Source organism: Globicephala melas, chromosome 11 (genome assembly GCF_963455315.2).
Source record: "Globicephala melas chromosome 11, mGloMel1.2, whole genome shotgun sequence".
Classification (NCBI taxonomy): Eukaryota; Metazoa; Chordata; class Mammalia; order Artiodactyla; family Delphinidae; genus Globicephala; species Globicephala melas.
The window spans coordinates 12471680-12543768 of record NC_083324.2 but is presented as its reverse complement, the minus strand read 5'-3'; positions in this window follow the sequence as shown (position 1 = coordinate 12543768).

Here is a 72089-nt window from a genome sequence, read left to right as displayed (position 1 = left end):
ACTTGAAACCATAAAATTCATAGAAGAAAATATAGGGAGTATGTTCTCTGATATGTCTTAGCAATATTTTTTGGATCTGTCTCCTAAGTAAGGGAACCAAAAGCAAAAGTAAACAAATGGGATTACATCAAACTAAAAGGCTTTTGCACAGCAAAGGAAATTACTGACAAAATGAAAAGGCAGCCTACTGAGTGGGAGAAGATTCTTGCAAACTAAGTATCTGATAAGGGGTTATTATCCAAAATATACAAAGAACTCATACAACTCAATATCAAAAACACAAACAACAGAGGACCAGTATAGACATCTTTACATAGAAGGCTTAGAGAAGGTCAACAGATACATGAAAAGATGCTCAACATCACTAATCATCAGGGAAATGCAAATCAAAACCACAATGAGATATCACTTCACACCTTTCAAAGAAAACAAATAACTAGTGTTGGTGAAGATGTGGAGAAAAGGGAACATTGGTGTATTGTTGGTGGGAATGTAAATTGGTACAGCCACTATGGAAAACAGTATGGAGGTTCCTCAAAAAATTAAAAATACAACTACCATATGGTCCAGCAATGTCACTCCTGGGTAAACATCTGAAAAAAACAAAAACACTAATTTGAAAAGATATTTGCAACCCTGTGTTCATTCCATCATTATTTACAGTAGACAAGATATGTAAGGAACGTAAATGTTCACCAATAAATGGCTAAAGCTTTTTGTTACATATACACAATGGAGTGCTACTCATCTGTAAAAAGAATGAAGTCATGCTATTTGGGACTACATGGATGGACCTAAAGGGTATTATCTTAAATGAAGTAAGTCAGAAGCTTAAAGACAAAAATCATGATTTTGTTTATATGTGAAATCTAAAATCAACAAATAAACAAACTCATAGACACAGAATAGACTGATAGTTACCACAGGGGAAGGGAGTTAGGGGGTGAGCAAAATGGGTGAAGGGGGTCAACTGTATGGTGAAGGATGGATAACTACACTTTTGGTGATGATCATTTTGTAATGAACATGGGTGTCAAATCATAATGATGTACACCTGAAACTTTTTTTTTACCATCTTTATTGGAGTATAATTGCTTTACAATGGTGTGTTAGTTTCTGCTTTATAACAAAGTGAATCAGTTATACATATACATATGTTCCCATATCTCTTCCCTCTTAGGTCTCCTTGCCTCCCACCCTCCCTATCCCACCCCTCTAGTTGGTCACAAAGCACCGAGCTGATCTCCCTGTGCTATGTGGCTGCTTCCCACTAGCTATCTATTTTACGTTTGGTAGTGTATATATATATCCATGCTACCTGAAACTTTTATAATGTTATATACCAATTTTATCTGAATAGAGAGAGACGGAAGGAAGGAGGGAGGGAGGGAAGGAGGGAGGGAGGGAGGGAGGAAGGAAGGAAGGGAGGAAGGAAGGAAGGGAGGAAGGAAGGAAGGAAGGGAGGGAAATATGGTTGGTTTCTAGAAGCCAGCTGAAAGCTTCAAGTTGATAAACATGTATGCCAAAGGGCTTCAGTGAAAGACCTTATTCCAGCTGCTTTGTTTTACCACTGGGTACTAATCTGCAGTGGGATTAAATGATTTGCCTAACTGTCTCCCAGCTAGTTTGTCAGAACGTCAGTCATCTTCTCTCTGGACCAGTGCTGTATGTGTCTCCACGTGGAGTTGCCATAACATAGGGATATGGGGCAGTGTGCCTGGAGGGCCTCAAGCCACCTAAGCAATGAAGCTCTTTCAGGATGGTGAATTTTCTTGTTGTTACATGATATGTCATTCTTACAACAAGAAACACCTTGAAAACATGTATCATAGAGCAGAGTGACAACCCTAATAAGATACTGCACGGCTTTGACACAACTTCCCTATGCGTGAGGATGATGGGGTACCACCATTTGAGAAATTCTTCGCTGTACCACACTCAATCAAGTATATACTATTTAAAAGATACTATTTACTTCTTTGCTGAAAGCTTAGCCAGGATGGTTTCGGGTCCCTAGGTCATCCCGACTAAATGGTAAATTGGCTGTGACTGTTTTCCAAAACAGCAGGTCAAGATCCATTAGAGGGCTGTGCAATCAGTTTAGTAGGTTATGACTTGTGTGGGTATTTTTAAAAGAAATTAGAATATATATACATATATATGTATAAATATATATATATGAATATATATTCTATATATATAGGAATTGTACGTATAACAATATTCATTGTTTTGTAAAATATTTCAGTTGTGTACATATTTGTGCATGAATAAATCACAATGTATTACTGTGGATCTCAAAAAATTTTTGCAAAATTGCTCTTCTGTCTTACTGTGTTCTTAAAGGAGGCAAAGCTAGAGATGGGTTCACCTTATTGACAAAAAATATATTCTCCTTACAATAAACGAGATGCTCATACAGTGATTTGACAGGGCTAGGTAGAAAGTTCTAAACAAAAGTTTCCTCTCCCACTGAATATTACAGTGAATCAGATCCCTAGCCCAACCCAAACCAGAATCCACGGGACAGTGAAAAAAGTTAACATTTCAGGGTGGAGGAACTACATGGTGGGTTTCCTTTTTTTGCTATTTGATATATAAATTGAAATCAAGAGAGAAAAACATGCACTCTATAAAATTACCTAGGCTTGTGTAAGGGGTTCAGGGGAAGCAACAGTGTATACTGCAACTTGAGCAGGGTTTAGAATAACTCTTTTAAAGCTGAGGAGAAATTACCTAGATTATCTAGGTCATTCTGCCATCCTGTTCATGAAGTGGAGTGATTTATTTAAGATCATGCAACGCGTGAAACATGAGGAAATAAAACCAGCTCCTGACGGACTCCAAATCTGCTGTTTTTTCTACTGTACCCTCCTGCCCTAGTTGGTAGCTGGATGATACCAACAGCCTTTGCTGTAGAGTATATACTTAGGAGGAAGCAGGGAAAAGGAGGAGACACACAGCGCAGGGAAATAAAATCCCAAAGAAAATGCGAACAGACAACTTTAGTTCAGGCAAGAAACATGGTCTTTAGTTACCATATCCTGAAAAAGAAATCATGAGATTATCATACGCTGGATAGAAGAGATCTTACAGAGAATAGTCTGGTTCTTCTTTGACCTGGGAAACTGAGGTGAAGGGAGAAAAGACTTAGTGAGAGTCACACGGCAGCCTGGATGAAGAACAGGGATATAAGTCCCAGGGGCCCAATTCGCAGTCCATGATGTATCCATGATATCATGTCCTCTCTTATCCATAAAGATGGATTAAAGCAAAAAAACAAACATGAACAAAATGCCCCAAACCTCCAGGGGTTTAAAGGAAAACTGCAAGTGTTGATAGAAGTTCCTCTTGAAAACCAATCAACAACCGTTATGAAAGATAACTGGCTTTATAAATGCCTGTTCCACAGCAGGGCAAATGCTCTCAGGAGGACAAATCACTGCCCATTCCTCTAACTTAGTTTACTTAATAATCTTTACCTCATAACGTGTTTCTGGGCAAAGTAGATTGCATGGATATTTGGTGCAAAATCAGTTCATGAACTCTGGGGAACTTTTGTCCTTTAGTGACATCTTTCTTTTGAGTTCTCAAACTCTCATTTCCTACTGTTAGGAAAAATAAAGAGTCTTCAGGGGTTAGCTGGGCTTAGTAGAATTCTTTAGGAAATTTCATCCTCACAAGACGCAAGTGATCAATAGCTGTCATTACTAGTTGTTTTAATAGGCAAATGTCATTACTAGTTGTTTTCATAGGCAAAGAGGATAAAAATTCAAGAGTTGGTAAACTAGACTTCTCAGCTTTGCTGAGTGGATGACTTCATATACTGTGCTGACTTTTATGCCTTGATGACTCCACACTGAGGTGGGAGATCATCATAATCTAGCCTGCTTAATAGGCTTTGTAGAGCCTGTCAAACAGAACTCCTGGCAAGCAGAAACTTGATGATGTTGTTAATGGAGACATTATTGACTAAAATGCACGTCTCCTAAACAGTAAGTCAAAACTGTGCACATCTATCCATCTTCAAAAAAACTTTGAGAACTCACTTTACAGCAGGATAAAAACTTCAGCTTTTGTAGAGTTACAGAGACTTGTATTCAAATGTCAGCTCTGAAACTTTTCTAGGATTACAGGGTTGAAGTTCCCAATAGGAAAATAACTTAGTTTTCCTAATTGTAAAATGTGGATATTAGTGTCCTCCTTCATTTTATTAGAATATTTTGAAGAGGTAATATATGCTCATAATACAAAATATATGAGGTAAAAGAGAGGATTCATAAAACAAATTCTTCTTCTTTCCTGTATCTCATAGCCACTCAACCCTTCTTTCTGGTACAACCATTAACCAATTCACGAGTTCCCTTCTGGAGATACTATATGCATTTACAAAACAAACATTTATACGATACGTATTTTTAAAATTTATTTAAGGAACACTCCTAAACTCATTCTATGATGTCACCATCACCCTGATACCCAAACCAGACAAAGATGTCACAAAGAAAGAAAATTACAGGCCAATATCACTGATGAACATAGATGCAAAAATCCTCAACAAAATACCAGCAAACCAAATCCAACAGTACATTAAAAGGATCATACACCATGATCAAGTGGGATTTATCCCAGGGATGCAAGCATTCTTCAATATATGCAAATCAATCAATGTGATACACCACATTAACTAACTGAAGACCAAAAACCATATGATCATCTCAATAGATGCAGAAAATGCTTGTGACAAAATCTAACACCCATTTATGATAAAACGATACATATTTTAAAATCAGATCTGTGTACTTAGATTTAGCATCGGCATTAGGCAAAGAGGTAAAGATTGTAAAGCATCTAGCCCATGGTCAGAGTATTAGAGGATTCTTCAAAACATTTTACAGAACCATTTATGAAATAGAAGGGTGCTCAAATTCAAGGAAGACTAACTGGGAGGAAGAACATCTGACATATCACTCAGCTGACACACTGTATGGTACTGATGATGCTCACCATCTGTTCTTTTTCCTTCCACAGCCAGGGAATCATAAATTATCTTCTGCAGCAGTCAAGTTCTACCCCTTTCTGTAGCAAGCCTCCATGGTGGAAGTAATAATCAGGCCAAATAAAGTTGGGGACAGAAAATTGGCTGGAAGGTCTTTGTATGAAAAGAAATGGTTGCAGAGGAAGTTTAGGTGGATCTTGGAAGGCAAATTGGATATTTTGCTTAAGTTTAACTTTAAATGAAGAGAAATTATTGAATTCAACTTAATAAATCAAAAATCTCAAGAGATGACAGACAAAAAATAGCCTTAAAACTACTGCACATTTAAGTTAGAAGTTCTCTCTGTATAGATAGCATTATTGTTCCTAATTCTCACATTTTCTTATGTTCATGCCCTTTGACATGTGATTTTTCAATTTTTTCCCACTAGAAGTAGAGCATATTTCATTACCTCTTTGATTCTGGTTTTAGCCATACAACACGCTTTGACCAAAATAATGTACTTGAGAAGGATAGTTACACAGTTTTGAGCTCAGGTCTTAATAGGTATTGGATGTTTCTATTTGCCGCTCTGTGCTTTCTGCCATCTCTATGAGAGGACCCTGCTCTAGAAGGATGAAAGTCACATGGAGCATCAGAACAGGACCCTAGCGAGGAGACAAGCCAAACCCACATCTGACGAAGCCCAGCCAATCTGAAAATTCACAATTGAGAATGTATGATGGCGTTGTGAGTCAGTCAAATTTCATGTGATTTATTACACAGCATTATAGTGACTACAGCTGACTCAGATCATCACACCTTTCTGAAGGGGAAGGAACTTTTCTATGTTTCAGGTTAGCATGGTGATAGGTACATAATAGGCACCTATATTTTGATGCACTGAATTGAACCCGATTCACAGCTTATTTTCAAATGAGAAACCCCCTGGGTTTAGAAAGGTCAAACTTTTTGCTTAACATTATACAGCAGAATAGCTGTATAGAATTGAATTTTCCTTTCTCCCAAATTAGGGGAATATGACCTTAAAGCACAATTTCTCAAGCTTGTCACTATTCACATTTCGGGCCATCTTTAATCTCTTATCTACTAGACGCTAGTAGCATCCCCACACTAGTTGTAAAAACTGTCTCCAAACACTGCCAAATGTCACATGAGGAGCAAAATTGTCCCCAATGAGCACCCACAATACTTTTGATAAACTGTAACTGCTGAAACCTTGTAGTCTTTATGGTGAGCTAAAATAATGCTTACAAGAATGCAGACTGGCTAAAACACAAGGTTGATATCTCACTTATACAAATTGTCACAAGTATTCAGGACACTGGAAGTCACAGCTTTTAATCAACTAAAATCCAACATATAACTCAGATGAAACATCCTCATTTGATTTCTAACAAATACAGCTTTCTGAAGGGTGACAAGCCTCTGTCCCTGTGAAGTTCAATCCTACCTTTCGGGAATACTCTGAAGAGTTTTCTTCCTTGTACTATGGGCTGGACTTGAAAACTTCCAAGCTCCCTGCTAATTCTATGATGCTCTACTTTTTATTAAGCACTATGGTTATTAAATAATTATTCTCCTTTGCCTTGTTGTCCTATCGTAGCACAGAAAAAATGGCTTGTCTCTATCGCATCCTGAGACCTGGCTGCTGGGCCTCAGCAAGTGTGATAAGGAGCCCTGGAGCCCAGCCATGCCATGTCTGTCATTGCAGGGAAGCAGTCACCACAGCGCTCCCATCCTTTGTCACTCATCCTGTACATCACTCACAGGGGGAAGAGTAGAAAATCAGCAGTCAGACTTCCAAAGAGGAAACTGACAACTTGGATCCCAGCAGTTGGTTTTATTAATCCCCTACAGAATGTGAGCAGTTGAAGTTCCTCGTGGAAAGTCAGTCAACAGTAGGATCAGATTCCAAGTTGTTTATTTATAAGTGAGAGACCTCTTCAAACAACTTTTAGAGGAAGCCTGCCACTAAGGACTGAACTGAACTTTCCATTTCAAGTCTTCATTCTCTAAAGGGCTTAGCTGTTTTTCCTACTGCTTCTACTTCCAGAAATAAACAAAATGCTTACAAAGTGACATCAACGGCACCACTTATCAGATAGCAGGCTGTTTTAGGAAGTAACAATGAGGTCTTTCCACTAGGTCCAAAGCAAACTGTAGAAATCCTGTACACTTTTCTTCTGAATCAGCATGATGAACTGGACATTTCATTTCTTTGTAACTCATGCCCCCACTGTAATTTTACTTCAAATTGATATTTTGGGGGCTAGGGCTAATAACCTCTTCAACTCTACTCAAAAGTGGTAAAATTCAAATGTTGATGTCCTCTATTATGCATTAATGCTTTCAGAAGCAAACCATAACTTCAAAGAATTACTTCCCAAAGGCAAAACTGTTGCTGACACTGTTTAAAGAAATCCTACTTAGGTTTGGCTCAGCAGGGTTAGAGACACAGAAGTAAGGAGATGTTTACCCAGCTCCAGAGGGAAAGAAGGAGAGAATGTGTCTGGTGATGATGCCTCAATGCACCTTTGTCAATGGGATTCAGAGCAGACATTCACGCTGAGTGCTGAAATCTCATTTGTGCACCAACTCCTCGACCTGCCTTCCCTGACAGAAAAGGAAATTAACTCAGACACCATGATGTCTTACCACATTTTTGTTGCTATTATTTCCCTTCTTAATAATTAAATAAGTGTTTTGATGTCCTCTTCTCTGAAGGTAGTAGTTTTCCTTTGCTGCTGTAATATACTACCACAAACTTAGTGGCTTAAAACAATACAAATTTATAATCTTAGAGTTCCACAGGTCAGAAGTTGGTATGGATCTCACCATGCTAAAGATCAGGCTATTGGCAGAGCTATATTTCTTTCTGGACGTTTGAGGGAAGAATCTGTGTTCCTGCTCATTCAGGTTGCTGCAGAATTAAGCTCCTTGCGATGTAGAACTGAGGTCCCCGTTTCCTTGCTGACTAAGGGCCATTCCCAGGCTCTAGAGGCCACCTGCATGTCTTGGTTTGTGACCTTTAGCTTAAGTCACAAATTGCCAGTGGAAGATGCCTTAGACAGCAAATAGTTTGACCCACTTCTTGTCTCTGGTAGGACACAGCCCTTCTCTATTCCTACCCTCAGTCATTTATGTTTTCCACCAACACAATGACAGGACAATGGGCATTGATTGATCAAGTTCAGAGGCATTCATGAGGCTGTATTTTCTAGGGTATTAGAACTTTTGCAGAAATACATAAATAGGCCTGCTTGGGGGAAATTCCCTTTAGGTATTTACTGGAGTAACAAGTTAGTTGAGAAGGTCCACTCCTGGTATTTTGTTTTCCTGTGGCAAGATAAGAAGGCTGTGCCTCTGCTTTTGAGCTATCAGAACCTGCCCACCACCCAAAAAAACAAAAACAAAGAAACAAAAAATATCCCTCAGGGGCTGAGAGATTCTGGGCGTTGAGATATAACCCCTCATGCTCCAGGACTTCTTTTCTTGGGCGTGATTTGTCTCATAGGAAGATGTGCTCTTACTAGCAGGGCTGTTCTTGGCACTAGAGTGGTAAGGCCAGAGGATTAAGCATCAACGTGAACTTGGGGGAAAGTCACCAGCTGACTTCTTAGACTTGCGTTGCTTGTAGACCCAGCTAGGCATGAGCATGCGTGAAAGCAGCACCTGTCAGGTCAACAGGGCAGGAGGCAACCGAGGAGCTACAACTACAATTCCACGCGGTTTGGGGGGCCAACGGCATAACTAGTAACAAAAGCATTGCTTTGCCTGGTGTCATTCCCATTCTCTGGAATGCAAAGTACGTTAAGCAGCCAGGTGTTGAAATATTCAAGGAGTCAGTAAACTGGACCTTAACTACTTCAGTTTCTCCCATTCAATAACCCTTCATTTCATAGATGTAAAAATGGTTTCAGAGATGCAAGTTCACTTAGTGATGGTTACCTTGCTGGTTCAAGGCAGAACTAGGAATAGGGCTCAGCAGACATTGTACAATATTCTCTCCATACACTGGTGACTGAAGAAATAATTGAATACTCTTCAATTACTTGGCACAGCTGGGAAATAGGTAATTCTGGTTACCTCCGGGATAAACAATTTAGGAAGTGAAATGACCCAGTCCATGGATATTACCGCTCAACCTTGGAACCAAAATATCTTTTGGGGATGCCTAACCTCCCAGGTTGGGAAATCGCGCTCCTGTGCTTTCAGAAACATAGCACTTTGACAAACACCAATCCTCCATCTAGGGAGAAGACCATCCATCACACTGTTACTATACTTGAAAGACTTCTCACAAAGGTGAAGAGGTCAGGTGGCTGCTGACAACTTTAGCTAACCAGGATAAATCTAGGAGACAAAATAGAAATCTGTTCTCCAAACTTCAAAAAACAGAAAGGAAAGTTCTTCAGCAACAGACTAGGAACAGCTATTTCTAAAATATCATTCTGATTCAAAACTAAGAGCTAGAAAGGATCAGAAAAATTGGCCCATGTTTATTAAGGCGATTACTGAGAGAAAATGTGAACTTCTGGATACCCCTGGTGTCCTCGGTTAGCCACCTAAACTGAGAATTGAACGAGGCTGTTGAGGAAATCTTAACACCTACTGGGTGCTCAGAAAGCAGGTTAAAAACCTCTGTTAGCCATTGCAGTCCTTTTGTAACAAAGGCTTTGTTTTTGATTTGCTAGAGGCCCCACAGTTAGTGATTTCCCTTTATAAGGCAGAGAGATCACTGAATTTAGGGCTCCAATAGACATGGACCTCTCAACCGGTCCCACCCTACCCCAGGGGCTTTGCACAGGAACACTCCTCCTCTCAAATGTTTTCATTGCTATCTTCACCGTTCATTTCAGCTCTCAGCTCACATGTAACTCCAGAGAGGCCAGTCACAACGTTATGAAAGGACCCCCCTCCATCCCTCCGCCACCCCACGACCTCTTTTACTTTCACCATGATATAGTCATGGGATTGAATCCATTGCTTACTATGTACAAGTCACTTAACCTCTCTGGGCCTCCCTTAGTTTCCTCATCTAAAACAGTAAAACATTCCCTACTGCAAAGGATTTTTTTTTTTTTTTTTTAAGGATTAGATGATAATACATGTTAAGCATTTATACCTGGGACTGGCAAAAACTGACAACTCAATAATTCTTAACTATTCATATTACCATAATATGAAATTATTTATTCACTGCTTGCTTTTCCCCTGTTTTCTACCCTCCCAACTGCAATAGAAGCTCCCCACGAGAAGAGAGCTGGTCATTCTACTTCACAAATGTATCCCTAGTAGCTAGAACAGTGTCTGGCACATAATACTCAAAGAATCTGCCGAATAAATCAATCACTAACCTAGCATAGGTCCCAAATTATTTCAGCCTCAGTTTTCTCACCTGTGAAAGGGAGATAATGGCTACCAACCCATATGGTTTTGAAGAATCAAATGAGAATTTATGCCCCTATTTCTCCAGCTATAATACATGTGCCCTGGGGAAGAATTTGGAATCCTAAGGCTACATAAAGCGAACCAAAATACACAGCACAGCTACTCAGAGGTTTGATTTTGCAAGAATATTCAGGGGAAAAAGAATTTTGAATTTTTATACTCAGAATAATTTCTGAAAGTTATTAATTTGATTTTGCTCTTTCTGCATGAAGCCCTGCCCATTTAAGAAGTCTGACATTTTTATTCCTTTACCTCAGGAGTAGATGTGTTGGCGAGTGACAACAGCAGCTCACTTTTGTCCCCCATCCCGCAAAAAAAAGGAAATGTTGAGGGTGATTATGTTAACTGAGCCAGCGGGAAAGAGAGGATAGAGACAAGGAGAGGAGGAAAGATTCCCCCACGAAATGGAAGAGATTCTTTGCAGTGGGGTGAAGAAGATAAAAGGACAGATATTCATACAGAAAAACTTTGGTGCCCACAGGGTCTCAAAGTGGAAAATATAAGATTCTGGGACCTTTAGATAGCTCTAAGGGACAAGGAACCCCAATAATGATTAAAACTAAATTTCCCACTAGCCAGGGAAACTAGGCACTCAGAGGAGTTGAATATTGGTTTAGTGAAATAAATGTGTCATTTCTTACAAAGTTAGAGAATAAAAATCACTCCAGTACGTTGCTTTACAAAGCCTCACAAACCTTACTCAATCCTTACACAACAGGCAAAATACTGCTTTTCTGTGCCAGTCTATTTTTTGTTTTGTTTTTCTTTCGAGTGTATGCGTATGTATAAGGAAGAACAAGCTCAAAGACTCAAAATATTAATTTGCAGTGACTGACTGGAAAATGTACTTTGGAATTCAAGAAAGTCAATGGTCATAGTGTCAACCCATATTAGACAAACCACTTCCATGAGAACAGATTAAACTCGAATCAGTGGCAGTGACAGAACTAAAAGTATCCAGCAGAGCGGCCACTTGGGACTTTTTTGATGCCCACAAACTAGTTTGATGTGTGTTCTTACCACAAAATCCAGTTCCTTTATGTAAATTAGTTATATAAAATTATAGTATTCGTGGTAAAATAAGGCCTCTACCATTCACCATTTTTCTTCACCCAAAAATTCCTTTGATGAGTATTTCCCAGAGGTGATCAAAGAGGTTGACCACAACAGAGACCTTTCAATCTACCAATAATACAAGTACCCCTTGAAAATGTGTTTAGAATGGCCACTGGAGGCTGAAAATTGTGCTTGATCACCTGTGGGCACTACTTGGGAGCACTGCTCTTCGGTGATGAGTTTTTGAAACTCAAACTTACTGAAGTTTATAATACAATAAAAAATACAGTCGTCATCTATACTTATATAATTACACGATTCTGGACTCTTGAAAGACGTGGCACCAAGACACAGAAGGAAATTGTCTGAACACTGAACCTGTTGTGTTGTGTGATGTTTAATTTGCTCTAATTTGACTCAATTGTCACAAATGGGTAGATTCAATAAAACAACATTTTGCCAATAACCTACAAGTATAAAACTACATTATTCCTAGTGTAACACTTAAAATATTATTTCAGTAAGGAGAGTAAATACACAGTAAAAACTAGAATACAAAATTTGGGTGAATGTGAGACTTGAATTTCTTCTACACATTCAGTAGTCCACTGCTGGCTTCTTGCACTCAGGTGATGTTTGTTCACTCACTCACTTTTAAAAACACACTTAATATGCAAATGAACTTTAAAAGTAAAAAATAAATGGTCTCCAAGTTCAAGGTACTTTTACTGCACAGTTATTCAAAAGGATTTCTGAGAGTGTTCTTGGGTTCTTTCTGCCCTACAGCATGGACTCTTATTTTGACTATGTACCAGAGTTGGTATTTGGTGTTATACACAATAACAGCAACACTGGTTGGTAAAAGATTGAAATACTTGCATAGTGGCTGGTAAATTGCTGTCACTCCTAGCTTCTCCTATCCCTACCCCTGAGAGCCCCAGGATATCCCCTGATCCAGCAACTCTCTCTGCTGGGTCCCCCAGAGCCCCACAGACCTTTGTTCCCATTGGACAGTTCCCATGCTATCGAGGTTAAGTATCGTGAATATTCCCCATGTGTTACACTCTTTCTTTTCCTCTCCCCCTATGCCAGCCTTGAATGCCTTTTGCTCTCCCTTCATCTCTACTTTAGCGGCAACCTTAGTCCTCATCTCAGTCAGGATGCCCTCCATGTCAACAGCATACAGTGACTAGTTAAGGAACAGAGTGTGCCACCTGACTCAGCCTTGAGAATTTTGCTGGAGTCACTGAGACAAAGGCACCTGCTTTCCACTGGGATGTAACTGGTAGAATAAAAGCAGAGGCTGGTGGGCACCGTCTTTGCCACCCCTGTGGAAGAGTCTAATGGGCGACTGAAGACAACACAGAAAAAGCCAAGCCTGAGGGTGGTGAGAGACTGTGTGAGCCCCTGGATCCAGGTACGTGATGCATCCCCAGATTTCAGGTAAGGAGCCCAGAAGTTGATTATTTTCCTTGAGCTGGTATATCACCCGGAACAGAGTTCTCAAACAGAACTTTTAAATCATTTTTCCATCTTCAAAAGGTGAAGAAAGCCTACTTTCTTCCCCCATAGGCTCTTCAGTCCTCATAGCTGGTTTCTTCCTCTTCATGTAAGTCTCTACCATTCATCACTATTTAAGTCATACGTTAACAAGTTCACAGAAAACACCACTTAGGGAGGATTACCTGGCTGAGATTTCCAAGGGTAGCATGAAGCCTAGATATTTTATAACATCACCTGAGACGGAAAAGTTGGAAAGGAAAGTGGTAGGGAACACCAGGAGAGGAATTTAATAAACTCTGCTACAAAATTACCTGATTTCTACCTGGGCAATTAAATTGTGATTAAACTAACTGCTGGGTACTAAGACACAAAAGGCAAAATGGTCTCACACCGGGGGAACAGTCTTTGTTCTCTACTTTCTTATGTCGCAAAGAATGGTGGAAGAACAGGAAGTAAAATTAATATTTTGAAAATAGAAGTGGGGACTTTTAACTAGTACTGTGTTTCTCTCCAAGGGGAGAGGGGTGAGGAGGAAGCACACTGTGTTGAGTGTCAGGATTTTAATTTTACTCAACTAGATGCCACTCTTCCAGCAAGTAACCTGATTTTATGCATTATAGGAAGAGCTCTCAAAATGCAGTACTTGGACGAGCAGCAGCATCACCTGGGAGCTTGTGAGAACGCTAAATTCTTGAGCTCCATCCCACACCCACTAAATCAGAAATCTGCGGGTGGGCCAGCAATCCGTGGTTTAATAAGCCCTCCAGGTGATGCTGATGCACTTGAGTGCTTGAGAATCTCTGCCCGAAGAGTTCCCCAACCATGCTTTACAGGAGCAACACCTGGGGAGCTTTTCAAACTCTCCAGGCAGCCCGCCATGCCAATTATAGCAGACGCTTTGGGGGTGGGAGTCAGTTATCAGTTATTTTTCAAACTCCCTATGTGATTGCCAAGTTCAACCAAGTTTGAGACCCACTGTGTGAAGGTGTCACTGGCTCAATAACTGACACCTTGGGGAGATCCCAAAACTCTGGTTTTTTATTCTGCTGGCAATCTCTTCAAAGTGGGTGCCCAGAGTAAGAGATGGAGGCAGGGCTGGAGAGGGGTCTCTGAGAACTCCAGCTCCGCAGTGCATCCACCATCTCAGTGCCCTCCTAGCTCTTAGCCAGAAGAGCTTCTCTCCTCCATTATTCCCTATCACGCCCCTCTCTCTATTTCTTTCATGGCATTTACCCCATCAATATTCACACCCGTATATGTTTATCATCCAGCTCCCCAAACAGAACTATAACCATAGAGGGCATGGGCGATTTGTTCACCGTTGCTTCAGTAGTGATTAGTTGAGTGCCTGAGATACAATAAGCACTGAAACATTTGGTAGCTGACTGAATACATCTTGACATAACTCGTATCAGGTAAAGACAGCTGAACCCTTTCCTCAGCCATTGTGTTTCAAAGACTTGGCTGCCCCCAATTACACAAGTGAAGTGTCCAAGGCAATGAACCCCTGGACATAAAAAAGAAACATACCAAACCTTCCTTTTAAGCAGTAGCATCACCAAGAGTCAAAATTCCTAATTTTCACTTTGACTAAGCACGAGTTAATCTGGAAATTTCTTGCAGTCTAACTCCTTCATATTAATAAGCATCTCTGTTTTTAAATATCCAAGTCCCTTCCACTTTTAAAATCTCACTTTAGACAAAATCTTTGTGAGGAACTTCAAGGGACCTTGGGCTACTTTCTCCAATTGCCATTCACAAAGTTCAGGGAAGGTTATTTCTGGTGTGGCTAAAGTGATCTATCTTTTGCTTAACTGAATAGAACTACCATTGGGTTGTATATCAGAAGCAGGTGGGAAGTAGCTCATTTATTACCTGCCATCATTTTCCTTAAAAATTCATTTTTCATTAAATCACTTAAACCCAAATTCACTCAGGTATTGCATCCCTGAGGATTAGATCATAAAGTTCAGTCAGTAACTCTATCAGTCCGTCTTGAAACTGATAACAAAAACATCGACAGTGATGAATATATTAAAATGTTAATATATACCTTGCCTACTTGTACTTTTACTATCACTTTGCCCTGCTTTACAGGAACGTGAGAATAGTTTACATAAAATATTTACTATAATAACAGTTCAATACATTTTACACCCAGCAAAAAAAAAAAAAAGAAAAAGAAAAAAAACCAAAATTAATCCAAAAAAAAAGCTTAATCCCTCACAGCCAATCTTTTAAGCACAGGCACTAACCAGGAACCTTCACAGGAAGTCAGTCCACTCTCCTGACTACTTAGTCAGGCTGGAGGCCATGAGAGGCCTGCAGAACTTGATTACTCTGAGGCTGTAATGAGCACAGCGTGTCCTTATGTGAAAAACAACAGAAAGATAGAGGAGAAAACATTCACTACCTTGTGTTCTAAGACTGCAGGGACACCAACATTTCATTTCAGATGAGAATGCAAAACACCATACCTAGGTACTGCACGTGAACACCTTTAGAGTTTAATAACAAAAAAACCGTGAGAACAAGAGATGTGAAAGTACCTTGAAAAATGAAATGACTGAAAAGGAAGGGAAGCATAAGTCATACACAGCCAAGACCTTACTTTTTTAAAAGAATATTGTTGAAAAATGTCCTACCTGTCTCGATTCTGCTCTCCACCTCAACTCCGGGGCACGGAGAAGGAAGACTGGGTTTAATCCTTCCGCAGGACCCGCTTCCTGAGTTTTCTCACTAGTGTGGGCTTCCTAAAAGAGACCGTGAGGAAACAGCGAAGACTGAGGAGTTGTCTGCCTGCAGGTGCTGACAATACACAGACACACACAGCTGTGTCTAAGTGGGCCACGCCCAGCACCGGGAACAGCACGGACAAAGCGGGGAGGCCTTCCCCACACAGCCGAGCTGAGCCTGCTCATTCAGTCCCGCTTTCACCAGCCCAGCAAACCCTTCTCATTGCTTTTCATTCGCTTCATCTCTCATGACCATCCAGCAGTGTTACGGGAGATGGTGAGCGTTCTTCTCTCATGGGCTCTAATTCCTTGCTACTCATAGTGTGGTCCATGGACCAGCAGCACCTGCATCACCTGAGAACTTGTTGGAAATGCAGAATCTTGGGCCCCACCCCACCGGCTGAACCGGAATCTGCTTTGTACCCAGATCTCCACGTGATCTTTTTGTTTCTACTTTTTTTATTGTGATACATATACCATAAAATTTACTACCTTAGCCATTTTTAAGTGTACAATTCAAGTGTATCAAATACTTTTATAATGCTGTGCAACCACCACCACCATACATCTCCATAGCTCTTTTCGTCTTCCAAAACTGACACACTATATCCATTAAATAATAATTCCTCTTTTCTCCCTCCCCTAGCAACTGGCACTCACCATTCTACTTTCTGTCTCTATGCTTTTGACAACTCTATCTCACTCATATAAGTGGAATTGTATAGCATTTGTCTTTTTGTGACTGGCCTATTTATTAGCATAATGTCCTCAATGTTCATCCATGTTGTATCGTATGTTAGAATTTCCTTCCGTTTTAATGCTGAATAATATTACAATGTGTGCATATACCATATTTTGCTTGTCCATTCGTTCCACATTTTACCTATTGTGAGTCATGCTGCTATAAACATGAATGTACAAATACCTCTTTAAGATCTTGCTTTTAGTTCTTTTGGGTATATACCCAGAATTACACTTGCTGGATCATATAGTAATTCTATTTATAATTTTTTGAGGAACTGCCATACCATTTTCCATAGCAGCTGTACCCATTGTATGTTCCTACCTACAGCACACAAGGGTTCCAATTTCACTGCATTCTTACCAACACTTATTTTTATTTTTTTGATAGTAGTCATACTAATGGGTATAAGGGTATCTCAATGTAGTTTTGATTTGCATTTTCCTAAAGATCAGTAATTTTGACCATTTTTTCATGTACTTATTGGCCATTTGTATACCTTCTTTGAAGAAATATCTTTTCAGATCCTTTGCCCAGCTTTTTTTTTTTTTCTAATTTATTTATTTTATTTATTTTTGGCTGCGTTGGGTCTTCATTGCTGCACGTGGGCTTTCTCTAGTTGTGGTGAGCGGGGGCTACTCTTCGTTGCGGTACACGGGGTTCTCATTGCGGTGGCTTCTCTTGTTGCGGAGCACGGGCTCTAGGCGCACAGGCTTCAGTAGTTGTGCCGCAGGGGCTTAACTGCTCCGCGGCATGTGGGATCTTCCCAGACCAGGGCTCGAACCCAGGTCCCCTGCATTGGCAGGCGGATTCTAAACCACTGAGCCACCAGGGAAGTCCTGCCCAGTTTTGAATAAAGTATTTTTGTTGTTGAATTTTAGGAGTTCTCTATATATTCTGGATATTAATCCCTTATCAGATAATTGATTTGCAAATATTTTACCTCATTCTTTGAGTTCCCTTTTTACTCTATTGATATCAGCTTCTGTTACACAAATTTTTAAATTTTTCATGAAGTCCAATTTGTCTATTTTTTCTTTGGTTGCCTGTGCTCTTAGTGTCATATCCAAGAAAACTTTTCCAAATCCAAAGTCATGAAGATTTTGCCCTATGTTTTCTTCGGTTTTATAGTTTTAGGTCTTACATTCAAGTCTTTGATCCATTTAAAATTAATTTTTTATATGGTATTAGGTAAGTATCCAACTTCATTCTTTTGCATGTGGATATCCACTTTTCCCAGAATCATTTGTTGAAAAATTTGCCTGATCTTGGCAGCTCTGTCAGAGATCATTTGGCCGTATATGCAAGGGTTTATTTCTGGGCTCTCTATTCTGTTCTATTCCATTCCATTCCATTCCAGTGATCTCTGTGGTTGCCATTATGGCAGTACCACACTCTTTTGATTACTGCAGCTTTGCAGTAGGTTGTGAGATAAGGAAGTATGAGCCCTGCAGTTTTGTACTTTTTCAAGATTGTTTTGGCTCTTTAGGGTCCCTTGAGATTCCGTGTGAATTTTAGGATGAGTTTATATTTCTGCAAAAAATGTCAATGGGATTTTGATATGGATTGCATTGAATCTGTAGATCTCTGAGTAGTTTTGACAATGTAACAATATAAGGTTTTCCAATCCATTAACATTGGATGTGTTTCCAATTTTTTGTATCTTTTAAAAGTTCTTTCAACAATGCTTTATGGTTTTCATCGTACAAGACTTTCACCTCAGTGGTTAAGTTAATTCCTAAGTATTTTATTATTTTTGATGCTATTATAAATGGAGTTGTTTTTGTCATTTGTTTTTCAGATTGTTCATTGTTAGTGTATCGATATGCAACTGATTTTTATGTGCTAACTTTGTATCCTGCTACTTTGCTGAATTCATTTATTAGCTTTAATAGTTTTTTGTGGAATCTTTAGAGTTTTCTACATATAAATCATATAATCTGTGAATAGAGGTAATTTTACTTCTTCCTTTGCAATTTGGTGCCTTTTATTTCTTTTCCTTGACTAATTAAACTCGCTAGCATTCCAGTACTAGTTGAGTTGAAGTGGTGAAAGTGGACATCTTTTTCTTTCAGTCTTTCACCATTCAGTCAGATGTTTGCTGTGGATTTTTCACAGATGGTTTTTATTATCTTGAGGTAGCCTCCTTCTATTCCTGTTTTGTTGGGTGTTTTTATCATGAAAGAATGTTGAATTTTGTAAAATGCTTTTTCTGTATCAATTGAGATAATCATGTGGGGTTTTTTCCTTCATTCTGTTTATATGGTGCATTATATTGATTGATTTTCTTATCTTGATACATTATATGCCCAGAAACACAAACTAATAATTTTAAAAAATGCATTAGTCTCCTAAATTATGTAGAAAACAAAATTTACAATTACAAAACCAAAATTACAATAATATTAGATTTTAGGCTAACAATTGCTTTTTAAAAAATATATTAGTATTTTAAATCATGCAGAAAACAAAAAGTTGAGCTACAAACCATGTTCCAATTATACTAGCTTTCATAATTGTTCATGTATTTACCATAATTGGGATTTTTATTTCTTCATATAGCTTTGTTTTACTTTCTAGTGGCCTTTCATTTCACCCTGCAGAACTACCTTCATCATTTCTTGCAGGATAGGTTTAGTGGTAACAAATTCCTTCAGCTTTTATTTAGCTAGGAATGTCTTAACACATTATTGACTGGGGGATTTTTGCAGAAACTAACTCCTGTGACCGTAATACATCTCCCGTCAAAGATGTGTTAATTGTGCCCTCACTTTTGAAGTACTGTTTTGCTAGATAGATTCTTGGTTGACCTTTTTTTTCTTTTAACACTTTGAATATATCAGCTCACTACCAATGGCCTCCAAAGTTTCTGATGAGAAATCTGATGATAATCTTATTGACGACCATTTGTATGTGATGAGTTGTTTCTCTCTTGCTTTCAAGATTCTCTCTTTGACTTTTGAAAATTGCATACAATATGTCTCAGTGTGGGTCTCTTTGAATTCATCTTACTTGGAGCACATTAAGCTTCTTGGATATTTATATTTACATCTTTCCTCAAATTTTGGAAGTTTTCAGCCATTATTTCTTCAAATATCCTATCTACCTTTTCTCTCTCTTCTCCTTGTGGGACTCCTCAGTGAGTATGTTGGTCCACTTGGTGTCCCATAGGTCCCTTTGACTCTGTCCACTTCTTTTCAATCTTTTTTTCTCTGTTCCTCAGAAACAATAATTTCCATTGCCCTATCTTCAAGTTTGCTGATTCTTTCTCTGCCTATTCAAATCTGTCTTTGAATCCCTGTAGTGAAATTTTTATTTCAGTTATTGTACTTTTCAACCCCACAGTTTCTTTTTTTTTTTTCTTTTCACAGTTTCTTGTTGGTTTCTTTTTTAGGTTTTCTATATCTTTATTGAAATTTCCATTTTGCTCTTATTTTGTTTTCTTGACTTTCCCCACATCTTCCTTTTGTTCCTTAAACATCTTTAAGGCAGTTGTCTTAAAATCTTTGTGTAGTATATCTGCCATTAGGCCTTTTTCAGGGACAGCTTTTGATTTATTTGTTGCCTTTGAATGGACCATTCTTTCCTGCTTCTTTATATGCTTTCTGATTTTTTGGATGAATACTGGGTGTTTGAATATAATAATATATAATATATTATAATGTGGTAACTCTGGAGATCAGATTCTACCCCTCCCTCAGGGTTTGCTGGGCTTTTTGTTCTTATTTATTGTCTTTTTTGCATTGTTGTAGGGTGTCTCTGTGCTGAGGAACAGCCTGTGGTGTAAACTTAAGGTCTTCATAGGTCTTTTCTGAACCTTTCCCTGGACATGCACAGCACATGTCACTTCCTAATATCTCCATTTGTGCAGTTGTTTTAAAATGTCCCAGTCTTTAATGTTTGTCTCCCAAGAGGGGAAAAGAGAGTAAAATGAAAGAAACGGTGAAGGGGGCCCTTCCTTTAAATCACCTGGAGGTCACTTCAGCCAGAGAGGGAGGGTCTTACAAAAACAGGGGGGAGGTACAACAACTAAGACGGCCCATGGTTCCTGGAATGAGTGGGAGATGGGTAGCTGGTACCATGCTAAGAGCTGAAATTGACCAAAATTAAACACAATTTATCACCCAAGCCTTCCCCTGAAAGTTGAAGCCTTCGATAGACTCTAGAGTTCCAAAATAGTTATACCAGAAAGATTCTGCCAGTGCAACTGTTGTCTGGGTGGGGAGATAAATTCCCACCGCTTCCTACTCTGCCATCTGTCCAGAATCCTCTGTCCCTGGGTGATCTTTATGCATATTTTAATGTGAGATGGCTGCTCTGAGTCACTTTTGGCTCACCACTTGTTCCAGACCCTTTTCTGAGCACAATGTCTCCATCTCCAGGCCTTGGCTGGAACCTGGCTTTTCCCTTGAGGATTCTACTTTGCAAATCCTCTCAAGTAAAGCCTGTCCATTGTCACCTGTCCTTGAATTTGAGGGGCAAAAGATTGCTTTGTATGTTTTAGGAAAAGCCACTCTCCTCAGTGCCATTTCTCTGCCAGGCACTGTTAAGTGCTCATACATCCATTATCTCATTTAAGCCTCACTATGAGCCAGTGCAGGAGATGCTGTTGTTATTTCCAGTTTGTAGAGGAGGAAATCAACTGTTAAAAAGGTGTGGTCTCCTAAGTAACAAAACCACTCAGCTAGTAAGTGACAGCTGAATTTGAACACCATTTCATCCAAGTCCAGAGTCATTACCACTACTGCCTCTCTCCCCATGTCCATCCTAGATTTGAGTTTGTCATCTCTCCTGCAAAAACCCATTGCCTTTTTCTTATGTGTTTCTATTGCTGCCATATGAGAGTACCACAAATTTAGCAGCTTACAGTGACACACATTTATTACCTCACAGTTCTGTGGGTCAGAAGTGCCAAGGTGCTTGGACTTACTTCTCTGCTTTGGTCTCACGAGAACAAAATCCAGGTCTCAGACAGACCAGAGGCTCTGGAGGAGAATCTGCTTACGGGTTCACTTAGGATACTGGCAGAATTCAATTTCAAGTGGTTGTAGGATGGAGGTCCCTGTTTTCTCACCAGCTGTTGGTCAGGGGTTGTTCGAGAGGCCTGCACATTCCCTGGTTTGTGGCCCTTCATGTTCAAAGTCAGCAGTAGTGGGTTGAGTCCTTCTCACACTTTGAACTGCTCTAACTTCCCTTCCTGCCTCATCTCTCCTACTTTCAGCTGCAGAAACTTCTTTGCTTTTAAGAACTATTGTGATTAGATTGGACCCATGTGGACAGTCCACAGAAGTTTCCTTATTATAAGGCCCTTAACATTAATTCAATCTGCAAAGTCCCCTTTGCTATGTTGTGTAACATACTACCAGTTTTGGGGTTTTAGACCATGGACATCTTTAGGGACCTTTCTGTCTACCATGCCTTGAACCTCACACTGCTCAATTATATCATTCCTTTCTTTCCTTGTCATATCATTAATATTTTCTGTTCTTCTTATAGTCACAGTAAATGTATAGTCATTTAAGTAAATGTGTGGTGTCCTTCTCTTCAACATTCTCTTCCTGTTTTACCCCTGACCTCACCCTGAGATACATTTGTGACCACTCTGGTGACTTTCTTTCTTACCATCAAGTATTTTCACCTCCAATCCACTTTTCACGGGCGTGCTTTGTTGTGCACTTGTCAGCAGGGAACCTGTAGGAAGAAATAAAAAGTTATCCCCCAGATGCATATGGGGGCTGAATTTCAATCACAGCATTACTGGCTTTTATTTGATAGTTTATATATGCAAAATGGATTAAAATCAAATTTAAGAAGCATGAACGATACCTGGTAATAGAGGATATGATTATACAGCATCCGTCAAAACATTTCAGTAAACTGATTTAAAAAAAAACATCAAGGGTAAACAATTTCATCGACTCAAATGTCAGGGTTTGGTAGACAGAAATATGATTTTAGAATGAAACCTTTTAACAGTTCTGTGGAATGACAGGACTTGATTTGGGCATTGAAATTTGAATTTCCTTGCTGCTTTTAAAAACATATTAAGCAGGAGATCGGTACTAAATTTGGTTACATCAATATCATTTTAGAGGAGGGAGTATGATTTACATGCTATATAAAACCCATTTTCTCCACTACGGATAGAGACATGGGGCATCTTCTTGATGAAGTCACATATGATCTCAGTTAAGCAGGAGCCATGGAGATGCTGTTGTACATAATGAAGACTTAAGAAGATGCTGAGGTTTTCTCTGTGGGGTTTTGTTTTACTGCATCAATTTATCCACTGTAGCTGTGAAAGGCAACCCAGGAAGCATGATTCCATTGCTTCTGGACTGCCACAGAAGTGCCAGCCATGAACCTCCATATCTTATAATAGGCGAAATAGCATCTTTCAAAATGAGGTTTTTATAAGTTGCTTATAAAAATAAGGTATTCAGGCATTGAGAAAAGATTATTTTTAATTGGGCTTGATTTTACTTCCCTGAATTCAAGCACAGAGCCCAAATTGTTTGTAAACTTTAAGAGCATAAAATAAGGTACTTGTTTAAAAAAAATCTTGTTTAAAACAAAAACCTTGTTAAAAAAAGAAATCCACATAACGTGGAGATTTTTCTGATTTGGTAGGTTTGGAGGAATGGTCAGGAATATGAATGTTTAATAAACAGTCCATCGAATTCTGTTGATCATCATAAATGGACCATGCTTTGGGTAATACTATTCAAGCACTACTTCTCCCAGCTGCTAGTTCAAATTACGGGGGAGGGAGAAAGAAAACAAACAAACAAAAAAGGCTGAGACAGAGGAAAACAGGAAGGGAGGGAAAGAACTGCAACTTTAATCTTCAAAAAAAAATAAAAGGTGTGTTCTGCTTTCTGTCTCCCCAAGTCTTCTCATATTGCAGCACTAATAATAACACCTCCAACTAAAAGTCAAATTTCATTAAGAATTCATAGCTTCTGGAAAGCTGTGAGGCTCTAAGAGCCCTTCAATGACTCAAGAGGAAATGCTTCTAAAAGGCTAAAGTAAGAGCCAAAGTTTGAGCCATGTCCCCAAAATCTCCCTGAGATGGGCTTCTATCCAAATGGATACAATAGCAATTTACTCTCTCCTCACTGTTCTTCTTTCAAAAACACCAAAAGAAAAATATATATATATCACATTCTCAGTGAATGGTCATCCTAATCATTTCAAAATGCAAATGCTTATAGAAGTTCGGAGCAGTGGCGATAATCACAAATCCCCACTAACAGTGTAGTGGTTGAAAAATCACTGGCGTGAGCCACCCCTTCAAAAGTTTTAATTTGCAATCAAGTCAAGAGCTGTTCTAGTGAAGCAAGAAGCAAGAAACTTCTGTCTGAGGGACAGAAGTTCAACCCAAAGTGGGAAGCAACGCAATAAGGGTGCCATGACAACTATCCAAGAGCCTAACACGTAAGGCTCATCTACCAAGTTTTTCAAGTTACCAGATGAGTCCACGCTGCCAAATCTCCTATAGGTAGTCTTTCTCAAACAAGCGATTTAGATCCTTTTAATGAAATATAATACTGAACACAGGAAGTAAACCTCCAGTTGTAACACCGTACTTACTCTCAACTATATTTTTAACATTTATTGAGCACCTATTGTGTGTACGTGCTACCCCATAAGGTTGGGAATGAGACGTAATATAATTAATAAGACATCATTTGATGCCCTCAAAGGGACTCACAATCCAGCAGGGATGTAACCGTGAGTAAATAATTCCCAGACAGGAACAGAAGGAACATGGAATATTCCATTCTCAAGGTTCAAAAGAGAAATGAGAGCAAGGAAATAAAAGGAACATTTCTTTAGTGCTTTCTCCTTGCCGGGCACTATGCTAAGTTCTGTGTATTTGTTATTTATTGTTGGTCAACTATGTGGCTACTTTTCCATTATATCCTAGAAGCAGACTGCTGGAATGTAAAGCAAAGTTTTCACCATATGGCCATGATTTCCCCCATCAAGCAAACAAACAACAAAAATAACCTTCAGTTTCTTGAAGCCTTCCTCATTTCTAAGTTCATGGCTCTTTTTACTATAAAATACCTCCTTGTCAGGAAATAGGAAATGCCTTAGGGGTAAATACCCAATAGCAAATTCAGAATTCAAGAGAAAGAACACAGACTGTTTGCAGGTCTGTTACTTCATACTCATAACACCCAGAGGGCTCTCTGGGTGCCCCGTTCCCACCTAAAAATGTGTTCTCGAATGTAGGACCTAAAATGAAGTCAGGGTGAAACCTACACTTGCTTTGACATAAAACCACATCGAGAGCTAGCCCCACCCTCAGATCTAGTGTCTTGAGTTTTCCAACACTACTCCTCTCTCCAAGTCAAATGCCTGCACTGCAGGGGCACAGCAGGGTTTGCATCTGTACCATATTGCTGCGCTCCCTCTGAATATGAGCTTTGGGGAAAGAGACCCTCTCCTTTTTCCGAAGTACAAAACTGGTACACTGAGCACAGAGCTACGCAGTCTTTTCGGGGGTGCTCCTGATACCTCCTGGAGATAAGATGCTACTATTTTTGAACGCCTGATTGAGGTCCTGAGCTGCAGGATCCCGGGTCTTGAATGCAAACACTGACCACCTGCTTGAGTCAAAGGCAGAGTGGAAAATTTGGAAACAGAACCAAGCAATTTAACATTTTGCTTCAACTTCCAAATTACTGAGCGAGAAAACTGAGTAATACCTATCTACCTCTCAGGATGAGACAATTAATGAAGATTTTTGCCTTTTTCTAAAATTCTAAAAACCAATGCAAGTTGATGTTTTATATTCTGCCCACACTGCAGAAATTAATGGGTTTCCCTGTTCAGAATAAGCAATGAGGACTTTGTCCTAACTGGGAGGAGTCCAAAATGTGGTAAAAAAATTTTGCTGATCCCCTCTCAATTCATTTTAATTTTTGTCTGTTGCATGGTCCTGAAAGTTAATTTTCTGAAAGGGTAGCTTTATATATCACTATGAGTTTCTCAACTAATCTTTCTATGTGGGATTATAAAGTCAAAAATTGGTTGATTACAAGCAGGGAAATAATATTTTCTCTTTTGGCAATTGCTTCTTCTGATTAGATATATTGTTCTGTAAGTTATACTTGACCCTCTGATTACTCAAAATGAATAAAGACCTTAAATACCCTTTGGAACAATATATTCTCTTGATTTTTTCATAAAGTTAATAATAATAACAATGATAATAAATAACAGCAATATTAATAAGAATTAACTAGTTTAATTAAATGACACACTTTATCAATTAATCCAAATGGTGGTACATAACCCTTTTCTTCTGTTGTTTTTCTTTTTCATTTTTAAGATACCTTTTAAAGAAAGCCAGAATAATTGAGTAATTATATGTCCTACATGGCAAGACTTTGCTGGTGAGGGTATATTCTGGTAACTTTAGACAGCTGACAATTTTAATTGTAAAGTTATATCTGTTAGGATTACCTCTGAAAGCGTATTTCCTGTTGTATTCAGTTTATGTGAGATGAGCCCTTTGGATTAATTATTTCCTCCATACACAAACATCTATTTTCATGGTGGCTTGAAATGCAAACCTAATTTTACACAGTCACTTTTCTTTATAAGGAAGTGGATGACTCTAATGAACATGTACCCAGAGAGCATATGGTGATATAAAAAAGAAAAAGCTAAAAATAAAATTCAGGGTGAAGAGTTTCCCCAAGTGTGGTACAAGTAACAGGCATAATAAAACAAAATCATTGCAGGTGGCACATGGACAGACATTTTTGTTTACATGGTTATCTATTTATTTGATTACCCCTTAGAGAAAACATATAACTAGTACAATAAACCCCCAAATTTTCTGGCCCGAAATGCTTAGAATAAGTAACAGGTATAAAAAAGTGAGTTGATTTAGGATAAACATTAAGAAAGTACTATTTGGGTGGTATTGAGATAAGGCGAACATTACAAAGTGTACTGAGAATGACTGGTAAACATGGGCACAGCAGTACAGAGTGCTACAGAACCTGGCCCGGGACCCTGGCTCAGCCATTTAATAGCTGTCAGATTCTGCATTTGTAAACACCTTCCCACAAGAGCCTGCTGGAAGAATTTTTAAAATCCACCTAAATCTTGTAGCATGCTGCTGGTCACCTAGTAAACCCTCAATAAATGTCAGTTGTAATTACTCATCACAATAAAAGTCTCATCCCAAGGACTCACCTAGCAAAAAAGCAAAGCAAACCACTTGCACTGGGTGGTTATAGGCACAGAAGAGTATTATTAGTAAAATCATACATAGCTGTTTAATTTTTTTGAAGAAAAAATTGATGAAAACATCAAACAAATTGGTCCTTAATAATAACTCTTACATTTTTTAAGCTAAAAATATGTGTACTCTAGCTATTTATTATACAGCATTAACCTTAAGTTTCTTTTGCATAGCGATAGTGTTTTTTTCAGTCTTGACATCTTCTAAAGTGTTAAACATGGTATTTTCACCTAACTGGCTCTCGATATAGAAGTATGGAGACAGCTATCATATATATCGCTTCACTAATTTTGAAGATTTCCTTATCTACTATGACTTTGGAAGGAAGTAAATATTCAGAAAACACAGCTTTTAACTGATGTGTTTTTGCATTCTTGGTAAGGAAAATCCTCATATTTCATAAAACGTTACCAGAAGTTTTCTAAATATTCTCAATATTGTTATATTCTCTGTGCTGCATATATCTACCTTGTTTCTGAAATCATACATACAAAGTCCTAAAACATCAGTGACAATGTGTGATTACTTCAGCCCATTCATCTTTTCCAGCTCTACTTGCTCAGAGAGTATAGGTTCTTGTATGAAGGATAAAAAAAAAAAAAAAATCCTAGATCTTTTCCTGTATCTGTACTGGGCACTTCATACCTGATCAATAAATACTTGCTTACTAGGTGGTTTTCTAGCAGTCAGGGGTAAATTAGTCAGAGAGCAATCCCATATTCCCCCTGAGAGTCAGTGGTTAATCACTGTTATTTTTTTAATGTTTTAAAACCTTTTTTAGATATACAGAAGGCATAGCAATGATACCCTTTCCTCCCCTGAATCACACTAAAACCCAGAGGAATTCTGATTAATGGCTAGCATCATGGGACCTTAATAAATGTCATCCAAACTGCTTTTTAGGTGATACTTGAAGATGAATGCCTATTATACTTACCTGCCTTTTAGGATTTATAAGGGTGGATGATTACATTTTTAGGCCTTCTAGCAGTGTTTCTGAAATATGGTCTAAAATGAGTAAATGAGGTACTTTAAAAAGAATTGTTTCTGCTCACTGAAGTCTGGTATGTAATAGCAGAAATGTGGAGACAATCAAATACTCATCAGTAGAGAGCTGGTGCACCATGGTATATGCCATGTAGCTCTGAATATAAATGAGCCAAATTTGAGTGTATTCATACCTCAGGGCATCCATGGTATAATGTGCAATCAATAAGAAGCAAGTATGAAGTGTTTGAACACAACCCCATTATATGCATGTATCTTGTCTGCCCATAGAAAAGCCACATAGAAAAGACACATACCAAACTGTGCATAGGGGGTCCCTGATGACTGGAGTGAGGAGAACAAGAGGAGAGCTTTTAGCTTTTACTTTATGTATTCCTGTCATAAAATTTTACTATAATAAGAACTTTTAATAAGCATTTTCATTTTTATAACCTTTTAAAAACAAAAAATTGTGTTTTAATAAAGGTAGTCTTAGACTAGCATTATCTATTGCTTATATTTATTGCTATTCTACCAGAAGTCATTGTCTACACAGCCTCCTCCTTTACATATTTGTTTTTGTCTCCTCACTTGATAGCTCTAGAAAGACATGTTGCTCCATGGCCATACTCACTGGGCCCTTTTCTTCCAGTGTGGAAGAAAAACAGAGGATGACTTAGAACAAGCGTGGGCTTCCGTTTAAAGTCTAAAAGCAAGAGTTTGAATCTTAGTTCCATTATTTGCAAGTTCAAACTTTTGGTTGCAAGGAACAGAAACCCACTGAAGCTACCTGAAGTCGAGGGAAGGTTATTGTAAGACATTAGATCACACATGGAAATGAATTGCAGTTGGAGCGCCTGGGAGATGCAGGTGGAAGCTATGAAACTATCAGAGATTCAGCCACCCCCACTCAACTACATGCTTCCCCGTTCTCTACATCTCTGCAAAATAGTTTCCTTTCCCATGGTTTTGATGCCCAATAACTTATTTGCAAGCTACTTTTCTTGCTATGAAATCTACTCAGGCCTAGACTTCATGGGATCTTTCAGCTTCTTATAATTCTTGTGATCTCTTATTCCTGAGAGATCACACGAATCGAATGAGACAACATTTTGTTTAAAAGGCTCTCATATTTCTTGACACAATATACAGAAGATACCCAACTTCTTTAAACATCAGTATCTTCAACTGCAAAAGGTAAGTCCTAATCGTGTAACTGTAATAAGTTTTCTGTAAAATTCTTAGTGTGGTGCCTGCCATACAGTAATGCGTAATAAATGTTAGGTTATGTTCTTGTTACTGTTATTGTTATTATTAAATCCATCATGGTTATTAAGGATTTTAAGAAAATAAATGACCTGCCTCATCCGAGTGGGCAGACTTCATGCATGCCTCCATTTCCACATAGATTCTCAGAGAAGAGGACATCTTAGCACCTGATAGAGAAGTTCACAAGTGAAAATCTTGACAGATCTGTAAAACAATTTATCGTACATCAACAGTTCTTCAAGGCCATGCATGGAGACAGTAATGCATTTAAAGCAAAGGCAATCGAGATGCTTTCATTAAGCACCAACCAGAAACTTGCTTATAATGGAAGGGGGGAAAACCTGTGATGCTCACAGCCCTCTCTGTGTTTTGGTCCAGTGGAAAGGAATCTGACGAAGCACATAACAGGTAGTTCCCTGCCAAAGATGCCCAGGGAATTCAATAATGAACAGTTTCCAAACTGTGAAGTGACCCATTTCAGATCCACAAATGAGGAGGGCCTGGCATGAACTCTGGAGATGCTGTAACAGACACACAGACATGTTTTAATTTCATGTTTCTTATGAAATTAGCAAACAATGTGCTTAGTGATACTCTAAACATAACACGCCGCCATCTGATTAAGGCAACGTGTCAGCTCAGCTATCAACACTGAACATTTATTATGCTCAACGACATTCTTGTCTTAGCTCTCAAAATCACAGGTGTTTCAGCGAAGAAAAGTCAAGACAAAAGTGAGAAGTGAATGCTTTCACATATTTTTCTTCAAAGTTTGCAGCAACACAGTGTTTGACAGAGGGCTCTGACTGCTCAATTTGATGGCCATACAAACTTATAAAAGCTGAAGTACAAGGTTTCCCAGGGGACGACATAATGAAATAAATGCACTCATGAATATGCATGGCTGGAGGAGGCCATCTGTTCTCCACCAACCTCTTTTCTTTTGACAACTCACAAATACCCAGCCCCACCCCCATGCCTTCCACGTTCCAGAAAAAAGAGCCTTCATCCAAAGATTTTAAAAATCAGTGATGTTTCATCTCAGGCAAGAAACATAGTTACAAGAGAAATGCTTTTGTGGTCAGACTAAAAATAATAAATTAATAAATCAAAGAGTGCTTGTGCACACACCATGAACCTTGAAGTTCTCTGCTGCTCTCCCTTCCCTCAGGAATGAAGCTCTTGACTCTTCACCTAAACTGAAAGCCACATGGACCTGCCTCTTGGGCTACAAATATGAGAACAGGAGAAACTTCAATAACAGCAGAGTAGATAACACTCTATCATTCAGGAATTCCAAGTTAGTTCCAGTTGCTGTATATCCAAGTTCAGTATTAAGTATTTCCCCTGATCTCTTTGGAATTCTTTACTCATCACTAATTTTGAAGGCACAGGATGAGGCCAATCTCACTGTTCAAAGATGAAAAGAAAATTTTTTGAGAAATGAGAAAATATAGTTGAGAAAGAACAAGAGATAAGTTTCTTGGAAAAATTGATTACAAAATGATTAAAATTTTTTGGTCAACTGAATCATATTTGAAATGCATAAAGAACACTTTTGCATATTTATAGGATTCTTTTGGTAAATCTTTAATAAAGTGAATGCATATGAAAAGCATAATCATTCCTAATTCCTTTGCTTTGCAATTTCAGCTTTGAGAACATCTTGCCTTCTAAAAGCAAGGAATACTTCTAGTGAGTTTCTGTATTTCAGAAGAAAATAATCTAAGGTTAAACTCTTCTAACAACAAAATAGGACTTGGAGGGCTTCCCTGGTGGCACAGTGGTTGAGAGTCCGCCTGCCGATGCAGGGGACACGGTTCGTGCTCGGGTCCGGGAAGATCCCACATGCCGCGGAGCGGCCGGGCCCGTGAGCCATGGCCGCTGAGCCTGCGCGTCCGGAGCCTGTGCTCCGCAACGGGAGAGGCCGCAACAGTGAGAAGCCCGCGTACCGCAAAAAAAAAAAAAAAAAAATTGGACTTAGAAACAACAACATAGTCACAGCAGCAGCCCCTGTGTTGTATTAAATTTTCTCAAACTAGCCTGCTTACAGATACAGTCTGTAATAAACTGTTTTATCAGGAAACTGAAAACTATAGGAAAACAATATCTTAAATTCCCAAATGTAGTAAGAGAGATTGGAAAGAGCATATACGTTCCGGAATGAGAAGACCAAGCCTTAAACACCGTCTCTGTTTAGTTAACGGCAGTGTGACCTTGGACAATCCACCAACAGTTTCTAATACTCTATACTTTTATCTGTTGAACTGGAATAGCAATACCAACCTCATGGTGCTATTAGGATGATGTGATAAGGTAATAATAAATATGAAAGCACTCTATAAACTAAAAAGGACTTTCTAAAATAAGCCCGAAACACATGTCAAAATGAATTAATTTATAAATTACATTCCTAATAAAAATAAAATGCATTTACTGCCCAACCACTTCTCACCATCAGGTCTTCCCTAAATAGTCACTTATACAGAGTAAAACAATTTCACTAACCTTTGCTCTCGGTAGCCTGCTACAGTAGCAAGATACTGAAAATAACTTGAACTATTAGAATTGTGCCCTACCTATATGAATCTTAAAAATGTTCCAGAACACCAGCACCACATCCTAAAAGGATGCTATCAAAGAGGAAGACAGTTCTGAGACCAGCTTGCAGAACTTATTTCACATCTCTGTGGTCAGCTGCCTCTCTCTGAGGAAGAGTTTTGACTGGCATTGTCCAAAGGCCTCTTTGGGCTCTAAAATTCTGAGATTCTGAGAGAGCAGTTTGACAGGACAAGCACTGGGCCGGGACCCACCAATTGGCTATGTGGTTTTGGATGAAGCAAGTTAAAGAACTTCCCTGGGCATTACTTCCCCCATGTGTAAAGTAAGGGGTTTGAGCCGTGTATCTTCTGAGGTCCCTTCAGCTCTGACACCATATGCTGCTGTAACACAGTTGAAGTGGAGACGGGGATCTGAGGACAAACTGCCTGGTGCGACATAAATTGCTTCCAAGGCTTAAAACAATGTAGGCAGGGCCTCTATAATTAAAAACAAAAATCTCATCTTCTTTTGTGGCATTAAGGCAGAACTTGAGACTTGTGTAAGCGATATGATTCTTCTTAAGGGGTCTAGAGAAAACATGTCACAGTTTAAATTTTTTTAAAAGACAGAGTGTCTTGTTCTTAATTAAAGAACAGAGAAATGCTACATCCTTGGAATAATCTCAGGCAGCTCTATAAAGCTTTTCACAATTGGAACATCAAAAATATATTTTCCAAATACTTCAAAGTTGTACACAATACAGCTTTTATCCAAGGGAGATGGTGAAACTTCAGTTTGACAGAAATGCCAAATTTTGATGGTTTGATGATTTGTTTCAATTGTGAAAATCTTTCTAAATTAGATCAGTTTCCAGAATGTACATTTTAATACTGTCCCAGATCCTGTACCAAAAAAGTCATTTAAAAGTAATTTAATATAAGGTTTTATGACAAAGGGACAAATGACCACTTCAAAAAGAGACGCTGTAGCCATAAAAGGACTTTGACGTGCACAGGACCCACCCCAGAATCTCTACTCCATGTTAATCCTAACTCCATAGCACACACTGAAAAAGAATTTGTATAAGATGCAAAAGTGGGCAAAGTCAATGATAATATTTTATAGACCTGCTACTTATTATTTATTTGGAATGCATTTCTTATGGGACTGGAAGCTTGAGTAAAGTAAAGCCTTAGTCAATGAAATACTCGTAGCGAATGGGTACAGAATACAATTCAACATTTGGCATTGAAATCCAGCCTGGATTCTGTCAGGAACTGCTCAGTTTTATGCATTTCATTCTAAATTCATTAGTAAAACAAAGTTGAGAGGGATATCTAGAATACAACCTCTCTCTTCTTTTGAGACCACTTAAAAAAAACTAGCTTTATTGATGTGCAGTTTACATAACATAAAACTGTTTTAAGTACACAATTTAAAACTTTTGGCAAATTTTGGCAAATTTATAATGCAGGTTCAAAACTTTTCCATCGCTCTGAAAAGACCTCTCATGGCCATTGTGCAGTCAATCTCACTCCCTGCCTGGGCAACTGCTAATCTGCTTTCTTTCTATAGATTTGCCTTTTCTGGATATTTCACCTAAATAGAATCATACAATATGTAGCCTTTTGCTCTGGCTTCTTTAATATTTCTGAGGACCATGCATGTGGTAGCATATCTGTATTTAGTTTCTTTTAATTGCTGAGTTGTATTCTACTGTATGGATATAGCACATTTTCCTGATCACCTGTTGACAGACACCTGGTGTGTTTCTACTTCTTGGCGCTTATGAATAATGGTGCCATGAACATTTGTGTGCAAATCTTTGTAGTCTTTATATCAAGATAGGTTTCATTTCCTTAGGGTAGTTATCTAGGTGCAGAATAGCTATGTCAAATGGTAAGAATATATCTAACCTTTTAAGAAACTGACAAACTGATTTCTAGAATGGCTATAGGATTTTACATCCTATGGATGTAAGGAATCCAGTTTCTTCACATCCTTACCAGTACACATTACTGTCTATCATTTTAATTAAAGCCATTTTAGTGAATGTGAAGTAGAATATTATTTGATGATAATTTGCTTTTCCCTAATAACTAATGATGTGGTGCATTTTTTCATATGCATATTACTCATTTGTGTTTCTTCTTTAATAAAATATCTATTCAAATCTTTTGTCCAATTTTAATCAGGTCATTTGTCTTACTGGTGAATTGTAAGAGTTCTTTATATATTCTAGATACAAGTCCTTAATCAGATACATTCTTTGGAACTACTTTCTTCCAGTCTGTAGCTTATCTTTTCATTTTTTAAATTGTGTCCTTTGAGGGACAAAAGTTTTTAATTTTGATCGAGTTTGATTTATCAATTTCTGTTATGGATCATGCTTTTGATGATGCATCTAAGTAGTCATTTCCTAACCCAAGGTCACCAATATTTTCTTCTAAAGTTTCAGTTTTAGTTCTTACATTTAAGTCTGATTCATTTTGATTTTATTTTTGTGTACGGTGAGACTTGAAGATCTAAATTCATCTCGTTCCACGTACATACATAATTGTCTCAACATTATTTGTTTAAAAGACTATAATTTTCCCCAACTAAATTTCCTTTGCCCCTTTGATGAAAATGAATTGACGATATATATAAGCTCACTCATTTTAAATGAGTCAATAGGGAATAGTGCTTAAAGAGTTCAGACTGTGGATCCAAACCACCTGGGAATGAACCTTAATTCTGCCCTTTAGAAGGTATACGGCCTGGGCAAGTTACTGAACCTCTCTGTGCATCACAGTTCTTCTCTGTAAAAGGAGGATAATAACAGTACCTGGTTCCCGGGACTGTTCTGAGGATTAAATGAGATCATACATGTAAAGTACTTACATGAGGACCTGGAACAGAGTAGTAAATGCTCAGTAGTTGAGAGCTGTCATTACCATCTCCTCTGGGGGCAAAGACAAGAAACCAGGCAGCGTTTTTGTTTCTTAGGGTACAAATTGGAGCCAACTGGTCAAAATTCAGTTGATGACTGGGAGGTGTGAGTGAAATCCCTGGGGCGGACTCCACTTTTTACTCTGTCATGCTATCTACTCTCCCCTTATTGTTTCATCTTATTTTCTTTTCTATATTCTCAGCTTTATTCAGGTACCAAGGTGACTTTTTAAACTAATCTCCTCTCCAGACTCCCCTGCAGCTAAGAGTTGCTTTGTTGATCCAGTTTTGGCCAAAGAAATATAAGCAGAATAAACTATGCGGGGTTCAGAGAAAGCTATTGATTTCTTGATAGAAAGTAGCCAAATTCAACTGGCATGACTCTTTTCAACCACCCCTCTTCATCCTGCTTGGAACATAGTCAAAATGCCTAGATGGGGAGCAGCCCTCTTGCAGCAAGATTTACGTTAAGCATGATGGAGCAGAAAGTTAGAAGCTGCCTTGATCAGCTGCAGCAATGCGGGATTGCCTTCCTCTTACTTCCTGTATCGCCTTGCTACACTTGTAGCAGCTACTTGCAATTGCATGTCTACTGTGGGCAAACGACTTTGTGTGCCCCTCCAAACACTATAAAAAGTTCTGTAAAATAAGTTTTACTATCTCCACTATACACTGAGAATCAAATAAGTTTAAATTAGGTGTCTGAGGACAGGCAGCGGTGAAGAGGTCGGGCTGGGCTCAAGTGGGTGAGCCTGGCTCAGAGTGTGCCCCTGTCACTGCAGAAGTGTTCATGTGCTGTACCCAGCAAGCAAGAGGACTTACCAGGGCAGGAATGTGTGTCTCTTTGTATCACACACTCAGCCTAACTCCTTATACAAAACAGGCAAGGTGTTTTGCCTCGTAAAGCTTACAGCCAAGTCTTTACATTTTAAGCAGATATTTTTCTTCAGGGAAATTAGCAGTTGGCTGCAAACAAAGTTTCTGGTAATCATTTTTAATCAAAATGGCCAAGTAATTGACTATCGGCGGCTGTGCAAGCTCCACAGATAAATGGTTAGCAACAGAGTAATTAAAAGCATGTAGGAATTCACTTCACAGAAATCACCCTTAGGTGGAAAGTAATCCAAACATTCCCCCTGTTCTCTCCAACTCAGCTGGTGCCCTTTCCCTGCAAAGAATATTAATTGTACCGCTCATGCCTTCTAGAATATGAAAGGTTCTAAATAAACGTATAGTCTATAACTCAGATAGAGTGGCTTAAAAAAAAATGTTTATTATTGTTGTTGTTTTGGTTTGCTTTGGTTGGTTTTGAAGAATAGTTTCACTTTCCCAAGCAAATATCCTGAAAGGTGTTAAGATCCTCAGGAAAAAGTTTCCATGGTCAATTTCGGAAATAGTCTTTCTTAGAAATTATTCATTCACATTAGCATATAAAAGGTTCCGGGGGATAAAAACTTTTTAACTTTGCTTAACTCAGTGTTTCCCAAATTTATTTGATACAAGAATTAATTTATTTACAATACCTATGGATATTTGTGGGAGAAGAGTCTAGGAGTTGCTATTTTAGGAGAATTAAAAGAATATCCCAGCTGGTTTGTTTAACTATTCGCTCCATCTAGGCCAGGAGTCAGCAAACAACAAAAGTTGGCCAGTCATCTGTTTATACATGGCCCAGGGGCTAACAATGGTTTTTACACTAATAAACAGTTGTAAAAACAAAAACAAAACCACAAGGAATATGCAGTGGAGACCTATGTGACTCAGAGGCCTAAAACATTTACTATCTAGCCCTTTATAACTAACATTTGCCTGCCCCTACCCCAGGACATTAAAATTTTAAAAATTAAATCCATATATCCTGAATACATAAAGTATGGTTAAGAAAAGGGGAGCGACGGTGGAGGGAAGGAAGGAACAAGCCTAGTGTCTAAAATGTAGTGCGTGGTGTAACACAAGCAGTAACCCTTAGGACTGCGCAGAATAATTTTCTACCATCTTCTATTTGACAACCCAAAGTATTCTCTCATCCAGAGTAAATGTGTCTTGTTCCTTCACCTTTCCTCATATGTGTCTGAGTCTCCTGGCCACCATGATCCTTTCTCTCTAAATATGTTCCTGTTGGTCCATGTCCCTCTGCAACAATGGTACCCAGACCGGCTGTTATTCTACTGAAATCCCATGGAGGCCAAGTAGAGCAGGTCTTCCTCTCTGGTCCTCCAGACCAGAGGACACGCAGTGGCTAACTACATGCCCAGTTACACACATGGGTGTCTTTTTTGAGACTTGCCCAATGTTTTAAAATATAGTAAAATCACACGTTAAAGTTCAGACTTTCAGTTTTTCGTGGAGGAAGGACTACATGGGAAGATCTGGCAGCATCAGGCCCGCGTTTCCCCATGCCACAGTCAGCTGGAGCTGAGTAGCAGCTACCCCCTTGAGACAGGGTACCAGCTCTCTGGTTCACCACAGTCCCTACCACTCCCTAGCATTGACAACAAGATGGTTCCCCTCCTTAGCATGTCCTGACTGGTCCCGGAGGCAGTTGAGTCGTATGTAGCCTATGCTGCCCCTCACCCCTGATGGCCTAGTTCTAGAAGTAGTCATTTAGATATCTATATATTTTCAAATCATTTGTTAGCAGAGAATAGGCCTAAAAGAAGCGATACATTGGCATGAAGTTGTGATGCGGAAAAAGCTCAGGAATAGAGCCTGGCTGGCCTGGTGGTTTAGACTGGCCTCAGTGAAGAGGTGTGCTACACAACTGGGGATGAGTGGGTAGGGAATGTTCAGAACAAGAAAGAAAATGGCAACCTAAAGCAGAGGCCAAGCGGAAAGAGCAGTGGACTAGGGACGCAAATCCCTGGCTTCCATTTCCCACTTCCATTTAATCTACTGTGTGTTATTGGGCAGCTTGCTTAGCTGCAGCCAGGGGTTCGGCCAGCTCTTCTACAAACTGCAGGAAGGGAGCACCTAGCCTTGCCTTCCCTGGTTTGTCAGCACCTGATAAAATCAAGTAATAGATGAGATGTGGAAACGCTTCAATATCTATAAAGTGTAACACACAAGTAAAGCGTCATTAATCTTCTACTTTCCAATTTGGCCTAAGGCTGACCTGGTAGAAAAAAATCAAAAGCAAAAACAAAACAACTAAAAGATTTAGAAAAATCCACAAACTAAAAGAGCTAAGTCCCTCTAGGACTAAGACATCCGTCTTTTACACTGTAAACAGTGAGCTGTTAAAAGGCACAGATGGACCCAGCATGAACCGCTAAAGATGGATAAGGATGGTCGTATATTTACCAAGAGTTTCTGACCAGCTAGGTTTTTTGGCACAAGATACCAGCCTCTTGGACTCAGACTGTCAGAGGCGAGGTGTGAAGTAGTTTGAGACTATCTGGCCACCACTGAGATCAACAGGGTTCCAATGGAAGATTTGGAAAGGGCTTTTCAGTCTAGCCTTGGTTTTAATTCTCCCTGCTCAAGTTCTTCCACATTTCCACATAAGTAAGTTCTACAGTGACTATCTGCCTCTCTCTGACTCTCCAAGGAGATCTGGGTTGTTCAGAACAACTCCTGCATTCACACCTTCTTGAAGTCTGGTGCCAAGGACAGACACATCCATAAGGACACTACTTGCTACACTCTCAGGAGGGATCGAAGGATACACTGTGCCGTGTTGTTGTAAAAGACAAAAGGAAAATTCTGAAAACTCAAAGCAGGAGAAAATATTCCTGTTGGGAACGATTCAAGCTCAAAACCCATCCCAAAGTCATGCATTTCAGTATGAGTACCTAATTAGAGATTTCTCCTGACTGTAAGTTCATTTGACAATTTTCCCATGCCTAAAGCATTGTTCACTTTAGAATAACTAATGGTTATTGAGCCAATTCTTTTCCTGCAGAGTTGACCTCAAGCTAAGGTTTTAATGTGAGGACTGTACTATAGCACAAAAGCTGTTCTCACACTAGTTCTGCAAACCATATAGAAAGAGTTCTTTGCAGAAGAAGGGAAGCTAAATGGGAGGCTCATTTGGACTCAAAGTATGAAAGAATGATCCACAGTCATCAGAGCTGACAGAAGATGCACTTTTTGCTTTAAGAGGCTATGCTCAAGTAGAGTGGAACAAACTTTTGCCCTGGGGATGTAAAAGAGAATCAAACATCCAATAGTGTGATACACTAGAATCTAGATGACTTTCCAGGTTCCTTCCATCTCTTTGATGCCAATGTTTTCTGTTTTATCCTTGGATAAGAGTCTTGATCCAGGAGCTGGCTTGCATCAAGTAAGGCCAAGGCACGCACAACCAGCAGAAAATGGCTGCAGTTTGATTTGGAGGGTGATACAGGTGTTCTCTGCCCCACATAAACATGCCCGCCACTCTAGCAGACTGAACTTGAAAATAACAGTTTAACAGAATGCCAGGTTTGGTCTGCATATTTTAACAGAACTGTAGATAAAGTTGGGTGTTACTAATAGTAGGATGTTCAAATCCATATTCAACGAGTCAAAGGAGAACAGGCTGTGATGGTTAATTTTTTTTTTTCTCAGTTTGACTAGGTCATGGGGTACCCAGATTAAACATTATTTCTGGGTGTGTCTCTCAGAGTGTTCCTGGATGACATTAGCATTTAGATCAGTATACTCTGTAAAGTAGATGGCCCTATTGTCATCCAATCCACTGAGGGCCTGAATAGAACAAAAGAGGGAAGGAAGGAGGAATTTGCCCCTCTTTGCTTGCTGTCTGCTTGCTTGAGCTGGGACATGTGTATTCTCCTGCTCTTAGACTGATTCACACCATCGGCTGCCCTAGTTCTCAGGCGTTTGGTCTTGGACTAGAATTACATCACTGGCCTTCCTGTGTCTCCAGCTTGCAGATGGCAGATTGTGGGATTTCTCAGACTCCATCATAGCATGAGACAATTCTTCATAATAAATAAACCTCTCCTATACATATCTCCTCTTGGTTCTGTTTCTCTGGAAAGTCCTGACTAATACACAGGCAGACTTCCTCTAAAACAGAAAGCATTAATGAAGGGGAGAGATGGTATGGATAATGAAAACGATAGTAATTTCTATTATGTGCCAAACACTATACTAGATGTGTTATATAAATGACCTCGTTTAATTCTCACTATTACCCACCCACCCCCATTTTAAATATAAATAAATGACGTCTCAAATAGGCTAAGACACTTTCTCAAGGAATAAGCCCCAGGTATATAATTCCAACTAAGACACTGGGATTCTTGCCATGAAGCAACAGTGTTATGGGCAAGAGAGGAGAGGTCAGATATGAGATGGTAGTACAGGATGAGGACACTGGAAATGTGATGCTAGGTAAGAAAAATCTCAGCATTTTAGACAACTTGGAACAAGCCACAGAGCCCTCTGGGCATCAATGCCACACCTTCCTAGAGTGTACAAAGTGTGGAGTAAACCCATAGCTTCCAGGCAGAGACTTTCTTTTCAACATCAGTCTCTACCTCCATTCTATGCCCCATCTTGGGAATCTAAAAGTTGTAGAAGCCTGAAAAGGAAACAAAGCGAATCCTGCAGAGGTTTAGGGAGACCAACTAGGGGACCAACACAGGTCAGTATACACCATGACAAGGGCCTCCTAAGCTGAGGTCATCAGGAATGTAAAAGAAGGAACAGATGTGAGGCGTTGAAGAGGAAAAAGTATTAAGAGTCTCCTGGCTGGTGGCAGATCAGACAACAGAGCAGGGAAGAAACCAGAGACAAGACGGTCTCCAAGTAGCCCTTGTAGGTAGAGGCTGTGCTACAAGCTCCATGAAGACAGAACTCCTGTCTGCTTCAGTCACTGTTTCCACAGTATCTAACACAGCACGATAAAGATTTATTTTTAGTTTTTGAGTATGAATGATTGAAAGATCTTTGGTAACACTGAATGAAAATTTATAGCAATTGATTTCATGAGAACTGAGGGAGAGGGGAAAGATGGCGATTCTGCTTGAGACATTACTCAGTTTTAGATATACTGAAAAATAAAGCCCAAATCGGCACTAGCTTAGAAATTACTTGTTATTCAAAAGGAGAACAAATATAAATGCCCTGAAATGGTTCTCTCTCATCTCAGGTTCAGTGGGGTTTTGCTAATCCATTGGGCACTTAAACTTGTGCAGCAAATGACTTCAAACTTTTTGGGAACCACACTGGACCATACCTGTTTCCTCCAGTACATATTCCTATCCAGGATTCATTCAACCAATATTTATTGTGCAAGGCCCAAAGGAAGTACTCAGGATGATTCAGTCATGGAGACTACCCTTTGGAAGCTAACAGCCTAATGAGGAGATGAGTCAGATCCATAAGTGAACAGAAATGATATTCAGAATACTTAACAAATAGTAGAGTCTGATGATGGATGTTCACTAAACTTATGGTGGTAATCATTTTATGATGTATATAAGTCAGATCATGATGCTATACACCTTAAATTTATACAGAAAAAGGATCGTAGACCCTGACCCACCAGAATAGATTCCTGCTATAGAATTGCATCAGGGTGTTGGAGGATCCTAGACAAGCCAGGCATTACTTCTTTAGTTGGGAGATCCAAGGGTGCTTGGAGAGAACCAGGGTTAGGGAACACTCAGGGAGTTTGGAAAGAAACTATTTACCCACTGATTCAAAAGCATTTCAATACTATAGCCACTGGTACATAGAATTAGCATACACCAGTTGATTATCAACCCTGTGAATAATATTAGCAGAGATAATAAATGTATCAGGTAGCTACTGCTGCCTAGAAAACCGCTCTAAGACACTGGCTTTAAATAATGGCCATTAATTATTATGCTTCACAATTGACACATGGTTCAATTCATCTTGGCTGCGTCCTCTCATGTGTTTTTGAGTCAACTGGGGCCTCTATAATGGGTTGGGATTAGCTGAAGTTGCTTCAGTTGGGGAAGCTCTGCTCTGCATGTCTCTCTTCTTCCTCTGGGATGAGTGGGAGAGTCTCCTCATAGTTGTAGCACAGGTGAAAGAGTCAGGTCCAATCAGTAGGTATTTTTCATCTCTCTGCTTGCGTCATTTCTGCTAAATCTTATTTTCAAAGCAAGTCTCATGGGAAAGCTCACGGATACAGGAGGGGGTTACTGATGGAGTCTACCCCAGCAAACATCTTTTTTACTGTCTGTTCTGTATCCATTCCTACTTCTGGAAAAGGCACCTTAACTCTGTTTTACAAAAACACTCTTCCTTCACTTTTGGTCCCTGTGTGGTTGGCTCTACCTCCCAGCTCCCAAGTGTGGCATCAGTCTCAGATCTGCACAATGACAGCATTCCATCCACTGCGGCCATGGTCATTGGTTCAGAAATAGGCATGTGACCCAAGCCAGGCCAATGAGATTAAATTCTAGGAATCTTGTTGGCGTTATTGGGAAAGAGATGTCTCTTTCTGAGGGAAGTTACTGAGATGCTAGAACATAAACCTAGAGCTTCTGGTAGCCATCTTTCTACAATGAGAAGAGAACCTTGAGAAAGATGTCAATTCAAGGAACACAGTGAGAGGTAGAGCACAAAACACTGAATCAGTTGTTATATTTTGATCTGCTTCCCGCTGTGCCTGCATCAGTCACTCCTGAGATTTTTAGGTATATATATCAATATTTCTCCCTTTTTCCCCTAAACTAGTTTGAGTTAGGTTAGAGAGGCATAAAGCCATTATGGAAAGTAAATGTTGAGTAAATTTGTTTGGCCAGCAGGATTGTGCTAAGCTATTTAGAAAAGTTGTCATTTGAGCTAACCACAACCTTGTTTAATATTTTGATTTTTATTAGTGACTAGGGAACCCTTTAAATTCTCTCCTTTCCCTGGAACAGATAATTTATATTAAAAGGTCTAGCAACAGGAGACATGTTTTGAAAAACGAGTAGTTGGACACATCTTCCATTTCTTTTTGGCAAATTTTAGCATAGAATGAGATCTCTCCAGTCAACACCTTAGTTAATTTTCCAGCTGGTCTAACAATGTATTTAAGGAACTTGCTTCCTAAAAGATTAGTTGAGCCCCACTGAGTTAGGGAGACAATGTAACCCAATTGCTAGGCACTTAATCTATTCATTATGTATATTTTCATTCTTAATTTTTTTCCAAGGACCAACTGAAGCATGAGAGATAATATAACTTTCTTAAGCAATTGCTTTCAAGCTCTGATGACAAAGTTCCAAGCATAGATTTCAACACAGTTTTTCTCAAAGTTGTCAAATGGAATTCAGCTTAGAATCTTTTCTAAAGGATGCTCCTTCTCCCAAACAGAATTCATATCCCAATCAAAGTGACCCACACTTGGTCTTGCTCACATTTAGACATCTTTCCATATATTCTGTACCTCTTTAAAATATCCTCTAGGACTGAAAATTTAATACATTACCGAAAAACCACTTAACAGACACTCATATATCATCCCAACTGTTCCACTCAAATGGATAATATTGACTATTCTGTTGATGCTGATGCTAATCTTGGAGATGAAAAAAATATCAAGGGGGAATATCTGTACACTTTTGCGAATGCTCCTAAAACAACCATGGTAACAATTCCCACAGCAACGTTAATATCCCAAGCTAACAGACAGAAAAAGAAATAAGCACACATACATTCCTTAGGCATACCATACCCCATTTTGAGACACTGAAGCATAAACCTTTACTCATGTGTTTGTGTGTGTGTGTGTGTGTGTGTGTGTGTGTGTGTGTGTGTGTGTATTTTCTTCAAACTCAAATATAAAAATTATCCTGCAAGTCTCAATGATGTGGAGGACCGTGTTGGTAATCACCAGCCACATCCTCTACTTCCTAAGCTTAAATATCCTGATAATCACCTTCATATGTACCCCCTCCACCCCACCCCAACTCACATACACACACTCTACCAATCTTCGTGGTTTAGCAGTTTCCATAGTCCTCAGAGCACAGGCAGGTACAGGTCCTTTTGTTCTGGGCAGCCCCTTCTCACATCTGCAACTGCTGCACTGTTGCCAAATTTAGAAATCAGTCATCATTTGGCTAGAGGAAATATTTTGGAATACTTAAGCTGACGTTGGATTCACTTTCCTTGCAATCAACACTCAGAAGATAACGCTGCAAAATGCCATCTGTGACGTCCCCTACCCAGTTTTGCCTACTTTTTCTCCATATTCTCCTCAATATTTGTTAACTCATGTCTTTTTACAATAGACATTCCAACAGATGTGAGGCGATATCTCATTGTGGGTTTGATTTGCATTTCCCTGATAGTGATGTTGAGCACCTTTTCTTGTACATGTTAGTCATTTCACATCTTCTTTAGAAAAGTATTTTTTCACATCCTTTACCCATTTCTAATTTGATTATTTTTTGTGGTTTTTATGGAGTTGTATGAGTTCCTTACACATTTCAGATATTGATGCTTTATGAGATACATGGCTTGCAAATATTTTCTCCAGTTCCATAGTTTGCCTTTTAATATTGTTGTTTCCTTTGTTGTGCAGAAGCTTTTCAGTTTGATATAGTCCCACTTGTTTATTTTTACTTTTGTTGCTCATGCTTTTGGTGTCATATCCAAAACTCATTGCCAAGACCCAGGTCAAGGAGCTTTTCCTTATGATTTCTTCTAGGAGTTGTATGTTTTCCAGTCTTACATTTAAGTCTTTAATCAATTTGAGTTAATTTTTTGTGAGTTATATAAGATATAAAGGGTCCAGTTTCATTGCTTTGCATGCTGATGTCCAGTTTTTCCAACCCCATTGTGTGTTTTTGGCACCCTTGTCAAAGATTAGTTGACCATAGATTTGTGGGTTTATTTCTGGGCTTTCTATTCTGCTCCACTGTTTTATGTGTCTATTTTCATGCCACATTTTTATACTCTTTTGACTACTATAGATTTGTAATATAGCTTGAAATCAGAAAGTGTGGTACCTCCAACTTGTTCTCCTTTCTCAATATTGCTTTGTCTACTTGGGGTCATTTATGGTTCCATACAAATTTTGGGATTTTTTTTCTATCTCTGTGAAAAACACAGTTTAAATTTTGATAGAGATAGCATTGAAGCTGTAGGTCTCTTTGGGTCATATGAAAAATTTAACAATATTAATTCTTCCAATCCAAGAACATGTGATATCTTTCCATTTATTTGTGTCTTCTTCAATTCCTTTTCTCAATGCCTTACAGTTTTACAGGTCTTTTACCTCCTTGATTAAAAGTATTTTATTTATTTGATGCCACTGTAAATGAGATTACTTTCTTAATTTCTTTTTCAAATAATTCATTGTTAGTATATAGAAATGCAACAAATCTTTGTATGTTAATTTTGTATCCTGCAACTTTACTAAATTTGCTTATTAGTTCTAACAGTTTTTTGGTGGAGTATTTTGGATTTTCTATATATAATATGTCATCTGCAAACAGAAACAATTTTACTTTTGCCTTTGCAATCTGGAGGCCTCTTATTTCTCTTGTTGCCTAACTGTTCTGGCTAGGACTTCCAGTACTATGTGACTATAGGTGGCAAGAGTGGATACCATTGTCTTCTTCCTGGTCTTAAAACAGCTTTCAGGTGTTACTGCTGAGTATGATGTTAGCTGCTTGTCAGATATGACCTTTATTATGTTCAGGTACATTCCTTTTATATCTATTTTTTGAGAGTGTTTATCATGAAAGAATGTTGAATTTTGTCAAATGCTTTTTCAACATCTTACTGAGAGGACCATATGATTTTTATCCTTCATTTTGTTATGATCTTTTGTATTTCTGTCAACCAGTTGTAATGTACCCTCTTATTTCTGATGTTATTTATTTGAATCTTCTCTCTCTTTTTCTTAGCCTAGCTAAAGGTTTATCAATTTTGTTTTCCTTTTCAAAAAACTAGCTCTTAATTTCATTGATTTTTTCCATTGTTTTTCTAGTCTCTATTTTATTTATTTCTGCTTCAATATTTGTTATTTCCTTCCTTCTACTAACTTTAGTCTTAGTTCTTCTTTTTCTATTTTTTTGACATGTAAAGTTAGATTGAGATCATGTTTTGCCTTAATATACGTATTTATCACTATAAACTTCCCTCTTAGAATTGCTCTTGCTGCATCCCATAAGTTTTGGTATGCTGTGTTTCCATTTACATTTGTCTCAAGATATTTTTTATTTCTTCTTTGGCCAATTGATTGTTCAGGAGTAAATTATTTAATTTCCACATATTGTAAAATTTCCAGCTTTTATCTTGTTATGATTTCTAGTTTTGTACCATTGTCAGAAAAGATGCTTAATATGATTTCAATCTTCGTAAATTTGTTAAGACTTGTTTTGTGATCCACCACACGACCTATCCTGGAGAATATCCATATGTGTATAGAAGAATGTGTCCTGCTGCTGTTGGATGAAATGTTCTGTACATGACTGTTAGTTCCATTTAATCTAGAGCATAGCTCAAGTCCAAAATTTCATTATTGATTTTCTGTCTGGATTATCTATCTGTTGTTCAAAGTGGAGTATTAAAGTTCCCTACTAGTTTGCATTGTTGTCTATTTCCCCCTTCAGATCTATTAATATTTGCTTATTAGATTTAGGTGCTCTGATGTTGGGTACATATATATTTATGATTATTATTTCTTCCTGAGGAATTGATCCCTTGTTCACTCTATAACTACCTTGTTTTTCTCTTGTTGTTACAGGTTTTGACATAAAATCTGTTTTGTCTGATAGAAATATAGGTATTCCAACTATCTTTTGGGCTCCATTTGCATGGACTAGCTTTACCTATCCCTACACTTTCAGCCTGTGTGTCCTTAAAGATGAAGTGAGTAAAACTGTACGTGAGCAACCATACCTTTGGGTTTTGTTGTTTTTTAACCTATTCGGCCACTCTCTGCCTTTTGATTGGATAATTTAATCTATTTACTTTTAAAGTAATTATTGATAGGTGAGGATTTACTATTGCCCTCTTGTTTTCTGGCTGTTTCGTTGTTTCTTTGTTTCTTTCTTCCTCTCTTGCTGTCTTCCTTTGTGATTTGATGATTTTCCATAGTGGTATACACTGATTCCTTTCTTTTTATCTTTTGTGTATCTACTATAAGTTTTTGCTTTGTAGCTGTCATGAGGCTTAAACAAAACATCTTATAGTTATAACATTCCATTTTAAGTTGATAAGAACTTAACTTTGATTGCATACAAAATCAGCATACTTTTACCCCCTGACACACATGCACATTTTGGTTTTGATATCAGCGTGTACATCTTTTTATATTGTATAGCCATTAACAAATTATTGTAGCTATAGTTATTTTTAATATTTTTGTCCTTTTACATTTATACCATAGTTAAGTGATTATGTACCACCATTACAGTGTTATAGTATCCTGAATTTGATTGTATACTTATCTTTATCAGTGAGTTTTATACCTTTGTATGTTACTAATTAATGTCCTTTCATTTCAGCTTGAAGAACTCCCTGTAGCATTTCTTGTAAGACACATCTAGTGATGATGAACTGTCTCAGCTTTTATCTGGGAAACTCTTTATCTCTCCTTCATTTCTGAAGGACAGCTTTGCCAGGGAAAGTGTTCTTGATTGGCAGTTTTGTCTTTCAGCACTGTGAATATATCATCCCACACTCATCCCCAAAGTTTCTGCTTAGAAATCCAATGATAGCCTTATGGGAGTTAATTTGTATGAGAGAAGGGTTTGTTTTTTAATGTTTATTCTGGCTGCTCTTTGGAGAATACACTATAAGTAGGAAAAACTGAAATCAGGAAGAGTAATAGCGGCTACCGCAAAAGTCCAGGAGACAAGGGTGGTGGCTGCAGTGACGGAGAGAAATGAGTGCACTTGGACTATATTTCACAAATATCAACAACAGGGCTTGTTGCTTGATTGGATGTGAGGGGTGAAGGAGAGGGAGAAATGCAGGAAGACTCCTTAGGTTTTTGGTATGAGCAAATGTTTGGTTATCAATGTCCATGAGGAATAGTGGAATAAAAGGGGATAACTTTTAGATCAAATTGATAATCAATACAAAGATTTACTAGTGCTTTTCTCATCTTTCTCCACTAAGGATATCTGCAGTGAAAAGGTATTAAACAGGCATTTGAAGAGAACAGATACATTCAGGGAGGGATGGAGTGAGACTGGGCATTGCTATTAGAATGTCCTACTGAAAACAGCCACGTAGTCCACAGGCCACTGAGACATAACCTTTATAAAGGTGTTTTGTTTGTGGCAAAAGGTGGGAAGATGCTCCTTTTTTCAGTAGATAGTCTGCCTGTAGTGTGAGACATACCTTGTACAGGTGCCCTCATTCTAAAGAATTAACTTGTATTTTTCATGTATCGTTTTCTGTCATTTTCATGCACCTTAAATTCAAAAGCATCTTGTCTATTTTTCTTAGCCCCCAATACAAAAATCCTATAGTGATTCACCTCTTGTGAGCATCCCTTGAGTTGGAAACATCAAAGGAACAGATGTGATGTATTAAGAATTTGTTAAAAATAGAGAGTGAATAAAGGGATTAAATCCAAATTCCTCAGCTTGACAGCATGGGCTTCTAAACAACTTGGAAATGAGTGGCACTCAAAAGTGCACTGAATTGACTTAATTGCCTCTCCCATTTCCATACCTGATTCAATATTTTATTTTGAGAATTTTTTTTAATTGAAGGTTTAATTCTGAAGTGTTCTAATTATATTGTATCTTGGGGTGAACTAACTTTGAACTGTATTACCTCCTCCCAAGGCACAGGACTGGCTAACTTCATTAATTGTCTTTTGATTTCAAGGACCATTGAAATGTCAGCTTTTGTGGGTCCCTGCTGAGTGGCTCCGGGTCACCAGTGCCCTCAGGGTTTATAATCTTCTTAATTTCAATTATTCCCTCCTTGTCTCCATAACCTTTTGGAAGGCCTCCTCCCGGGTTTGCTTTTGCCTAGAACTGAATTTCCTCTCCTGCTACCTCTTTCCCCAACTGCTTTACTTCTCTGTGCCTTATACTTTCCCTTGTCACATTACTAATATTGGGGGGATCCTCTGGCTGCACATTCCTAAAATGTATTTCAGCTGTAGTAATCAAGGTCAACCTTGCCACTCACTATGGAAATAACTACTAGAATCATTTAACCCAGAAAAGGTCTTGACTTCCGGAGTAAAACTGCTTGGAATTCAGATTCCTGCACTCCCACTACCTGGCTGCATGATGTTAGATGAGTTGTTTAAATCTCTCTGAGTTTCTGTTTCTTCATCTGTAAAGTAGGCATGATAATAAAACCCATAAAATATTACTGTGAGGACAGGAATAAAGATGTAGATGTAGAGAATGGACCTGAGGACACGGGGAGGGGGAAGGGTAAGAGAGAGGGGGACGAAGTGAGTAAGCTGGGACGAAGTGAGAGAGTGGCATGGACGTATATACACTACCAAACGTAAAATAGATAGTTAGTGGGAAGCAGCTGCATAGCACAGGGAGATCAGCTCTGTGCTTTGTGACCACCTAGAGAGGTGGGATAGGGAGGGTGGGAGGGAGACGCAAGAGGGAGGAGATATGGGGATAAATGCATATGTATAGCTGATTCACTTTGTTATAAAGCAGAAACTAACACACCAGTTGTAAAGCAGTTATACTCCAATAAAGATGTTAAAAAAAAATTACTGTGAGTGTTTAATGAGATAATACACAGACAGTGCTTAACACAGTACCTGACCCATAGGAAACATCCCCTAAATGTCTGCTATTACTGCCATTATTATAATCATCATCCTAGGGATGTGGTGCAGTTTGTATATATCTCCTTCGTGTACAAGAAAAGCATTGATCCCCGTGACCAGCACTGGTTAAGCATTCAATAAATTTCAGGTGTTACTACCTATGAATCATCTAGAATCACACGATAGCATGGAAGCGGAAAGTAGAGATTATTTAGTTTAATCCTCTCATTTTACAGATGAGAAAACATGTTAGAGAAGGAGAATTAGCTGCCAAAGAGGACACGGAGGACAGCTCTGAACTCCACTGTAGTCTCTTTTCCAGGTCAACCTCCACCCTGATTAGCAGGCAGGGGACAGAGGGAAGAATTTTTAAGCTGGTGAGGAAGTGAGGGGCAGGAGAATAAAGAAAAATGCATGAAAGAAATGGATCCAACAGAGATCAGAACAAATATAGAAATAACATGGTGGAGAATGTTTCCAATAATTTGCAGGCATAATCGGAGCCTCCTAGAAATCAAATTCTGACAATAAAAATTGAGACAAGGAAGAAAAAAGTAAGAGGGAACTAAAAAAGCTCAACAGAGAAGTACAAGGCGTTCTGTAAAAAGCTTAGGGACATAAAGTGTTACAGGGTCCGTGACTTTGGTCCTGAGATAAAGGAGCAGCTTAAGCACAGATGTTGTCCCGGAAGCCTGGACCCATTTATCACCTGTGGGTCCCTGCAGATTATTTATGGTGGGTCCAACAAGGAACTGCAACAGTTGCCACAACTCTTACTATTGCTACTGCTAAACCTGCAAGGATGTGACTTCATATGGTTTGACACTGATGACCCAGCACTGATAGGGTAGAAAGCCACCAGTGACAGCAATGGGGTAGTAAGTCTTAGACAAGGCCAAAAGTGGGAAGCCCAAAACAGAACTGCCAACCCAGTGTCATGAAGGGATGCTAGGGCTAACTTGTGGTTTTCTTATCATGAAAGGAACATTTGGCTAGAATGTAAAGGCACAGACACAAAACACAGCGGAAGGGACTGGAATGGAGAATAACTTGTCTGTAAAGAAGACGCAGATTAAATGGAAGATTACCAAGGGCTTTATAACTTGTACTTTGGCTTCCATATTTGGCTCCTGCTGTGTCTATTTTCATGGAGGGGTCCCTGGGGTGCCCAAGCCAGTTAGAGTGTAACTACTCCCCTGTGCTTTGCTATATGGGCTTCATAGGTCATGCAAGGTCATGGAGCATGAATTGTCTACCTATAGCAGAAAGAACCTGCATAAAATGGAAATGGGCAGTACTCTTCAAACATGTCAAGGTCATGGAAGACAAAGAGGTTGAAAATCTGTTCCATATTAAGGGAGACAAAACAACTACATGCAGCATGTGGACCTGGACTGGATTCTAGACCAGAAAAAGAACATTAGTCAGAGAATTGATGAACTTAAGGACTGTGGATCAGATAACCATTTTTGCTAATGTTAACTTTCTTACTTAATCATTTCTCTGTGGCATGAAAAATGATAACATTTGGGTAAACTAGGGGATGGGTATTCGGGAATTCTTTGTGCTATTTTTCTCACTTTCCTTTTTTTTGCAAATCGAAAGTTATTTCAAAGTTAAAAGGTGAAAAATGGAAAAATGTATCCCAGGATACATTTGCCCTTTGCCTGACCAAAGGCTAAAGGGAAGACTAAGCAAACACTTTCTAGGGCCACAAAATGGGCTTCAGCTTTCAACTAACAATACTGACAACAGGAAGGAAACCACCCTCCTCACCTCCACTGTTTTCGTCGCTCCCATGAAGGAGATGAATGTCTCTCCAGCCTATGTAGTATGTGCGTAATATGGCTCTAGCAATGACTAGGGACAGAGAAAATTGGAACATGGACTGTGCCTCAACAATTTAAGGGATGTCAAGCCTCTTAGGTCTTCAAGCAAAAGTCCTCCTTTTAAGTGACCTCTTAGCAGCCTTCAGCACAGCTAACCAGCTAACCTGTATGACGCTTGCTCAGAGTCCTGGAAGAGATCAGTGTACAAGGAACACATGCTATTTCTCAATTTTGACATGTCCTGGAGTCTCCTATGTTAGGGCCCCATAGAGATGAAGTGAAGAACGATAGTTTCTGAAGTTCACATGTTACACTTTCCAGGAAAGGAAGTCCCTGGTGTTCATACCACTGTCACAGCACCCAAACCCACAGACGCACCACTGAGCCTAGATACGGCCTGAGCAACCTTCCTAGCACCACACTCCAGGCAATGCTACCCAGGCAACAAGATGTGAAACAAGAGATGCTCTTTCCAGCTACTCCCCAGTTTTTAAATATGAGTTAGATGCAGAAGTAAGATTAAGATCCAAGTTCTGCGACACCCAGCTCAGTGCCTTTATACCTTAATTCTGCCTCTCCTCCTCTCTCCTGTGCTGATGAGGACCCCCAGCTGCTCTAATAATGCAATATCCTTTGAAATTCCACATTTCCCAGATGTGGGTTCAATTCACACGACGGCCAGAGCTAGTCTTCTGGGTGGAAGTAAGACTGATGGTACGGGAGGCTCACCAAGGTCTGCTTGCCCTAAGAGGATAGACTCTGGCAGGCTCGCCTCTGAGTGCTGACTGCCCTCGTCCACATCCGCCAGCTTCAGTACAATGCCGACATGTCAGCCTGTCATGACCAGAAGTCAGTGTACTTACTTAAGGAGACAGAGAGTTCTGTGAAGAATAAGGACTTCAGAGTCAGCTAAAGATGAGTGGCAATCATAGTTTCCCCTGCACAGACAGGGTGACCTCTCTGAGGCACAGTGGCTTTCTACGAAACAGGGCTAATATCACCCACCTAGAAAGCTTCTGAAATCAAATGAGATACTACCTATAAAGTGTGTCATCTGTTGACTAAATCATGGTAGGAGACAAATAAATGGTGGCTATCCATATCATAATTGTGAGTTTACCAGGACTGCTGAAGACAAAAGGATCCCCGAGGGAGTAGGATATAGGTAAATGATATATTAAAATGAAAATTAAGAGCAAGGGGCTTTATCTGACCTCTGAGGTGGTGGGCAACTGGGACAGAGGAAAATGCAAAAGGTCAAGGTGAGAGCAGGACAATGATCACAGCCACAGACGAGGCTGAACACAGCCTGTTTGGCTACGGGTGCTGGAGTTGGAGCTAGAGTGACACCGGGAGCCAGAGCAACTGCAGATACTGAGGAAAAACCCAGCCAGGCGGGCACCGCAGAGTATTCAAAGGGCTCAGCAAAAAATTGGGTCATGGAATAAGCAAGCAACAGGCACCTGGGATTCGGGGAGGGGAAGGAAACTTGGCCAGAATCACCAAAGGGAAACCAGGAGGCAGTCTGCATCTGGGGAATCTCTCGGCAGGCAGTAGGATCCCAGGGACAGACCAGGGTTCAGGGTGACCTCAGCCTTTGGCAGGGACATTGTGAAATCTCATAAGGACCTCTGTACTAGAGGGGCTCTTGTGACAAGCTAGTTCCTATGCTGTTATCTCAGCTACAGAGTTCAGAGGCCAAAGGCAGGGCTGACTTACAGATGGGGGTCAGTTAGCTCCTAGATGTGGGAGAAACAGAAGAAAGAGTGTTGGAAGCGGGTAAGGTCAGACATGCATAGTAAGAATAGCAGAACCAGAGAAACCTAAGGTAAAAACCATAGCTGGCTTTTTATCTCAGGAACTGAGACACTTTGGACAAATGAACTTTTCAAAGCCTCCAAGTGTTCATCTGTAAAATAAAAATAAAATCTAGCAAATAGCATCATTGTGGGGACGACATAAAATGAACATAAGCTATTTTTCTTCACAACCTCATCCAAAGCTAACTTAAACTCTCACACACATCTTAATAACTATATAGATAAAGGCATATAAAATATGATAATATATAGAACATTGTAGCTATAGTATATTCAACGATGGTTACTATAGATGATATTAACATCCCGTACATGTGCATATCACTTTTCTTTCTTCCTTTCTTTGTTTTTCTTCCTTCCTTCCTTCCTTCCTTCCTTCCTTCCTTTCTTTCTTTCTTTCTTTCTTTCTTTCTTTCTTTCTTTCTTCCTTCCTTCCTTCCTTCCTTCCTTCTTTCCATCCATCCTTCTTTCCTTTCTTTCTTTTTGGCTGCGTTGGGTCTTCATTGCGGTGCGCAGGCTTCTCATTGTGGTGGCTTCTCTTGTTGCACAGCACTGGCTCTAGGTGCACGGGCTTAAGTAGTTGTGGCTCACGGACTCTAGAGCGCAGGCTCAGTAGTTGTGGCGCATGGACCTAGTTGCTCCGCGGCATGTGGGATCTTCCCGGACCAGGGATTGAACCTGTGTCCCCTGCATTGGCAGGTGGATTCTTAACCACTGTGCCACCAGGGAAGTCCCATATCACTTTTCAATTGATACTCTTTTCGCATCCGTTGTCTTGCTTTATCTTCACACTTTGTGAGGTAGGCAGAAGCATAAGAGCAACTACAAAGTGGACACAGCAAAATTTCCAGCAGAGAGATACTTATATTAATGACATTTTTATTTTCTGTATTTTACAATGCTTTAACATCTTGGGACCTTGTTAATCTTGGAATGGACTGCTCCTCCCAGGGTTAGCTAATGCTTGGAGATTACAAACAACTTGCCTGCAAGTATTCCTTTCATACGCAAACCAACCAATCCAAAGCCCATATTCCAACCACGTCCTTTATCTAACTCTCGCACACTGAGCCAATAATCTCTCTGCCCTAAATCACTCCAAGGCCCGGTACCAGACAATTAGGAGCTATCCTACAACCCAGAGTCCACTGACATTACTTCAACGATTCAATCTTAAGCTTGCTTAGTTTAGCTACCCTGCCTTGTCCATTTCTTTCCACAAAAGCGACAATAAAGACTACATTTTCCTCCACTCCCTCTGCTTCTTGACCAACACTGGTGCTTCCCCATGTGGCCCTGCATGGCATGGCATAGTGTGTCCCCTCTTCTTGGGAACTGTAAGTAACAAGCGATCTGTTCAATGGCATTTGTCTCCTGATCTGTTGACCTCACCACATCTGAATAAAAACAATATCCCAGGTACATTTTAAAACAATGTTAAATCAAATAGCACCAGAGTCTTTGGAAATACTTCAAAAATCTTTAAAAAGAAAGAAATAGAAGCGTTGTATTAAATTAAAATGGAAAGATCTCCTCAACATTTCAAGTGGAAAAGAAGTCACAGAACAAACTGTACAGTATGATTCTATTTATGGAAAAAAGTTACATTTGTTTCTGTACATGCATATATACATGCATGTGTGTGTAGCAGGAAGATAAAAGATTTATGCTCATCTACTGACTGTGGCTACAGCTGGGAATAGGGGTGGGCTGAGGCAAGTGGGAAAAGAATGTTGAAGGAAGAATTTCAAATTATTTTAGACATATGTCTGTAATCTTTGAGTCTCTAAAACAAAATTGGATTCCTGTTTTACTGAATAATGATAGCCAAAAAATGATTATTCAGCATCCAATTATTAACATGTACACAACACAATAACATAGGATAGATATTATTCAATCAATAAATATTATTTGGATATTATCACAGCAAATCTTTCCACCAAAGGGAAACTAGGAGTTACCAGTTTGGTACACAATGAGATTTTTAGAGCTTCTAATCAACTCTGATGAACTATTAGAGAAGGGCTTATGTCAGAACCCAAAACTTTCAAAAGGTATTTATCATCATTAGCTCCCTATTTCCTAATATATAATGATTCATTTTCCAGCATCTGTAGCTTGCAAGGGACTTTTAAATTAAACCTTAAAAGCTAAATTTTTCTAGAATCTGTCTGGACTTAGCACTCAATGCCAATAACAAAGCCCAGGATAATTTGTTTTCCTCTGTAATTTCAAAGTAGATTGATACAAGAGTCCTTTATTGCCTCCGTGGCTTCTATAGCACTTGATGGTGAATCATTAGAGAACGAGAGGTCTGGGATCCATAGATTGGAGGTGGCCAGACTCCATTTTTCATGTGGTTTCTGTGGTTTCAAGTGAGTTTGGGGCAGAAAGAAGAGAAGCTAGCTTTGTACTGTGCAGTCCATGGAACTGAAGGTATGGGCTGCTGAGGATGGGAGGGTAGTAAAAGGATTATGGCTCAGTACTATTGCAAAAGATAACGCGTAGGCTTTGAAGTCTGACTGGCTTCCAATCCCAGCTCTATCCTTCTTGGAGGTGTGACCTTAAGCAAGTCACTTCACTTCTTTAACTCTGAATTTCCTCATTGGTATAACAAGGATAATAATAGTATCAATATCATACAGTTATTATAGGGAATAGAAATTCCTGATACATAAGAAGTGCTACATACATGATAACTATTTTCCTTATATTCTAGATAGTACACAGTGTGGTAGAATCTGTGCCTTCAATCAAATTTATATCAGTATATCAACTGCATGATAGCCTCAACCTCTGCTCACAGGGGGCTTACAGCGTAGTTGAAGAGGTCAAAATACTCCTACAAAAACTTAGGTAACCATACAAGGTTTATCTAATAATTTAGGGGAAAAACATGTCACTGGGTCAGTCCATATTAATTGTCTGAATAATGAAAGCTATAGGGTCTCAGAAGAAACTGCATTACGGAAGGTTTCATCAGAGCTGGGATTTGACCCAGGCCTTAGGCCAGGTTTGTTCGGACAGAGAACAAGGTAGAAAGCCTTTCTGGGTGGGAAAACAGAATAAGTAAAACCATGATGTATCAAGAGGGTGCCCAAAGCAAAAAGTAAACCAGTTGATGTAGAGAATGGGTTTTGAAATAATTAGTTGCAGCTGATTGAGAAACATTCTAAAATTGATCATGTTCTTTTTGAAGATTTAAACCTTATTCAAATCAATTCTGAAGCCTTGCTGTACTAAAGATCATGTTTTAGACACTTGTTACAGTTGAGAATGAATTAAAGCAAAGTTCTGAAACCTCTAATATCAGGATTCACTCATATGAGAACAAACACTAACCATCGTAATAAAATCCAGGAGCTAATGCAGTAATGGCAAGGCATGGCCCTAGAACAGTTCTTCCTAAAATGAGGTCCCCAGACCAGCAGCATGATCATCACCTGGGAACTTGTGAGAAATGTGAATTCTCAGGCCCACTTAGACCTACTGATTCAGAAACTCTGGGGGTGGGGCACAGAAATGTGTGTTTTACAAGTTCTGCACTTTATGACAGTTACACCACAATCTCAGTACATTCCTTTCAAGCTCACATATTTAGCATTTGTATACTGCTTAACACAGTAAACTGCTCCATTATTACTTGCAAAGAGTCCTGTAGCTCTCCTGCCATCCACTATTTAAGAGAAAATTTTTGGAAGGAAAAAATCCTGAGGATGTCTTAAATGAGATTCTTTTCCCCCAACAGTTAAAAGAAAAAAATAATAATAATCAAATGGTTATTTTAATAATACAATTTAGCTTCTTGTAATTTGACTCAATAGAATCACCATGGAGAATTTTTAGAAGAATAGCCTTTGTAATTGGAGCTCTATGGTTTCGTTTTTTTTTGCTGAAAATGCTTTAGCTGTAGATGGGCCAGATCCCATTAGCAAGTGTACTCTGGAGCCCAGAGGAGCTTTCTGACAGGAATATCCTGTCATGGTAGTAGCAAAAAGCATAAGAATTGATTTTAATTATTTGATCTCCAAGTGAGGGATTGATGATAGAAGGTTAAAATGTTGCTAGTACATTCGATGTCCCTTTGTAAAATTTTCTTTTCAAAGAAAGATTTTTACCTCAAAACATCAAAACATGTGAAAGAATAAAAAAGAAAGAAAGCCAAAACTCAAAGTTCCAGAATAAACACAGTTTAGCTGGATTCCACTGTTAAAGCCCCATGGAGTTATCAAAGGACCAGCCCAAAGATCTTTCTTCCCATTCTTAGTACTGGGACTTGAAATGTTTTCCACAAACACCCCCTTGCTTGAAATGCCTGTTTTGTTGTATCTGAACATCATTATATCTAAACATCATTAGTTCAACATTTCTTTTAGATATGTTATTTTATATTTTGAAGCAAACTTTGAGGCCAGACACACACACACAGCCTGAGTGAGCCAGCAGAGTCAGAACTGAAGTCCTCATCATGGCATACCAGTCTCTCCATACCATGGCTCCTGACTATTTCTCTATAACCTCATCTACTACAATTCTCTACCTTGCTCATTCTGTCCCAGCCACACTGGCCTCCTTACTATTGCTCAAATCACACACCAAACATGCTTCCAACTAGCCCTTCCCTCCATGTTTATATCGGCAAGATTCTCTACATCATTTCTTCCAGCCCTCTTTGCCTATCGCCTCCTGAGACTGCCCTTCCCTGATCGTCCTCATATAAACCTCCAGGGCTCGCTATCCTCCTTTCCCTATCTTATCTTGTTGACATACTACCTACTTTACTTGATTTTGTTCGTTGCCAATTTCTCCCTCCCCCAGTACAATATAATCTCCATTAGGCAAGGGCTCTGTATATTTTGCTGACCACTCTAACCCCAAGGACTAGAAGAGCACCTGGTGTATGGGAGACATTCCATACTGAATATTGAAATAAAGAATTGAAGTGATAGAATTGTAAAGGAATGACTGAATGGAAAATAGTTATAGAAAAATCTAGAAGGTTTCAATTTGCCTATTAGGGTAGACAAGGAAAAACAGCCATGATTATTTGCTCACAAATAATTCTTCAATAAAAAAGTAACTCTTCGTATAAAAATTGATTAGCAGGATGCACCACCATAAGATCAGATGCCTGTGTTGCCTGCAATACACAGAAGTGAGCCTTAAAACCCCTTCAGGTCCACCAAGGAAATGGGCAGGCCCACCCCCACCCCCACCCAGCACCTATTGGAAACCACTTCTCTGCCTCTAATGGAGTCCTGGAACAGTACACTGAGAACCAGGTGTCTAGAGGGACTATGGAAAGGATTTCCCAAGGGAAGAAGATACCACATTCATTCCATTCCCTGGACACAGAGCCCTGTACCTGAGAACTGGCTGTCCTGGGACACCCAAAGTGGGTCTTAAAAGAGACCAGATGATTCACTTGGATGTTACCCTGCATCTCAGAGAAGAGAAAGGAAGATTTTTATCTTCTCTCCATCAAGGAGAGGACAGATCTTACTTAGAGCCCTGAGATCGGGGTTCTAACCCTAATCCTACCACCCAAGCAGATAATCTTGGGCAAGTCATTTCTCTCTGAGCATTAGTTTTTTCATATGTCAGTGATAATAATAATAAGAAAAGCTACCATACACTGAGAACTTTATAATGCTAAACCTTTGAGTATGCCATCTGATTTGGCCTTTAAAGTAATTCTTTGAAGAAGGCACTGAGGCCAGAAGAATTCCTATAGTTTATATAAGATCACACAGAAAGTGGCCAAGCCTGGCCTTAAACTCAGGCGGGTCTGACTCGAAAACCCAAATTCATAGTAACAGCAGTATAACACCTCTCTTATGGACCTCAAAGGTGGATAGGGGGAGAAAATGGCAACCTGAACAGGAAAGCACTTCGAAAATTAAAGCACATTCATCACAGGGGATTTTAGTCAGCATAGGTTTCTAACAGTCTACGATAGAGGTATACAAAGGTGAGGGAGGCTTGTATTTTCCCCTCAGAACTAGTGGCAACTTTCCCCATTCAGCCTTCCTGGATTATCATCATTCTGATAACGCTTATTCAAAATCTCCTTGGCACTTATTTATTCCCAGGTTGTTTAAAAACTGGACTCAAAGAGACAACGAATATCACCTGAAGGCAGGGGAATGGCTCGTGGCCTCTCTCCTCCACTTTAGCCTGTACATGCTATGGGTGAGTTGGATGATGTCGATTAAATATAGGCCACTACCTACTAGTAGAATAATTTTAGACAAACCACCTTAACATAAGTTCCAGTCTCCTAATGAAAAAATGACAACAATCATTCCCACTCCCTGGACTAAACTGAGGAGCTAAAGATCATAAACGTGAAGTTTCCAGCTGGTACCAGCCCTCAGTGACTGCTGACAGTGAGCTGACACACCATTAAGGTCCTGAGTCTCAGCCGCAAGTGTTCTCTGGCCTCTGAACCAAGGTTTGCCCTCATGTAGCACAAACCAGAAATGTTGGAGTATCACTGTCCCTTGAAACAACCTTTTATGAACCTATGGTGGTGGGTAGATATGAGCAGTTCTGAGGGATGGGCTACTCACTCTTAGAGGGTCCCATAAGGTCTGAGCACTCATTGTTTGCAGTAGTAACTGACTCCTTCAGGCATCCTTTCCTGCCTTTCTTCCCTTCTGGGACTTACTTCCTACTCTTTCTGGGACTTACTTCCTACTCTTTCACTGGGACTTACTTCCTACTCTTTCACTGTGCTAAATAGGACAACCTCCTAAACAAACTACTTGTGCCCAAATTTGCACACACTTTTGGGATAACTCAAACTAAAACAAAATCCTAACTAAATTTTGTAAGTAACCAAGTGTGGTGGGTGGAATATAAGATGGACCCCAAGATTTTCGCACCCCATGGAATACATGCCCTGAACAATCCCCAAGTCTGAATATGATGGCTTTTACTTTCATGATTAGGTTATATTTTAGGACACAGTTGACCTTCACATAGGGTCATTAAAACCAAGTCCCCCTAAAACTGAGTTCCTCTGCCAAGTTTATGATTAACTTCTCTATCCAAAATTTTATTCCCTTTCTTGTCCGGAACCTGTTCCCCTTAAGATTGAGCAGTATCAAAGAAAAGGGGGGATTGAAACTGCATATAAGCCCCTGGGTCCCTGTCCTTTGAAGTAAAAGGCTTTTGCTTTAGTCTCCCAGGCCTCTGCTGAGTCTCAAAAGACTCAAGAGTTAATGATTAGGAAATGTGAAGATGTAGAAACAAAGAACAGCTGATGAGCCAGGAAACAGGTAACAATTTAGACTGTAAACTAGCCACATAGCAGAGTCACCGAACTCCTAGTTTTGTGAAGGATATAGATAAAGGTCCAGCACACATTCCTAAGTTGTTTTTAAAGGAAACAGACCACAGACAAGTCAAAACTGCAGACCACAAGCACGTAGACCCCAGACCAGTTAAAACCTGAAAATTGGTGATGCTTGAAAGTTCACCTTGATACCAACCAATCTGAGAATTGTGTACGAGCTGATCATGCAGCCTGAAGCCTCCTCCCTCACACTGCCTTTAAAAACCTTTCCCTGAAAGTCATTGAGAAGTTTGGGTCTTTTGATGAGCTGCCTGTTCTCCTTGCTTGCCACCCTGCAATAAATGCTGTACCTTCCTTCACCACAACCTGGTGTCAGTAGATTGGCTTGACTGCATGGGAGAGTGGATGCAAGTCCAGGTTCAATAATAGGACTACCCAGCAGCCCTGACCTAATCACATGAGACCAGCTGAGAGCTTTCTCTGGCTCATTGCACAAGAGGAAGTCAGAGAGATTTGATGCAAGAAAATGATTTAGCACATGCACCTTTACTGTCTTGAAGATGGAGGGGGCCATGTGGCAAGGAACACAGGCTGCCTCTAGGAACTGAGAGCTGACAGCCAACAAGGAAGCAGGGTCCTCTGTCTTAGAACCACAAGAAATTGAATTCTCCCAAGAATTCATCTCTTCCACGTAAATGAGGACGATGTGGAGCCACCAAATGAAAGCCAGTTAATGTGTGCTGAACTCATGCAGAGAAAGAGAGAAACACCAGACCATGTGAACTGATGGCAGCCCAGGAATCCATTTCACCCTGTTGGTTTCCATCATTCAAGTTTGGTGTTGGTTATAGCTTATGATTCCAGTCTTGGAAATTGTACTATACTCAGAGAGGCCTAGATCACTCAACCATATAATGTTAGTGTGCAAGAGCACTTAGGAGGGAATCTAGTATTAAAGACCATTTTTTTCTCTCTCCACTAATGTGACTGAGGCTCAGAGAGGGAAGGGACTTTTCTAGACGACAGGGCAAGCGAGTGACAGAGCCAGGCCTGACTCAGACTCTGTTTGTTCCATTTGCTAGGTAATGGCACGTCTTCTTTCCAATTTTCTCTGACTTTTAGGAACACTGATGGGTCCACTCTTTTATCCACCCCACCCCACCCCATACAATTTATGTTGGTTCACAACCAGGGAGTTCCCTGGGTAAAATCTGAAATCTGAAACCCTACACGGAGGGCAGGGAGAAACTGAAGAAAGAGGCAGAGCACTCCAAATTGGTAGAGGGCAGGTTTAAGAAGCAAGGAACTCGTTGGGCTTCCCTGGTAGCGCAGTGGTTGAGAGTCCGCCTGCCGATTCAGGGGACATGGGTTCCTGCCCCGGTCCGGGAAGATCCCACATGCTGCAGACTGGCTGGGCCCGTAAGCCATGGCCGCTGAGCCTGCGCGTCTGGAGCCTGTGCTCCGCAACGGGAGAGGCCTGCATACCGCAAAAAAAAAAAAAAAAAAAAATGAAGCAAGTAACTCGCATAAGAGGTTGGTCTTGGGTGGCCATGAGACAATCAGATCTCTGCACCCAACCGCTGAAATCTTAAAAGTTTATATAGAGGCCTTAACTGGGTTCAGTCACGCATACCATCCAGATGATCTCAACAACACCTTACTCTTTCAAGGCTACTTCCTTGAAACAACTGCTACTATGGGAATAATAGGCAGGACATACATTCCAAGGACAGGGGAGGGTTAAGGAGCCTCCACTCATGCAAGTCCAGCTGGCACGTCTACTAGCCATCACGTCCTCTCAACGATCTCCTCCAACAATCCGTTGTACAAATAGCTGCTAGAGTAATGTTTTAAAATATGCATCATATCACGTCACTTGTCTGCTTCAGCCCTCTAATGGTTTCCCGTCACATACGAAGTAAAATCCCAGGCTTTTTAAACCTCAAAGCTTCAAGGCTCTGCATTATCTGGCTCCGGCCAACCACTGTGACCGCTCCACCCTACTTTCCTGGCTCACAGCATTCACTCCACCTCACACAGGCCTTCTTTCTGGTCATTAAACCCATTTACCCTGCTTCGACTTCAGGGCCTTTACATTTGATGTTCTCTGTATGTTGAAGATCTCTTAGAACTTTACAATGTTGGTTCTTTCTTGTTTCGATCTCAACTCTAATGACACGTCCTCAGAGAAGACTGCCCTGACCACCCAGTCTAAATCAGGCCTACCCTCCCACAGCCACTTTCTAATCCCAGGACCCTGGGACTTTTCACTATTTGAAATCATAATATTCATTTATGAAGGTACAGGTTGTCTTCTCCCACTATGAGATCCCAAAACAGCAGGGATCTCATCTGTCGTATTCACAAGCATCTTATATCCACAGTACCTAAAATGGTATCGAGTACACAGAAAACACTAGGTAAACATTTCCTGGGTGGGTGAGTGAATGAATGAGGACCACAGCTGCCAACTGCCACAACATATATGATAACCTCTATTAATCAGAATATTTAGCTAACCAAAATAGTGTAGCCCCTTCCTGGACATATGAGAAAACAGAATTTCTAATACACTGATCAGCATTACAGCTGCCTTAATGGAATCATTAAGTGCCCAACTGATCAGGCCTATATAGAAAGCAAGAAAAACACATGTAATTTATGTCCACTGGAAATGGACCATGCAGGATAGAGCTGGCTGTTAGAAACCCACTTACACTTTCCTTTGAGTTCTGGAGATGAATTTGTTTATTTTCCCCCAACTGTGCTAAAACAGTGTCCTTCACTGTTTCTTTCTTATGGGGAATTAACAAATTTGCAAAGGAGATGGGATCTCCCTCCCTTTGTTGTTCCCTTAGGGTAAAAGACAAAGCTTTTTCCCTTCCTGGAAACTCACAGAATCACTTCTCATAAAGCTCATAACTGTCTCACTGAGTGACACAGCCAGAAAAAATGCTCATGTCAAAATGTTTCCTAAATAATGCCAAAGCCCCTTCATTCTAACAAATTGTGTTTTTTCTTAAATTAATATATCTAGGTATTATATTCCCAGCCAATATTATTATCATCAAGTGTTTATGTGAAAGAAAATATGCAAACTACTAATATGTTTCCCAATTCCTGACAAGTTATACATTTAACATATGAAGGGAGGATTTAAGTTTTCTTCCAACAAAAGCGTTTTAGATGTATCAACCTCATATCTGAGGACACTCACTAGTCAGAAACCAGCAGTTATTTTTGTTTCCTACTCACTTTTTGCCCTTGATAAGAACTTAACCCTTGGGAGCTGACAAATAAAGATAAATTACCAGTCTAGAGCATTCTAACTAACTAAGCCACTGTAGTAACTTAAATGAATCACAAAACCCACATTTTGCTGTGTTAGCGAAAATTTCTCATTGTCTTCTACTATGTGACTAAGAATTACATTACACCAAGAAAAAGTTGTAAAAGCCAGGTTTATTATCATGCTGACTCTACCTCTGGACTTAATGATATTCCTTCACCGGAAAAGGGATTGCTTCATGCCTAGAAAAGTGTATGATGCAAGTCTTGTACTTTCTCTATCTTACAATCATAAAACTTCTCTTTTTCATATATAACAAAGCATATGACTTTCAGTTGATTCTAGACAATGTTATAGGGTATGATGAAATTAAAAGTCCTCTAATTTATTTTAAGGACTGATATTACTTAATACAGAAACACATTTCTAATTACAACAAGAACAGTAAAAGCTAATATTCACTGAGTTTTTCAATAAACTTTATGTATAATACTCCTTTTAATCTTCCCAGTGATCTCACAAGGTAGAAATTTTAATAGTATGATGATGAACACACTAAAAACAAGTCATTCTAGAGACAGACTGCCTGAGTCTGTACCCCAACACTGCCACTTGCTTGTGACAGGACCTTGAGCAAGTTATTTAATCCCTCCAGGGCTCAGTTTCTTAATCTGTAAATTGGGAATATTAGTAGTTACCTACCTCATAGCATTTTGTGAGAAATCAATTATAAACTATATATAACAGGCTTACAATAGTTAATCTCACTACAGAGAACATGATAGTAGAGTTTCTCAAACTCTGGTCATTTTTATACCTTGTATAGGACTTGGGCTATATACCTGTGTGCCAGTTAAGTATTAAATAATTAATACTGCTATTTACTTAATATTGCCTTTGTGCAGTGCAATTCTGACACTTACTGCCTGGAGTTAGGTCGAAGTTCAAATGTGAAGGGAACAATTCTCCACAAGATTAACCTCACTTCAGACACCAGAACCAAGTTCCAGGACTCTCAGACCACCCACAAATTCAGGGGTTCCCACTATCTCCACAGGTTGAATAATTTCCTGGAATAACTCACAGAACTCAGGAGATTTCTATATTTATGATTATAGTTCCATTATAAAGGATACAGTCAGGACTAGCCAAATGCAGAGACACATAGGGTGAGATCTGAGAGGGTCCCAAACACAAAATTTCCATGTTCTCAGGATGCATTACCCACCCAGCATGTTAATGTTGATCACCAACCAGGAAACTCAATCAGAGCTCAGTATTTTTCTTGCGGTTTCAGTACTTGATTACACTCAATCTCTAATCTCCCCAGAGGTCAGGTTGATGTCCCTTGGCTCAAAGCCCCAACCCTTGAATCACACGGTGGGTGTTTCCAGCATGGCTGGCCTCTATCCTGAAATGATCTAGGGGTCCACCACGAGTTACCTTGTAGTATAAACTCAGGAAAAGCCCAATATGAAGAACAGAAACACTTCTATCACACTTGGCAATTCCAAGGATTAAGAGGTTACTTCCCAGGAACCAGGGACAAAGGCCAGTCAAATTATTTATACAACACTTTTAAATCAACTCACTTTTGACCTTAAATAAGTTTACTATTATTATAAGCAATAACATAAGGTAATCACAGGTTTGATATGCTAGACATACCTTTTCTAATACACATTAAGAAAGATGAGTGACTCAAAATTTAAAATGTTTATCTGCATATCACCCAAAATCAACTCAGGTCACCATATACTCATTCATTTTAAGAGTTAAGTTTATTACATTATTTCCCCCCAAACTCCATGTTCTTTTACTTTATGTATCTTAGAAGTGTTCCATGTGAGTACAATCAGACTGTGTGAGCTCCAAGGAACTGTCAGAGTCACACTGTCCCATCTGCTCGTTTTATAGATGAGGTAACTGCGGCCTGGCCCAGGGAAGTGACACATCCAAGTCCACACAGCTAGGACTCCATCTCAGTTTTTTGGCCTCCTGGAATACATGCTGATATTCTATACCTGCATTTAAAATGGACTCTGATACTCTGATATGTTTTGACTCCCTGTTCTTTCTTTTTTCTTCCACCCAGTAACAAAATCCTGCAATGTTCCTGTGCAAAATCTCTCACCGTCATCCTCCTCGTCTCTCCTCTTGCAACCACACCAGTCCAGACCTTCTTTACTTTGTTCTGGGATAGCGGAAGCAAACTCTGAGCTGGTCTCTCGGAATCCAGGGTCCCATCACTGTGTAGCACCCCTCTCTGTGTACTGATGTTCTTCACCAGTCCCTGGGGTCCCCGGATCTTTACTCTAGCTAGGGAGGCAGGACAGGTAGTGTTAAGACTCAGGCTGTGAAAATGATTTCAGACCCTGACTCCCATGGTCATTAGTTCTGTAACTTTGGGAAGGTGAATTTATCTTTCTGAGCCACAGTTTGCAAATCTGCAAAAGGAGGATGAACTGCGTACCTCCTTTTACTACTTTCAGCAAGCTCCTTGGTCAGTGTGGAATGGCTCAGAGGCGTGACTGTAAGGGAGGAGGTAAGGGAAAGGCTGACATGCTTCTTTTGGTACTAAATGCTGATGGCATTGTAAGGAGTATGCAGTGTGTCACGTGCTGAGGATGTTGAGTTGGGCTGACCAGCTTTCTGAACCACGAAGCAAATTAAACCCGGCTTTGTAATCTGGCTTTGTGGTCACTAGTAGCCGGTTTATTGCCATTCAGGCCCTGCGTGCTATTTCTTCTCTGGTATTTAATGGACATTTCCATGCTATACCCTGACCCCAGCCTGCAGGTATGAGAAAACACAGTTGCTATCCTTCCTATTCATCTATCTCAACTTGAACCTTAAAAAACTAAACACAGTGTGAATCACTATGAAAATAAAACTGAAGAAAAACTAGGATAAAGCAATTATATTAAAAAATGAACTCGATTTTAGGGACTTTCTTCAAGCCTGTTAACAACTCCACTCTGCACAATGTTGACTTGTCATTTGCCTAATGGGAATGATAAACTGAGGGCAGAGACAGGCATCTATTTGTAAAATTCAACATTGATTTCCCCCCTCCTTGTATATGTGCCCAGACACAATTGCAGCAAATGGTCTTATAAAAATTTTAAAATACATTAAATGGACTAATGAGCCTCCAATAAACGTGTATGTGAATAGCTTTTTGTCCTCAACACAGCTTTCTACCACAAAAGCTAAACGCATTCCCGGAATACATTACAAGTAATCTCCTGACAGCTATGATTTTGGATGCTGACATTTTATACCTGCATTTAAAATGGACTCTGATACTCTGATACATTTTGACTCCCTGTTCTTTCTTTTTTTTTTTTCTCCACCCAGTAACAAAATCCTGCAATGTTCCTTTGCAAAATCTCTCACTGTCATCCTCCTCGTCTCTCCTCTTGCAACCACACGAGTCCAGACATTCTTTACTTTGTTCTGGGATAGCGGAAGCAAACTCTGAGCTGGTCTCTCGGAATCCAGGGTCCCATCACTGTGTAGCACCCCTTTCTGTGTACTGATGTTCTTCACCAGTCCCTGGGGTCCCCGGATCTTTACTCTAGCTAGGGAGGCAGGACAGGTAGTGTTAAGACTCAGGCTGTGAAAATGATTTCAGACCCTGACTCCCATGGTCATTAGTTCTGTAACTTCGGGAAGGTGAATTTATCTTTCTGAGCCACAGTTTGCAAATCTGCAAAAGGAGGATGAATTGCATACCTCATAAGGTTATTATGAGAATTAAAAGAAATAATCCATGTAAGGTACATAGCACAGTGTCTAGCATACCGTAAATGTACACTAAATGGTAGCTGTAAAAAGCTATGTTATCTATTGAACAAGCCTAGAGTTCCTTGATTGTACTGCAAAATCCTGCAAAAACTAAACCATTTCCCATGTTTTCCAAGTTTTTATTATTTGTTTCTTAAACAATATAACCAATGAATGATTCAGTCCAATCCTGAAAACCCTGAAGTTCTGAGCAATCTCTCCCCCAGGAACTGTGCTCCTGTTGACAAGGCAAGGCAAGGCACCCCAATATACCTCTTTATTAATTTCCATTAAACCCCAGGCTGGAAAAACCTAATTACCAGGCTGAAGGAGTCACCACTCATCACTCCAGATGAAGCTGCGTGGTAACCATGTTGGTAGAAATACAAACCTTATGAGTCTGCTGCTAGCCCTACCAAAGGGTAAGCGCCAAGATCACCAGAGGTCGGAATTTTTGCCCTGACTACTGAGACTTAAACCTTTATATTGTCCTGTTTTCATATTTCCGCATTTCGTATTCTAAGCCTATCTCCCCAGCTAAACTGTGAATTGCTTGAGGACAGAAAAAACCTCTCATATATTTTTTTGTCACTTTCAGGGACAAAATTCACTTTACAAATGACATAAAATAGTTGTTTTGTTCTCGTTCTGAACAAAACAGAGCTTAGTCAAAGATATAGTAGACCAAACACTGATTCTCATTCTAGATTCCCATTCACTTCACCTGAAAATTTAAGTGAAAAGACAAGATTGTGTCTGATGAGGAAACTTTCAACTTCAAGAACAGGAACCTGATTCAAACTGGCTGTAACCAAAAATAGGGACTTACTGTCTTGCTAATTAAAAATTTGATGATTATGCTACATTCAAGCAAGTCTAAGTCCCAACGCTCTTAATGATGTCATTGAGAACTTCTCTCTTTCCATCCTTTGTCTTTGATGCTCTTTCTGTTGCCTTCCTCTCAAGCAGCTCTACTTGCCTGGTGTCCTGATGACCTCCAGTAGCCCCCATCTTACCTTCTATCCTCCTAACGACTAGCAGGATACAAGTTCTCCTTCCCAGAACTGATGCCCACTGCTTTGACTAGATTCTGCAAAACTATTCATTGTATTTGGGGGAGGGCAGAGTCCTTGGTTGGTAGTCTCCTGAGGATTGGATGCAAATGAAAGAAGAATAGTTCCCTAAAAGGCAACCTACAGAATGGGAGAAAATATTTGCAAATGATTCAACTGACAAGGGATCAATCTCCAAACATACAAACAACTTGTACAGCTCAATATCAAAAAAGACAAACAACCCCAATCAAAAAATGGGCAGAAGATCTAAATAGACATTTCTCCAAAGAAGACATACAGATAGCCAAAAGGCAAATGAAAAGATGCTCAACATCACTAATCATCAGAGAAATGCAAATCAGAACTACAGTGAGGTATCACCTAACACCAGTTAGAATGGGCATCATAGAAAATCTACAAACAATAAATGCTGGAGAGGGTGTGGAGAAAAGGGAACCCTCTTTCACTGTTGGTGCGAATGTAAATTGATACAGCCACTATGGAGAACAGTATGGAGGTTGCTTACAAAACTAAAAATAGAACTCCCATACGACCCAGCAATCCCACTACTGGGCATATATATGGAGAAAACCGTAATTCAAAAATATACATGCACTCCAGTGTTCATTGCAACACTATTTACAATAGCCAAGACATGGACACAACCCAAATGTCCACTGATGGATAGATAAAGAAGATGTGGTACATGTATTCAATGGAATATTACTCAGCCATAAAAAGGAACGAAATAATGCCATTTGCCACAACATTGATGGACCTGGCGATTATCATACTAAGTGAAATAAGTCAGACAGAGAAAGACAAATATCATATGATATCAATTATATATGAAATCTAAAAAAAATGATACAAATGAACTTATTTACAAAACAGAAATAGACTCACAGACATAGAAAACAAACTTATGGTTACCAAAGGGGAAAGGCGGGGAGGAGGGATAAATTAGGCATTGAGGAGTAACATATACGTACTACTACATATAAAAATAAAATAGATAATCAACAAGGACTTACTGTATAGCACAGGGAACTATACTCAATATTTTGTAATAAGCTATATGAGAAAAGAATCTGTATGTATATGTGTGTGTGTAATTGAATTACTTTACTGTACACCTGAAACTAACATGATATTGTAAATCAACCATACTTCAATGAAAGAAAGAGAAAGAAAGAGAGAGAGGAGAAAGGAAGGAAGAAAGAAAGAAAGAAAGAAAGGGAGGAAGGAAGGAAGGAAGGAAGGAAAAAAGAAAAAGGAGAACCGGGCTGTTTCAGATAGAGGATAAATTGGCACTATATAGACAAAGGCAGAAGATGTCTAAGACCAACTAAGTCTCTCTAAACCCTGACTTTCGATATGCAGCTACATTTGGAGCCTTTTAGCAGCTTAAAGAGCCAGTCTATTCCAGTGAAGAGTCCTTTGGGCACATTCCCCTCTGCAGTAAGATTCTGGTTTCCACTACACATCCTTTGGGTAAGTTGATCCTCTATACGTTACACATCTTCCCTGTTCGTCTCATAGTATTCTTGTGTGGGTTCTCAGGTCTGTGAGGAGCTGATCTGTTAAAACTGGATTTCACAGGAGGCTGGCACTGGCTGGTCTGAAGCCAAGTGGAAGAGGATAATAAATACTTCATTTTAGTTTGAGTTCTATTACAGTAAAGCCAAATGATCTCTCTCTTGATATCACAAGGACACTTGTGTTTCATCCTGTATGCTTCAGTCAGTCCATCACCAAGTAATATTTATTAATTGCCTATATATGCCAGGCACCAGACTAGGCGCAAGTGCCATGGCATTGGCATTCAAAGTCCTTCTTTGGGGACAGTTTACTGTTCAGTGAGTAGCTGACGTGCTGGTATGTGATAAGCACGGTTATGATGGGGTTACAAAATATTAAGGAGTATAAAGAAGAAAAAGAGGTGAGGTCAGCAAAGCCTTCCTAAAAAAGACAGGATCTGGAGTGTTGGGGACTAAGACAGAGTTTGCTGGAAGAGAGATGCAGGAGTGGCAATCCAGGGTGAGGGGAAGGTGATGTGAAGGCATGGAGGTGGAAAACAGGAGTTTTTTAAAATCTGCAAGTGGTTACTCTGAGGTGGGGGAGTTGGGAGAAGAGACGTGGTTTGGAGGTGATGGTGGGAAAAGAGAAGTGGTGTGAGATGAAGCCAGAGAGGTGGATGTAGGAGATGGGCCGCTCAGATTGCTTTTTTTTTTTAAACATCTTTATTGGAGTATAATTGCTTTACAATGGTGTGTTAGTTTCTGCTGTATAACAAAGTGAATCAGCTATACATATACATGTGTTCCCATATCTCTTCCCTCTTGCGTCTCCCTCCCTCCCACCCTCCCTATCCCACCCCTCTAGGTGGTCACAAAGCACCAAGCTGATCTCCCTGTGCTATGCAGCTGCTTCCCACTAGCTGTCTATTTTACGTTTGGTAGTGTATATATGTCCATGCCACTCTCTCACTTTGTCATAGCTTACCCTTCCCCCTCCCCATATCCTCAAGTCCATTCTCTAGTAGGTCTGTGTCTTTATTCCCGTCTTACCCCTAGGTTCTTCATGACATTTTTTTTTCTTAGATTCCATACATATGTGTTAGCATACGGTATTTGTCTTTCTCTTTCTGACTTCCTTTGCTCTGTATAACAGACTCTAGGTCCATCCACCTCACCACAAATAACTCAATTTCGTTTCTTTTTATGGCTGTGTAATATTCCATTGTATATATGTGCCACATCTTCTTTATCCATTCATCTGTTGCTTCCGTGTCCTGGCTATTGTATAGAGCTGCAATGAACATTGTGGTACATGACTCTTTGAATTATGGTTTTCTCCGGCTATATGCCCAGTAGTGGGATTGCTGGGTCGTATGGTAGTTCTATTTGTAGTGTTTTAAGGAACCTCCATACTGTTCTCCATAGTGGCTGTACCAATTCACATTCCCACCAGCAGTGCAAGAGGGTTCCCTTTGTAAGAAAGGACTTGCTCTTCAGCGGCAGGAGTGTAGTCTGTAGCCGGCCTCCGACTGTCAGCACTCCAGGGTCAGCCTCAGCTGCAGAGAGTTGCTTTGTCTGAGGTTTTATTCCGGAGGCAGCCTGCAGGGTCTAAAGGCCCAGTCACTCTGGCCCGACAGAAGATACTCTGATTGGCAGGACTCCTCCAGACACCCCTGATAGGTAGGCTGGCTGAAGATCTGTCAAGGCCTGCACTGACCTTTCACTTCTTTAGTTAAATACTGCTCCCCCTCCTTTTTTTCACGGACATTGCTCTCCACTAAATATCTTGAGCCCCAAATTCCATCTCACGTCTGCTTCCCGGAGAACAGTCTTAGAGGCCAGTGTGGATCAAACCACAAGAGGCTTTGTATATGAAGCTAAGGCTGGCCCCTGTGCTTAAGAGTTTCAAAAGGGGAACCAATGTATGAACTGTCCTCTGATAAACTCTCAATATCTCTCAAGTCTGAAATAAATATCCTGGGAAAACAAAGCAAGGAAAATAATCACCTCTATTGTATTCATTCAATAGGCATTTACTGAATGCCTATTCAGTGTCAGATACTATCTGAGACATTGGAGACACAGTGAGACATGACACAGGGCTCACTTGGAAGGCTTCTTGGAGATAGCCCCTGAGATGACCCAGGTTGGTTACAAAGGACACGTGAGCCAAACAATGTGAAAATGGAGATCCAAATCACACGATTATAGAATGGGCTCTGTATTTGTTTCCTAGGGCCGCCGTAACAAAGTACCAGGCACTGAGTAGCTTTAAACAACGGAAATTTACTCTTTCACAATTCTGGAGGCT